We start from the raw sequence: 65,983 nt of genomic DNA on the forward strand, positions 1-65,983 counted from the left end.
CTCTTGCAATAACCAGCTCTACTAGGTGTTCCTTTTCCCTGGGGCTTTTCCATTTCACCTCTGTAGCCCTTCTCCCAGTAAGGCTGCTTCCTTGTTTTAGAGGAAGGTACTGCCATTGGGAGGTGGGGACATCAGACCTCAGCAGCAAAGAACACTTATGAAGTACCAGGAGTGGGGCAGGAGGCAAGCTGGGCAGGACATGGCCTACTTCCATAGGCTTCTCTTTTTTCAGGTGTGATGTAAGTCTGGGCGTGCATCCCCCAGGTGCACACTCTTACTAATTGTGGGAGGACCTGGCACTACCAGGTGGGGAAAGTCACAAGTTTGTGTCTTTCTACCTCTCAGCTATTGACTGAATGGCTCCTCTCGGTTTGCCCGGAAGTACTTCCTGCCTCTGCTGCGGGGCATGGAAGAAGTGGAGCCTGACTTGAGTGAGCTCATCTCCGAGATCTAAGGCCCACCAGTCTGGGGGCTGCTTTCTACGCAGGCAGATGGAATTGTTTTCCCATAACACCTACATTGTAATGTGGTTGCTGCTGAAGGACACAGCAGCAGCGGGCCCTGCAGGACCCGTGGGGTGATGCTACTTCTGTGTGCATCTCCAAGGCACTGACATCTGACGTGAGAAGAGACGAGGCGTGTGAGATGAGACTTGGTGTGAGAGATGTAGGGTCACTGGAGACCCTCCTGGCTCAGAAGGAAAAGACTGAGTTGGACTGAACCCTTCCTCTGTTCCCTGCACGTTTCTGACATAGCCCTCAACTGGTCACAGAGGGAGTCCCCAGGGCTTGGCGAGGCACAGTCCCTTGGGACAGAGGCTACAGGTTTGTAGCTTTTTTCCCCCCGTCTCCCATCCCCACCTGTACTTCAGAACATGGCACCCTGCCCAACCAGCCAAGTGTTAAGTGACGTGCTTATCCTTGAGAGCAGCTCCGGGTGTCTTTTTAAAATGTAGAGAAGCCAAGTAAGGTAACAGTTTAAGGAAAGAAATATATAGAATCCCAGAAAAGCGGTTTACCCGGAGATCTTTTTTCTCCCCTTTTTTTGTTTTGTTTTTATTCAGTGACACAATTTTTTAGTTTTATTTCCTGATAGCAAAAGAGAAAAAAAAACACCCAGCCCTCAAAAAGGCCAAGGCCCCCGTCCCCCCTGTTGTCGGTGAATTTGTTTGTCTTTCTGATAGGTTGAAAATTGTGTAATAAACTTGATGACGCTGTCAATCTTTTATACTGCATTGTATTTTTTTTCCTTTTGTAACAAAATATTTTTAAATAATAAATGGGGTGTGAGCTGTTTTATGGATTCTGCATTGAATAGATTTGTTGAGGTGTCTGGGACGTGGGCTTGGGCTGATGGAGGCTGTGCGGACAGTAGTGCAGCCTGAGTTCTCAACAGGATCGCACGCTGGCCACGTGGGTGCCTGTGCTGCCTCTAGGAAACCACTGGTGCACCTTTGAAGGTGCCTCATGAAGTTTCACTTATTGCCTCCTCCACCTAAATGGCCTGGTTAAAGAATTCCAAGTCCAAGATATATTCTCAGAATAAATGTCCTACTTTGGGTACCACCTAGTTCCAATATCATCAATCTCAGGAAGAGACGCGACCCCTGGGTGGAGTTAGAAGATGACTGTTAGTGCCTCCTTGCACCAACTTGAACCATGGACAAGCAAGAGGTACACGTGAACAGGCTTCATAAACTGAACTGCTATGTAAACACGAGGAAGATCAGCAAGCCGAGCTAAAAGTGTGTTCTGGGTCGTGGGACTCCAGAAAGTTGGCTTTTCTCAAATATTGTTACATGATCAAAAAAATCTGGAGAGTAGATAATGTATCTTGAGTTTTGTAAAGGCAAGATCAGTGTAGAAGCAAGTAAGCTGTAGTAAGAAGGACGTCTATGATGATGTGAAGCTTGAAGAAACTAGTTGGAGTACCTCTGACCTTCAATCAGGGTTTTCAAGTGGAGCTCCATGGTCACTTGAATCTTGTCTGCTTGCCAGCTGTGTGCTGTGCTGCATCCCTCTAGAGTGTCGCAATCTTTAGATCCCAATGGTTTTCTGTAACTAATGTATGAGGACTGCTGGTTCAGAGACGTGAATAGACTCTTCAGTGTGTATTCACGTCTCTGAACCAGCAGTCCTCATACACCTGCACTGGGCCACTGTCTGGCTCCTGTTAAATGGGTTCTTAAGCACAGCCCGGGGACAAGCCAGTGGGCTAATCTCTACCTTCTCTTGCGTTGGATGAAATTGTAGGCACAGGTGCCATAAGGAAAAGTCTACAACCCCAAAATAGAAAATAGTATTTATTATAAAATAATGTTCATTTCATGATGAAAGTAGAAAAATAACACTATGATCTACAAAAAAGTTCTGGAGCTCAGTCTCTGAGGAATGGATGAGCGGTTTTTGCATCATTCTGGGAACTCACTGTCCTGGGGCTGTGCTCATGAGACAGGTGTGGCGCAGCACGCACAGGGGCATGTGGCGCAGGTCCTGCTGGGAGCCCAAGGAGCCCGCGTGGTCCACACAAGATGCTCTGGCCATGATGATCAAAGAGGAGAACTGCAGGTCGGCAGGGAATTGGTTCTGAGAAGGCCAGGATGGCCGCTCCACCCCCCATACTGGGGCACAGAAGAGTCTCTTTGGGTGATGGTCCTGGTTTAGAAGATGATGCCCAGTGGCCTTAAGCTGATTTGTGGCCCAAATGTCTGTGCTGCGAAAAAGCAGCAACCTTCCCTGGGACAGCATGACCCACCATTTCTCACTGGTGTGGCAAAGTACCAGAAGTACACATGGTCTCAGCCCAGGAGGGCTGTAGGCTCAAGTTTTTGTACTTCAGATCCTGTCCATGCTGATGGCAGAAAAAAAGAAACAAAATGTTAAAAGACCAATGAACAGGAACAACTGGTCTGAACTGTTCCATATTCTAAGTCTCTTGGTCCCAAAGAACAAGGAAAGCATCTTCCCAAATTGGTGACTGTGTACCCTAAATGGGAAAGGCAGGCCCATATACACCCCTCCCCCCCGAAAGACCTCTAGACCCCTCAGGCTTCAAATGAATCCCTCCCCGGGATGGGATGGGACCCCAACCCTCAGGTGCTGGAAGATGGTCCCTCAGCAGTAGTACCTGGAGAAAGCAGTCAGGGTGAGCACCTCAAGCAGCAGCTCTGAGGCACAGAAGAAGAGCAAGATGCCATTCATGATGGCTTCCAGGCGGAGCACGTAGGTCTGCAGTAGCAGGTAATAGGAGGCCATCATGGCAGATGGGAAGGTCAAGGCCACGCTAATACCAAGTGGCATCTTTCGTTGGCAGAGGTTTCCTTTTGTACCTGTCAGACACAGCCCATGGAGTCACCTCCAAGTCACCTCCCTGGCCTCAGAGGAGGTGGGTGGGTGGGAAGTGATGGGACTAGCAAGGCAGAGATCTTCATTTAATCCAACACTGATAGATGTTTAGGTTGTTATTAATGTTTAATGCTACAAAACATCTTTACCTATCTGTGGAAGGGCTTTTTTTTTCCCAACAAAGTGTTAGAAGTGAAATTGTTCCCTAATAAAAATTTGATTAAGAATTTTTGGGGCCTCACTGGTGGCGCAAGGGTTGAAGTCTCAGCACTGTCAAGCTATTGCCATCCACTGTGGCCTGAATTCGACCCTAGGTCAGGGAATTGACCCACATGGCACAGCAGACCTCTCCTGTCTCTCCCGCTGCTCCCCACTCTGTCACCCCCCCACCTCTGGCATACACCCCAGTTCTTGTCTGCATAAATAAAAATAAATCTTTTTAAAAATCACTTTAAAACTAAAAAAAAAAATAGGAATTTTACATAGTAAAACTATTACCAAAATTTTATATAGTAAAATACTACCAAAAAGGTTATCCAAATTTATGTTCCCAAAAAAGTGTGGGACTCTATATAGAGAGGCCTTCCTCACACCCTCTGTAGTACTGGCCATTGGAAATCTTTTTAATCTAATTTTTTTATTTTCTTTTTATTAGTGAGTTGAGGCATTTTGACATATTTGTTGGTTTTCTGTGTTTACTCCTATGTAAACTACTAGTGTCTCTTACCAATTTTTAAATGAGGTTGTCTTTTCCTTAGTGATTTATGTGAGCCTTTATTCTTTGTTCCATGTGTGTTCCAAGTATTTCTCAGTTTGTGTTCTCAGTTTTCAGAGATGAGATATTCTAATTAATAAGGAATTTGTTTTATGTATCTGGGAATATAAAATTTATCCTTTTGCAGAGAAGTGGAAGTGACCTTAATGCTGACCTATACAGGCACCTGCTGCCCTGGACATGAAGCTACAACTGATCTATTTTCCTAAGTGAACCAGAAAGGAACTAGCCATCATAGCAATTAGGCAACTAGGAAGGCATTACCCATTATCTCGTGCTACGGCCCATCTCTAAGCCCTTCAGAGCAGCAGACAGGTAAATTGGCCCAAAATTTGAACCAGCTTGAACCTTCACAGAGGAAGCAATGGGATATACCAGAAACCTCACAGAGGGAGCAACAGGGTATACCACAGATCCTATCTCTTACTGTGAGCCTGGGTTATGAACTTGCTTTTGTTAATCTAGTTACGGATACCAGATAGCCTTGTAAGGAATGGAAATAGTCTCTGAACACTCACCAAAAAACAGTCGAATTACTTCAATTCCAAGATAAAGGAGAAGCATCACCACATCCAATACTAGATTTGCTGTTGGATATGGGAGCAGCAGACCTGCCGAAGCAAAAGCCAGAGTTTGCGACAATATATAACAGCACCCACAAGAACTCCCACACGTTTGGGAATAAAGAGGACACAAGTCTTCTCAGCTTTCCCTGAGCTCATCGATCAATGTGCACAGGACCTGTTAACCCCTGCGGGGTGTGTCAACTCAGGGTGACCATCTGCCAGAGGCGGCTCATTATTAGACAGTTTACTCCTAATTCCAAGAGTGGGGGGATGTTCCTCTCCCAAATGATCAGCTGTACTTGGGTACACTGGCTGCTTGTTGATCTCTCACTCTCAAGAAAGCCACTAAAGGGCCTCCCCGGTGGCGCAGCAGGTTGAGCACAGCGCTGTGAAGCTGTCCACAGCCTCTGCAGTGCAGGTTCGATTCGCGGCCGGCCAGGGAGAAACCCGCATGGTGCAGCAGACCTCTCCTGTCTCGCAGGCTGCTCCCCTCAGCAGTGTATTTCGTCAGTCTGCCTGTTCTGTTCCCTACTCGGTCTCTGGTGAATCCTCTCACCCTCCCACGCCTTTGGGCTGTACCCCAGCTATTGCATAAACAAAAAATAAATCTTTAAAAGAAAAAAAAAGCCACTAGAGAAGAGACTTCCACCTTACAGTGAAGTGGAGCTGGGGGGAGGTGAGGGGAGTCAGAAAACAGTGAAAAATGAGGCGGCTCTCGGAAGGTGCTGGCTCTTCTAGAAGTGGGGAAGAGATGCCGGGCAAGGGCGGTCAATCCAGGCCTTACCTTTATACAGAAAGATGAAGAGTTCCAGCAGGAAGTAGGTGGCATAATACCACCCGTTCAGAAAGAACAGGATTTCCAGGGGCGTGGAGGACAACCGCTCACCTGCAAGGATGAGCAGAGAAGAGGGATGGGCGGGAGGGCGGCTCGGTCTGTTCTGAGTGGGTCTGTGTCTAACTTGGGGAAAACAAGAGGTCGCCGCCAGTGGGATGGACCACTTGGGGCACTTCCGATTCCTGATAACGAGGGGTGTGCGCGTGCCATCTGGGTGTGGAGGGGCTTCTTTCGGTCCCCTCTTTCCGCGGAATCACCGTCAAATTCGACTCTTGGCTTCGGGGTGAAAGGCCCCTCTGAGAGCCCGTCACTATTTGGGAAGGGAAACTGGGGTGCAGGAACCATGTTCGAGTTTATACAGCAAATTCCTATCTCAGCCGGCCTAGAATTTGGGGGTGTTTGAGACCCGCAACTTAAGACCTTCCGGCACTCGGGGTGGGTGGGGCAGAGAAGTCCCCCTTGGACAAGAAAGGAGCGATGCCCCCCAACATCCGAGAGTGGAGGGTTTAGGGCAGACTCTGAAGAGAAGTGGGGGGGTCGACGGGGTGGGCGACTGAAGGGATCGGGGCCAGGGACTCACACACCTCGGAAATCTCACCTCGCGACGCCATCTTCAGTCCCCATGGAAACTGCGTACGCGGCTACAGCCGCTCCCGGAGCAGCGAGGCGCTGCCGGAAGCGGGGGACAGAGCGGCCCCGGCCGCTGGCCCCTCTGCTCCCTCGCGGACTCTGTGGTTCCTCGGAGGCCGCGCGGGCGCCGGCTGCGTGCGGTGTGCGCATGCGCGCGGAGGAGCGCGGGCCCCCAAAGGGCTGTAGACCCGGGGTTGAGCGCGCAGAGCCTTGGGGTGAAAAGGCCACGGAGCCGAGGGCCTCAGGTTCGGGACAGAGACAGCTCTCGGGCTTCCCTCCCCCAGATTACAGCGTGTTGGCAGAGTTGCCAGCTGTGGCCGGGTGACCCTGGCCTAGTCGCCTGATTCTCTACCCCACAGCCGCCCGAGGGGAGGACGTGCGCGGGGGGGGGGGGGTCGGGGGGGGGCGCTGCACGCGCGGGGCGCGGGGGGCCGGCGGGCTGCTCCCGGGCGGCCTCCGCACGGGGGGTGGGTTGCCAGGCTGGGCCTGGGCCGGAGGCCCCTGTCGAGCAGCACGAGCAGAGGAAGCGTGATCGCCGCTGCCCCATAACGTGCGGCGGGATTGGGGAGGCCGAGTGTAGGGTCAGGAGCCGACACAGGGCAGGTTTTCTAGGATCCAGCAGACTGGGTAAAGGAGGATCAGAGTCCTTAGTGGCTTTTTGCAGGTCTTTTTATTGGGATTTACCTGGTACACAGCAGGTAAGGGTGCTGGGGGGCCGGGAGGCTGGCAGTCCGCCCAGCCCCCAGCCAGTCTTCACTTTATCTGGGCTCTCCGGCCTTCTCTCGGCTTCTGCTTCTCTCGGCGTTGGCTGCTGCTGCTGCTGACGTCCCCGTGAGGCCGCCCTTAAAAGCACAGTCTTAGCCCAGGTGAATCCCAACTACCTATGCCCACACCCTACTCCAGGTGCCCGCCATCAGGCATGCATTCAGGACCGCAGGGTTCCGTCATCTATCCTGATGGTGGGAGGGCAGAAAAGCCTGACATTTTCTTTACCCTACACCAGAGCCCGGTGGGAATTGAGAGAAGTCGGGCGGACTGGGGTTGAAAGCCTCATTGCTATTTGGAGCAATTGTTGCCTGCAGGAATGGAAAGAAAAAGGCTCCTGGGTGGATTCGGGCCAGGAAACAGGCACACCCAAGCCAGGTAATTTGAGTTGAGACTATCCTTTAAGGACAGTGCTGTACTCCTAACCCGTGGGGTGGAGGTGGGGCGGTGAGTGTACTTCTAGACGCAAAGGGGAGGGACAGAAGCAGTTTCCTGAAATTAGAGAAGGCGATGTGTATGGAGAAATCTTTCTACAGGGAGCTGTGACTCTGAGAAGCCGCGGTTAAATATCCGACCTCATTTTCTCTTCTCCACTCCCCGGATCTCTGTTTGTGCCTCCCACTGGCAGATGCAATGGGAGGGCTCCCTGAGCATCAAGGTCAGACAAACATGGCAGAGAGCAAGGCGGGAGGGGTGCAACGGGATCTGGATCCAGCACACCCACCTCCGCAGCCTGCTGGATAAGAGGAATTAGGCAAGTTCCTGCCCCAGGCCTCAGATGTCCTTCTCCAAAAGCAAAGGGGACCAGCTATTTGCTTTGGTAAATAAATTATGCAGAGAACAAGGCCATACGCACCAATTTATATATTTTATACTGCTACTTTCATGTCATAATGGCTAAATTGAGACCCATAGAGACCCTGTAACCCTCAGACTCTGTGGTTTGTGCTGCATACCAGCTTTCCTTCTGGGAGTCTGGAACTTTGGTCATGCTAATCTATGTGCATAGGTTGCCTGTGTGGCCAGCCCCCACTAAAAACCTTGACCTCTGAATCTCTAAGAAGCTTCCCTAGTAGACAACATCTCACACATTCTAGTTTAAAGTGAAAACTTAGACCATTGGTCTAAGAAAACTTCAACCACTCCTAATATAAGCTATAGGCATTTTAGTATGTTGTATTTTTATTGTAATTCAGTTCTAAGTAATTTCTAATTTCCTTGTGATTTCCTTTTTTATCCAGGGATTATTTACAAGTATCTTATTTAATATCTAAGTATTGAGTGCTTTTCTGATGTGACAGTGATTGTACAGTACCCCTCGGCTTCAGTATCTGATTCCCCATAATGGGCGATTTCTCCAGCGCCATTTTAAGCGTTGTCAGTAGAGGGCGCTGGAGGAACATCGTAGGAGGAACCGGGGCTTCATGTTCCATTGTGCTGTTGTGGTTTTTCATACCTTTGTTGCAAAGTGTTCCTACTTCAAAATTTTAGGCCCTCTGTGTTCTCTTTACTCCAGCAGTTCTCTAGAGCTTTTTAAAAAAGGCGATTTTTTTTTTTTAAGATTTACTTATTTATATAAGAACTGGGGTACCGGCCAGATGCGCGGGAGGGTGAGAGGATTCACCAGAGACAGAGTGGGGAACAGAACAGGCAGACTGACAAAATACACTGCTGAGGGGAGCAGCGGGAGAGACAGGAGAGGTCTGCTGTGCCATGTGGGTTTCTCCCTAGCCAGGGATTGAACTCATGCTGCAGTGGCTGTGGATTGCTTTATAGTGCGGTGCTTAAACCCTTACGTCACCAGGGAGGCCCTCTTTTCCCAGAACTTTATTGTAAAACAGGGATCAGCATGCTATGACCTGGTGGCAAATGTACCCTCTTTTTGTATAGTCCCCAAGCTAAGAATGGAGGGTCTGGTGGCCTAGGAGTAAGTCTCAGCACTATCACCTCTACAGCCTGAGTTCCATCCCTGGCCAGGGAGCTGACCCACATGGCGCAGCAGACCTCTCCTGCCTCGCCTGCGACTCCCCTCAGCAGTGTTTTTCAGTACATCAGCCTGTTCTGTTCCCCACTCTGTCTCTGGTGAATCCTCTCACCCCCCGCACCTCTGGTCTACACCTCAGTTCTTTTATGCAAAATAAATACATGTTAGTGGTTTAAAAAAAAAGAAAGCTAAGAATAGATTTATATTTTTAGGTGATTAGAAAAAACAGTGTGACATGAAAATTATGACATTCAAATTGCAGTGTCTTTAAATAGTTTTATAGAACACAATTGTGTTCATCCTTTTAGGTGTCTCTGTGGCTGTTTTCATGCTACAATGTCAGAATGAGTAGTTGCAAAAGGCAAGATGGCTCTCAAAATCTGTAATATTTAGTTTGGACTTTCACAGAAAAGCTTGCCAACCCTTGTTTCTTAGTGCTACGGTGGTGTGGTCAACGGACTGGACTGCATAACTGCCCTCCTGGCTATGCCTCCTGCGAGGACACTAGTGCTTTCCCGGGCTCAGTCCTATGACTGGTTTTGACCAATGGGAATCAGAAGGACACAGGCCGAGGCTGGTGCAGGACTTCACAGTGGGGTTTCTTCTCCTGCTCCTTTATCTTCAGCGGACCCAGGCTAGTCGGCTGGAAGGTGTGTCACAGAACCAGAGCTGAGCAGCCCACTCCTTCCAGCTGAAGCCATCTAAGTTAGCCAAGAGCCAAGGAGCCCACGATCATCTCAGCTGCCTGGCCAGCCCAGAGCTGACCACGACACACAGGCAAGTCCAGCTGAAATCACCAGAACCCAATTCTTATTAGCTGAACCCCAAGACTCAAGAGCCATGTAACTGTTAATTGCTGCATGCCACTGACCTTTGTGGCTTGGCATATAACATGCCCATAGAAAACCGGTACTATGGGCACGTGAGTTAAAAAGTTTTTGACAGGGCCTCCCCTGGTGGCACAGCGGTTGAGTGCTGGGCTGCGAAGCTGCCCGCAGCCTCTGCAGCGCCGGTTCGATCCCCAGCCACCAGAGAGGGTCCCACATGGCGCGACAGACTAAAGAAATCTTAAAAAAAAAAAAAAAAAGTTTTTGACAGAAAAGGCTAAGAAACACTTTTACTCCTCAGGGGGGAATTTAGGCCTCTGGAGCCTCCCCTGGTGGCGCAGCGGTTGAGCGCTGGGCTGCAAGGCTGCCTGCAGCCTCTGCAGCACTGGTTCATTCCCCGGCCGGCGAGGGTCCCACCAAAAAAAAAAAAAAAAATTTATGCCTCTGATAGGGAGAAGTCTGAATGAGTAGGCACAGAAGTCTGGAATTTCAGGGGTGGGGTTAGGGCGTTAGATTGCATCTTAAATTTCTGCAAAAATATCTTGTGCTCATAATAGGGTTTGGTAAATATCTGTATCTGCTCTGTGGCTCAGTCTGCCCGCCAGGGTCACGTGGACGCTAGGACTTCTAGTGCCTCTTAACTATGAAGAGATTTAAAGAGAGACTCCACCATTCATGGGGAAAAAATTCAATTTATTTCCTATTTATAAAATGTAAAAACAGGGCCTTGGGTATAAAATATAAAGGTCTAAGGGATGGACAGTCAGGGGCGCAGAACTACCCCTCTGCGTCCTTTAGTCATGAGTGTGTGGTGCAAGGAAAGCAGGTGCTGGGAGCTGCTCCAGTGCCAGGTTAAGCAAAAGCTTCCCAACGACGCAGCCACAAACCTGAGGCAGAGGGGTGGAGCGCAGGGGAGGACAGGAGACACCTGAGGTAGGTGGCCGGAGGAATGACATACTGGAGGCTTGATCAGGGAACACTTAAATTTGCAAGAGGGAGGATCTTCCTTCTTGACATTTGAACACAACTGGCCGGAGCCTGTCCTAGGAAGTCCAGCTGCTTCTTGGTGCACAGACCCAAACACGCCTCTGCAGAGCGGCAAACGTGGCTCCTGTCAGGAAGGCAGGCGTCCATCAGGGCGACGAGGTCACCGTCGGACTTGCATGAACTCCTTGCGCAGCCATAGAGAGTCCTGGTAGAAGCGAGGATCGCCCAGCCGCACAGCTGTCCGCTTGTAGAAGTAGCAGTACAGCACTGCCGCTGAGGGCAAGAAGCAGGAAGAACCTCAGCAGTGCACCCGTGAGTTCCTTCCAGAGTAAGAACAGAGCCTAAGGAGGCTGGGGGACCCCGTTTCACAATTTCCCAGTGACTCCCAGTAAACCAGAGGGCAGCAATGGCTCCTGTGCTTGGTGATGGGCTGGGAGGCCAGGGTCAAGGCCATCACTGCCATAGCCAGAGGAGGGGCCCAGGTGAGGCCTGAGGTTGCGCGGGCTCTTACCTAGTCTCTGGAATACAAACAGTGTTTGAAGTCCATCTGTCCAGACAAAGCGGTTGGAGTTTTTCCAGCGCAAGTTCTGAAGAGACATGAACAGACAGGGACAAATCAACGGCCAGATGAGACCACACCATCTCCACCTGCCTAACGGCAGAGATGCCACCTGGATTAAAATCATGCTAATCTCACCCTCCTTTCTCCAAGGAGTGTTTCTCCAAGGAGCCTCACGCTCCCCTCCCCCTCCTACTTGTTTTTTGGTAGCAAAAGGAATCATCTTAAAACCCCGAGGGAGATAATGAGAATAAAGCTATTTATTCCCTTTCATTCCAGAGCCTTTGCCAAAGAGACATGATACATGTTATCTCAGGAGTTCAGTGTGGTCACTGCCTGGCTCAGCTGTCAGAAGAAGGCCTGGTGGACGCAGGGCTTTGTCAGATCAGTGGCTTTACAGCACACAGCTTGGACCTACTTCAGCTGCAGGAAGCAAGGCAGAGACAGCCCTCTTCTAGAAGCACCTAGAGCTTTTGGCACTGCCCTGGCTCCTTTCCTGTGAGCCCCATGCCTCCCCATGGGCTCACAAGGGCAACCTGGGGTAAGAGTCAGTCTGAGGAGGTGGCTTTAGGAAATAAGTGGCTAGGGAACCTGGGGTTTTACTGTGTGCCATCAAAATGGGTACGTGAGAAACACAGGAGATACCCAGAAATGGGAGAATTTGTGAAGCAGAAGAAATCTGAAACCAGGTCCCTGGATCGGCTCCAAGAGCTACATAGGAACCAGACAGAGGCACCATGGAGCTTGGTTCTTGAGTGTGGGCGGTGGGGACGCACACGAGGGACGAGGCACTGAAGGGCCAGCAGCACTCTCGCGTGGCTATGTCCCCTGGGATAGTAACGCCTAAGAATAGCCTTGTCCACACCCATCTGCCCAAACAGCTAGTGATGAAACGGGTTCACCTTCCTGTTTTAGCCCTGCTAGGACTGGCAGGGGCAAAGGCAAACTGAATGTTTCAGACGTGTCCTTGAACTTCGACTCTCGGGGAGGCTGTTCTTCAGCACATAAGGCTGGGCAAGGTGTCTCATGCAACGCTCATGTGCTCGCCCCAGGCCGGGTCACAACCGTGTTATCCGCTTTCTAGCAAGGATTCTGGTTGATGTGAGAGAATGGCGCTGGGTGCAGAGAAAAGCTACTCCTAGCTCTTCAATGATTCTGGAATTCAGAGTTCCACACTTACCATGACCCAGACATGAAGGGAGATGCTGAGGGCGAAATACACAGCTGTCAGGATGATGGTCCCCTTGAATTTATGGAATAAGAGGTTGACCAAGCCAGCCTGGAAGACGAAGGTGTTGAAGAACATGAGGAAAATGATGATGATGTTGAAGAGGATTGCAATGTCCTGGATGCTGCAGACACACAAGACAAAACACCGCCACATGGAAGTCTGTGTGAGGACCCAAGATCTGGGCCTAGGTATTAGGGAACCATGAGGTGTTCTTGCCTGCAACATAGTCCCCTAAGCCCCCTACAGTGTAGCAAGCATAGGCTTTGCCCCCAAATGACATGAAACTAAAACTACCCACTGGTCCCACCAGTTAAATTGCAGCCCACAGACAAGGCTTCCTGTTGTGACACTCGAAGCTCAACAAACCTACCAGGCACTTGGGAAGCTAGTTTCCTCCCTATGTCACATAACCTGGTCCTACCAGACATTCCCTCAGGCAGGACGTTCACCCAGCAGTGCGCCCTTCTGACCTATGTATGGCAGAACCCTTGGTACATTCAATTCTCCAATGACCCCTCTCCAGAAAGACCTTCTGTGAACAGCATAACCTAAGGTAGTCAGCCCCTTCCCCCAGCTACTTTGTATCCATGATGTTTATTACTATTTTACATTGTTTTCTTTCTCTCCACTAGAATGGAAATCCCATGAGAGCAGATCTTGTCAGGTTGACCACCGAGGCTAGACCAGCAGGCAGGTCAGTGAATGAAGCGTGAGGGTGTCCAAGAGCGTGCTTTTCCGTTTAGAACTTGCTTCATAGAGTCTATAAACCACTGCGGAGAATAAATGCCAACAGCTTCCATCCTATGGGAGTCACACATATTATTAGCATGACTATTCTTTAAAGCTGCTGTTTTAGAATTCTCTTTTATAGCCACCTTAAGACAGTATTTCTATGTGAACTGCTCCCCGTATCCCAAACCATTATTAGAAGTACGTAAAAACAGGACTTGTCGGGCCTCCCTAGTGGCCTAGGGATTAAGTCTCAGCGCTATCACCTCCTTGGCCTGACTCTGATCCCTGGCCAGGGAGCTACCACATGGTGCAGCAGACCGCTCCTCTCTCACCCACCACTCCCTTCAGCAATGTATTTCAGTACATCCACCAGTTTTGCTCTCCACTCTGTCTCTAGTGCATCCTCTCACTCCCTGCACCTCTGGCCTACACCCCAGTTCTTCTACGCAAAATAAATAAATAAAACAGGACCCGCAACACATCAGTGTACCATAGATTATTCAATGTGGATCTTTATGCTCCCTGATATTTCTCCATTAGTAACTTTAAAGTTGCTTAATCACAAATGTCAGGGCCTTCAAGTTGCTTGGGCTCAGCTACACAGCTCCCCCTTCGCCCCCCATCCCGGACTCACATGAAGAGCACCAGCTGGATGACAGGGGCCATGCGGAGTAGCTCTGAGAAGGAATTGACAAAGAGGTCGTAGGACAGCAGCAGGAACTGCAGGGAGAGCACCAGGCTGTAGTTACTGGTCTGGAGCATCTTCCTTCTGTCCTCCTGGGCCTCCAGGGGCACATTCCACAGTTCCCCAGAAAACAGCTCCCAGCTCTCTCCCTAGCACCGAGAGAGAGGCATCGGGTTCCTCAGAATCAGAGTTTTTTCGTTCAATTGCTCTAAGACAAGGGCCTGTTGAGGCAAAAAAAAAAAAAAAAAAAAAAAGAGTGGGGTTAGATATTCATTAATACAATAAATATTAACCAAAGACCTACGTAGTCAGCACCATTCAAGAACCAGCATTTAAAACCGGTTTCTGGAAGCCAAGAAGGTGACGCCAGGACAGCCAACACTGGGTCTTGGCATACATTTGTCAACAAAATCAACAGAGAAAGTCTATCAGCCACTCCTAGAGACAGTCAACCAACAACCTTTCTCCATGCCTGGGACCTTCTAAACACAGAGCTCTTTCTAATCACTGGAACCCACAGGAATCGAGGGGTACTACACAGAGTGACTGTCTAATCACTCACTACTATAATAACTGCTGCAGCAAATCTTTATATACTACAACATGCCAGGAACTGTTAAAAGCATTAACTCTTTAAATCTCACAATAACCCCTTGAGATAGAAAATACACTATTACTCGCCCCACTTTAGCGATGGGGCAGTTGAGGTCCAGGGAGGTCAAATAATTTGTCCAAGGTAACACAGCTCATATGTGGCAGAGCTGGGATTCAGATCCAGGGTGTCTGTGATCTTAACTCCGGCTCGAAATTGCTTCTTACACAACTGACAGGCTGATGTGTAAGGAGGTGGGGGAATGTTGACACAGGAGTGGGAAGTGCTGTAGGCATAAAAAGCTGAGAGGCACAGGCTGTCCTGCAAAACCGCAAGGTTGTAGTAGTGACATAATCACACCAGGTAAAGGCAGCTGGGCCTTTATTTTCTTGTATTCCAAGATCCAGAGGTTGCTTTGGGGGTGTCTTGCGGCCCTACAGCGGGATGGAATCTATACACAAATTTCAAAATATTTTGAAATTTAAAGTGAGATTAAATGAACATCTGGGAGATGATTTGCACTTTTCAGTCTCTTTTCATGTGATCTCACTTAATCCTGCAGCCAGATGAGAAGCAGCTGTTACTACGCGTCCACTCCCCGTTGCACACAGAGGCCCAGCGAGGCGAACGAGGACCCTCGTCGGGCTCCCCGGGACGTGTGCACGCGCGGACCCTGAGCCCCGTCTCCCCACCCATCAAGCGACAAGACAGTCACCCCTGCGGCGCCAGCACGTGAACGCGGCAACCTTTAATCCCCGCAACTGCAGTGCAGGGGTGCAGGGGTGCAGGGGGCAACGACTTAGGCCCGTCCTGAGTTCGAGCCCTTCCTGCGGGGTGCAGCGGCGCAGAGCGGGGACACGCGTCGGGGTGGGACCCCAAAGCCCTGCTCCGCCCCCCCGGCCTCCGCTCGGGTCCCGGCCGCGGGCGTCCGCCAGGGGAGGGAACGGCCCCCGCTCGGCGCCCGCGCCCCGCGCTCCCTCTGTCCCCGGCGCGCGGGCCCTCAGCCGCCCAGGCCGCTGGAAAACGGCGCCGCCTCGGCAAACAGCCCAAACCAAACACAGTCCCAGCAAGAACCGCGCCCGCGGGCCACTCCGCCCGCGCCTCCCGCTCTCACCTCAGGCCCCGACGGCGGTTGTCATGGGGACGCCGGCCCGGTTTCCGGAAGTCGGCGTGAAGCTCCGGAAGCAGATGGCGGCGCGCGCCCCCCGCTGGCCGCGGCCGCGTCCCCGCTCCCGGCCGGCCCGGACGCCATTTTGGGCGCCCGTTCCCGGGGCCTGCCCCTCGGCTGGCTCCCCCGGCGTGGTGCGCACGGTGCGCCCCGTCGCGCCGGCCTAATTATTCCCGTTCTCACGGGACAGCGGGTGAGGGGCAGGGCCGACCCGTGAGGGCGCGCCAGGCCCCTGCGCTCCCCGCCTTGGGCCCGGAACGCCCGCGGAGCAACGGGGCCGGGAGCCTCGGCGCGGGCGGCGCGGGCGGCGCGGGCCTCCATTTCCCAGAGGGCCGAGCGCGCGGCCGGGGGTCGGCGGCCTGCAGGAGGCGAGGCGGCCCCGCCCCGCCCAGGCGCCGCGGACTCCACCTCCCGGGAGCTCCGGAGCGGCGGCGCGGGCGCCGGGTGGCCAGGAGTCGCGGGGACCCCGGCCCCGCTGCGTCCCACTGCGGCTCGGGGGGTGAGAAAGAGCCCGCGCTGGGCGGACAGGGCCCGGGGCCGAGTGCTGGCTCCGCTCTACCTCGCTTCGCCCTGTCGCGACCCCTCGCTCGGCCTCAGTTTACTCTTGCGGGACCCAGCGCCGCCTCCAGGCCCGTCCTTCCGCGGGGCTGGGCGCGAGGCTCCACGGCTGTGCCGTCCTCTCGCCGCCGCAGGCGCAGCTCCCCTCCCGCGCCTCAGGCTTTCCCCAGGGCCCGGTCCCCGGCTTCTGTAGTCGCTCTGGCGCGGGCCCTTGTGGCCCCCACACCTCCTGCCTGGGATTTTGGGCCCCGTCCCGAGTTTCGGCTTAGCAGAAGCGACCCTGGGAAGCGCGAGGCCTTGAGCTGAGGGGGCATGAACCTGGGTTCCCCACCCGCGCTGTCATCTCGGCCAAGTCACTTTCCTTCTTTGAGCTTTTGGGGTTTGGGTCTGTAAGATAAGGGTTAGAACGTGAACCCTGAGGCTGGTTCTCAGGATTCCTAAAGCCCCCTCATTCATCGGGGAAGGGGGAGCAAATAGGTGTTCCTCCACCTGTTTGTCCTTTTCTAAATTGTAAAAGTAACATTGTAAGATTTTGTAGGGGAGCTTTTTCTGAGACGACGGTGAATGGGAAATACCCACTTCCTACCCCACGGCCTGATCTGCCTAGGATGGAGGGGTGTATTAGACTCCTTAGATCAGCGCCCCCAACGGATGAGCCACAGGCCAAATCTGGCCTCCCTGAATGGTTTTGACAGCCTTAAATGATTCAAACAAACAAACGAGAAGGATATTTTGTGACACGTGAAATGATGTGAAACTGAAATTTCAATGTCTATAAATAAAGTTTTTTAGGAACACAACCGTGCTCGCTTGTGAAGGTATTGTCTGTGACCGCACTGGTGCCACATCCGCAGACCTGACGACAGTGGTGACAGAGGCTGCAAAGCCTGAAGTATTTACTATTCTGGCCCTTTACAGAAGACTCTAATGACTTGACTTAGGAAAGGGCAGAATAGGAGACAAAGCTGGTGAGCGCACGCACCTTGAGAGCATAGCAAAATCCACTCAGAATAAATGAGAGGCTCTTCCGCATTTGGATTGCGAGTCACACTGCATTCTTCCCTGGGCTCTGCTTTCGCTCTATCCTGGGCAGAGGAGGGCTCATCTGGGTGCTGTGTGACATTCCAACCTGTCAGAAAACAAAAGTTCTGAAAGTAGATATCCAATGGCTGGAGCTGAGGCAACACTATGGGGTGGGGGGTGGTGACTGAACAACTGATGAACTGAAATTTCCCCTGCCCTTTCAGGAACCGAGGGGACAGCTCAGGCTCTGAGTTCCCTGATTCACACATGGAGCTTCTAGGAAGCTGGTGGCATGATTTCTCTGTCCAGCCTCATGGAATCTTGTTTTTTTCCCCAGTTTTCAGCACTTCCTTTCTCAGCGATCACTGCCAATTTGGATCCCCTTGTGGAGAGCTCAGCATCTGCTTCTGGTTAGGTGCCCACAGGGCATGGAATCAGGGCCACTGAGAGGCATGGGCTGGGGTGGAGGGAAGGCACTAACTTTGTGTGTTTATTAGCAGTTAGGATGAAAGGCTACAAAAAGTCTAACACTTTACTCTCATGTCCTTCCGTATACTTTCTCATCTGACCTTCTAATAACCTGTGGTCAGGGAGAAGTTGCCAAACAGACCAGGAAGCTCCCCCACTTCCCGGTCCTAAAGCTTAAGGGCTTATTCTTTCCTCTTCTGTAAATAGGGGATGATAACTTGATAACGTCTCCCAGGCTGGTGGTTTTTTTCCTCCCAGGATTGTTGAGAGGAGTACGTCTCCCAGGCTGGTGGTTTTTTTCCTCCCAGGATTGTTGAGAGGAGTACACCGTATCAGGTGTGTAAGGTTCTAGAGTGGTGAGTGCTCCTGGCTGCCTTGCAGTAAATTGTATTCTAATTGCCAGGCTTTTCTTTCAGAGCAGAAGACTTGAGACCCCCACATGTTAAGTGATTGCTCCAGGTACCTTAGTTTGTGGGAATCGGAGCCCAGCCCAGCCCTCTAGCAGCCTGCCACGAGATCTAAAGGTGAGGACTCAAATGTTTTATCTTCTTGGGAGTTGTTGGCTCTTTTAGAGGCCTCCGCTCCTGTTAGCTGCTTCACATTGAGGGATCCTGACAGCAGGAAGACACAGGGGCACCTTCTTGCTGTGAGCCCATGGAACAGGGCACTGATTGCCTTTTCATCTGGGCACACGCTGCCTACCCATTAGCTGAAAACCGGGGCAGTCCTGTGGCTTTATGCACTTGCTTGCCACCCCTCTCACCCATTTGCCCTGCCTGAAATCAGAGTTGGTTTCTGCGTTGATCAGGTGCATTTTGGCAGTCTCAAAACAAACTCTTGCTTTCTAGACCATGAGTTCTTGCTTCCTCTTTTCTCCACTGGACTTTCCCCAGAGGAAGAGAAAGCAGAAGTCTCAGATCTGGGGACAACTGGCAGCGCTTGCATAATGCAAGGTGTGGGGTGGCAGCCTGGTCTTAGTTCCCAGCGGGACGATCAGCCCCACAGAATTCCCCATCTCTCTAGAAGCAGGAGCCCAGAGATGCCCTCTTGGCTGCCCTTGGGCTTGTGATTGCCTCTTTTTGTTAGAACTGAACATCTGGGCCTAGATTTTGCTTCCATCCCTTTTTGAGGGGGAAGAGGAAGATGGAGGTGATTTTTTACCTTCTGGTCCTATGAAGGGAGACTAATCCCAGGGCCGTACTCCCTGGGTCTTGGCATCAGGTAGGGGAGGCTCCTCTCTGGCCCTCCCACAGCTTGAGCTGCCTGCAGTGTGAGCTCCAGGTGCTGGGCGGGGCCTCAGCCACAGCCCATAACCAGAGATCAGGATCCCCCAGCCCCTGGGGCCTCTTGGGGTGGTGGCCCAGGCTGTGGCAGGGGAACTGAAGCAAAAGGCATCGATTCCTCTCAGGGCCAAGAGCAAGGTCAGTACTACCTTCTTTAGCTGGTGTACAGGGTGTGCCACGCCAACAGGCACACGTGACTTTTTCTTCTAGGAGCGCTTGATCAGAATGGCAGCGGGATGGTTTTACCTGTCCTGCCTGGCACTGGGGTCTCTGGGCTCCCTGTGCATCCTCTTCACCGCCTATTGGATGCGATACTGGCGCGGTGGCTTTGCCTGGGATGGCACCGTGTTCATGTTCAACTGGCACCCGGTGCTCATGGTTGCTGGCATGGTGGTGCTGTATGGAGCTGGTGAGTACCGAGTCGGCGTGGCAGATGTGCTGTGGCCCAGGCCTGCACGCGGCAGCGCTCTCCCTCTCCAGCACTGTCACTATTGGGTCTCAAGCCATGGGAGCTGGGGTGGGGGAGGGTCTGTGTCTGGGCCCAGGTAACATTTGGAGAAAGTAGTGAGTGTGGGGGCATCTAAGAAGGGCAGCTTCATGAATACTCTAGGGTCGGGGCCTGCAAAATTTTCCTGTCGATGTCCAGATAGTAATAAGTATTTTAGGCCTTACCAACCCTGTGATCTGTATGTGCTGTTGTGTTGTGAGAGTGGCCGTAGGCTGCACATAAACACGTGTAGCTGTGCCAGTAAAACGAATGAGCGGGCTGGACTTGGCCCCTGACCCCAGGGGGCAGGAGATTCAAGCCTCCGGAGCATAGTCAGGCCCTCAAATGGGGGACCTGCTTACACTTCTCAGCCCCATTTCACCCCAGAGCTGGCCTCGGCCCGGCCGAGCGGGCTTGGTCTTCCCCGGTTGTAAAATGGGAGGGGCAATGGCGTTGCTAGTGCAGCTCGCCCTGTGTGTTTGGAGCAGTCAGTCATTCCTTTTCGTTCTTACGAGCAGCTTACGAGCAGCTGGTGCCGTGGGCTCTGTTGTTATCCCCGTTTTACTGATGAGGAAACAGGTTTAGAAGGAAGATGCCTGTAGCTAAGAGGCAGAGGTAGGATTTGGACCTAGATTGTCTAACCTCAAAGCCTGTGTTTTTAGCCACCTGAGTTGTGAGAATTCACTTAGTTAGAATAATGACCGTGACGTCAGTCTTTAGTCTGCAAAGCTGCGCACCAGTCATCTCTCTTATTCCTTTATTACTGTAACAGCTGCCCAAAAGCTGCCCCTCCCTTTTTATCACTAGCCCTCTCTCCCCACTCGGTGTGGCCAACTGATATCCTGGAAACTGTGGGGGATAGAAGATACTGAGGACTTGACGCCAGTGCCAGCTCGTCCTCCCCTCACCGGGGGGCTGTGGGGCGGTGCAGCAGGGTTCCCTGGGTGTGGGTGAGCGTGAGGGGAGGAGACCAAGCCGGGCTGCTGTCTCCCTGCAGCCTCACTGGTGTATCGCCTGCCACAGTCGTGGCTGGGGCCCAAGCTGCCCTGGAAACTCCTCCACGCGGCCCTGCACCTGGCGGCCTTCACCCTGACTGTGCTGGGGCTGTTCGCCGTCTTTCAGTTTCACCAGCATGGAAACATCGCCAACCTCTACTCTCTGCACAGCTGGCTGGGCATCACCACTGTCTTCCTCTTTGCCTGCCAGGTGGGTCTCTGTCCTCCTGCGGGTCCCCTGCTGGGAGGCTTACTCGGGCTCTGGGCTTCACTCGCATCAGCGCCAAACCTTCCCTCAGCTCAGCTCCTAAGACCAGCCTGGCAGGGCATGTCCCCTCACACCTGCTGCTTTTAGGGCTGAGGAGGCCAGTGTTCCCACGCACCCCATCACACAAACCATTCCCACCTCTCCGTGAGCCAGATGCCACTTGAGCTTGGTGTCCCTAATCTGATGTCACCTCTGTACCAGTGGCATGCGGGTGAGGCTGGCTGGAAGGAAGCAGAGGCATCCAGGGGGCTGGGTGTACGGGAGAGTAGGCTTGCACCTCAGCCCTTCAAGAGATGGGCCTGTTGGTGAGAGGCACAGGGTGAGCACGGGGGTGTGGGCATGGTGGGGGCAGTGCCTGGGGGCAGCTTCACCGGCAGGGTGAGCTGAGCCACCACACACAGCACCCAGACTCTCCTTCTGTGTCCACAGTGGCTCCTTGGCTTTGCCATCTTCCTGCTGCCCTGGGCGTCCACATGGCTGCGCAGCATCCTGAAACCCATCCACGTATTCTTTGGAGTGTCTATCCTCTCCCTGGCCGTTGCTTCCGTCATTTCCGGCATTAATGAGAAGCTTTTCTTCAGCTTGTGAGTGGGACGGAGCCCCCAGTTCTTCAGGTGGAGGAGAGGGTCTTCAAAAGCTGCACCCTGGCAGCTTTTGACCCCAGGCCCCAGCTAAGGGCAGGGGGACTTGGGAGGCGGGCTCGTTTCTGCTGCGGGAGGTGGTGGCATTGGTCTGTCTGTAGGTCGAGGTTGGGAAACTGCTCAGCAGATAGTCACCCGGCAGCAGTTGATTTAGCACTCGGGAGTGGGGAAGCCGCCCCAGCGCCTTAGGTGCAGCCCCTGACGGCCCTACGGCCCAGATGCTCGCCAGTCAGAGCCCCAGTCTCCTGCCCAGCCCTGCTGCCGATGCTGTTTCCAGGCAGTGTGGGTGTCGTGATTCGACTGTGCCATTTCCTAATCCTGTAACCCCGGCCAAGTTCACTTCCCCTCTGAGCGCCACTGTCCGCCTAGGTAAAAAGCATCCTGCAGGTATTTGTGGCGGCAGGACTCAGGAGTACGTTAACTTCAGTCACAAATGGTCCTGGGAAGGCTTCTCCCCCTGTCTGGGTGGCATCGTGTCTCCCTCTGAGCAGGTGGGAAAGTCTCTCAAGGGCCCATCTTGTTTTGTCACCTTCAGGAAAAATGCCACCCAGCCGTACTCCAGCCTGCCCAGCGAGGCTGTCTTCGCCAACAGCACCGGGATGCTGGTGGTGATCTTTGGGCTGCTGGTGCTTTATATCCTCCTGGCTTCGTCTTGGAAGCGCCCGGAGCCTGGGGTCCTGACTGACAGACAGGTAGGGCTCCTAGCTCCTGGGGGAGGGCAGGTGTAGAGAAGCATCTGGAGAAGGCCTGGCCTGGAAGACCAATCCAGAAGCTTGCTGGGAAGCCCGACTGCCTGAGGTGGAGTGAGGTCGGCTGTGGCGCTGGGCTCACGCCAGCACAGCAGCCATCGAGGCCCATGCTGTGCTCGGGCTCAGCATTGAGCAAGTCTTGCCTGTTCTTGGCCACTCAGACACCTGAGGCAGGTGGTGAGATGGTATATGTATCAGGCTGAGGGACCTTGGGGCTCCCCTCAACGATGTGGTGGCTTCAGTGGGGACCACCCTGCAGGTCAGGTCGGGGTCTGCCTAAACATTTCAGGCCCGGTGTGGCTTCTGTTGGTCTGGGAACATTAACCCCTGTGCTCCTACCTGTCTTTCCAGCCCCTGCTGCATGACGGAGAGTGAAGCAGGAAAGGACTCCAGGAGCAGCTGGACCCCCCTCAGAAGCTCTTCTCTACCTGGGGCTCCCATCAAGTTGTGGGTCTAGACTCAAACCTCTCCTTGCCTCCTCCTTGTTGCGCCCGCTCTCCCTCCCAGCTCGCTGCCTACCTGCCCTTCACTGTAGCTTTGGCTTCTGCACCCCTTCTTCCTGGCGTCAGCCTCTCCCATCCTCCATTTACACAAGGACCTCTTTGTCCTGGCTGCTCATGCCGTTCCTGTGTCTGTCTGAAGCAACCGAGCTGACTCCCCCTAAGACCACTGGGGATGTGGTTGAGAGTCCGGTGAGCCGGGACGCAGTTGGAGTTGTGTGAGCAGCCAGGGAGGTAGCGTGCAGGTATGGCCTCCTGCCCCATACCCCACAGGAGCGGCCTCATCTGCTAGCCCCCTGCAGCCTGGCCTGAGGCTGAGTGGGAGGGGCACAGCATGGAATGAGGCAGGTGGGGGCGGCAGAGCTGCCATGCCGGGGAGAGGCTGCGGAGCGGCTGTTCTGCTCACGTCACTGCATCCTGTTTGCGTGTGCTGTGACCATGTGGCTCTGCCTCTTTTAGCTGCTCCGACAGCTGGGGCCTGGATCCTGGCCTTTCCCAGTGATGTACATGTCTGTCCCCCTCAGGCAGCCCTGCGACCCTGGGAACCTGCTGTCCCAAGCTCTGGCTACCCGGCCTCAGCTGTCCCCATGGGCTGAACAGCAGGGCGGCCATGCACACCTTGACCTCTGAGGCAGATGCGGGCCTTCCTGCCTGCCCTGGGCAGTGTCCACCTTGCCATCCTGGCAGGGTCTCTCTAGCTCAGTTGGTGTGTTTTTTCCAGCAGAGCCCAAGCAGCCACCACCCTCCAGAGGTGTTCCCTGCTGGGTATCTCAGTGCCTCACCTGCCCACTCCCTGCTTGGCCCAACCCAGTCTACAGCGGCCCAGTGGCTCTTCTCCCACAGAGGGCAGGCAGGTGGGAGTCTTGCTTCCCTCCCAGGGGTGGGCGCTGGGCTTCCCCAACCTCTCCGCACGTGCCTGTAGGTCCAGGCCCCACACGGCTATGCTCACAAGAGCCTGTGCCACCAGCCCGGGGTCTGGAGTCTGGGTCCCGACCCTGAGGCTGATGTCCAGCCCAAGCCCACATGGCCAGCTGTTGGTAGGAGGACTCTGCTGGAAGCTTCAATTGGGTGAAGGGTGCTGAGCCATCGGGATGCCTGGCAGGCACCTTGGTCACATGACATGTGACCACCATGTGGACAGGCATTTCACTTGCTTACGAAGCTTGATTTTCATTAAACATGTTTTAAGAATCAAAGCCTTTTCTGCTAAACAACAGTGTGGCTCACTGAGTTTTGGGGCAATTTGTACAATCTTGGATGTTCTAACCCTGCCCCCCCAAACCACAGGCCCCACAGAGCCCCAATGACCTCATGGACTTGTGACTTGGGTGACCCGTGCTGAGTGCTGTCCTTGACAGGGAATGGCTTTTGAGCATTGGGTTATCTTATGAGGAAGGAAATGCTTCCCAGTTGGTAATTCAGAAAACAAGACACATAAAGGGTGAGTGAGGTGCCTGTGGTCACCCAACCAGGAAATGGCCAAGTTGGCTCCACAGGGCGGTGTCTAGCGCCAGCTCCCTTCCCTGCTGGCACCTGTGCCTGCGGCTAGAGACCAAGGTGTGGCTGGTGGGCAGGGAGAGATGCCCAGGGCTTGAAGGGAGGCTGTAGGAGTCTGGGCAGTGAGGTGGGGCCCCCTTCCTGGGATGACCAGCTGTAGCTGCCCCCTGGTGGAGGTGACTGTGGGGCGCTGCAGACGCTAGTGATGACAGCACTCCCCATGAGCACGCTGGCTATGCCTTTGATTCACTGGGATCCTCTCCCACATCCCCACAAGATGGTGCCACTCTGAGTTTATAGATTCCAAGAGGCTAAACCATAGGCCTGAGTCTCTGTAGCTGGATCTGAGGCAGAACCAGGTGAAAGTTGTGTCTGTGTGAGTCCCCATCAGGGCCTTGAGTCACGGCCCTAAGCTGATGAGTCACTGCCCTAAGCTGACTAGCACCAGCCCCTCGCTGCCTCGTCTCTGCACGCACCGGACTTGCAGATAGACAGTGCCATGGGTAAGGATACGAAAAGACCTGGGGGCTGGCTGGGGTACAGTTTCTGGCCTATCACTGAGCCTGAGAACATAGCTGTTTCTTTCCGGCATCTTGTCTGCTTCTGCTGAGAGGAGCGCACCTATCTGTGTGTATTGGAAGGAGGCTGGGAGTAGGTGGGTGCGGGGTCCCTGTGGAGCCAGCCCAGCTGCACGGACCCTGCCTTTGGGTCTCTGGTGGTAGGAGATGGGTAGGACCATTGCAGCTGGGAGCTGAGGTCTCTGTCCCCAGGTGGCAGTGGGTCCACTGTTCATGCTTAGAAAAGGTTGCAGAGGACACGCATCTCCGTTGCTTTGATTTATTAGCTTGCTTTTCCACACTGGCTCGGGTGCAGGTGCCGAAGGCCTATCACAGAAAATCTTAAATCCAAACAAGCACTGCCAGTTAAAGGCTGTGCTGCCACCCAGGGAAAATGCCTAATCACTGAAGCCCAGAGCTAGTTAGGGACCAAGCAGGGTGACCCTGGGACTCCACCCTCCGTGAAAAGGAACAGGGCCATGCTTAAGAGGCGCCTGGCCCTGTCAGGACCTGAGAGTAGCTCGGGAGATTTCCTGCTGAACTCAGAGGACCAGCCCTGGGCACGAGCGCCAGGGAAGGGGACAGCGGGGAGGCAGGAGGTGACAATGGCTGCCTCTGCACAGCAGCGAGAAAGGCACTGAGGCTGGAGGCGTTCACACACCCTGGCTCTGCAGGGCCTCCAGGATGGCGCGGAGAATGGCTGCGGCTGCCACGGCCCCTGGGTCTGGTTGATCCAGCCTCGCGGAGCTGATGTAACTGGCTCTTCCGGCTCCAGCTTCCATGTTCTTGGTGGCCTCGGCAGCAGCTTCTGCACTCTGAGGAGGTAGGGGTGTGGGAGAAGGCTCTAGCACATGCCCCCACACATGCTCCCTGCCTTGGAGCCCTGAGCCTGGGGTCCCAGTTCTGCCAGCACCCTGTGTACCGCCGCCAGGGCAAGAGGCCACTGCTGTGTCCCGCACACGTGACACCTTTCAGCTCACCACAGCCCTGAGACGGGTACTTGGCTCCATTTTCAGGGGAGGAAACAGGCACAGTTGGGAGGTTAACCTGCTCGGGGTACGGAGAGGGGAGTCCCCGGGTGATGGGGGGCTGGGCTCACTCGCTCACCTTGACCGCTTTGGTCAGGGTGTGGAACAGATCAGCTCCTGGACTCTTCCAGGCTTGGAGTTCCTGTCCTGCAGCCCACAGAGAATCCAGCTGGACAAGGGGAGGGGGGTACTGAGTACAGGCCTTGCCAGTAGGGCGTGGCCTACAGGCTTCTACACTCAGGGACCCTGCCAGGGAAGGGTGGGCCCATACATACCATCGTCCTGTCCCCTGGGGCAGCCTTTCCATACCTGGCAGGGAAAGCAGAAATGAGGTTCACTAAAGGGGACCCCACCCACCCCTGGTCTAGGGCACGGGGCTCTGGCTCACTTCTGCAAGGCGACCAAGCCGGCGTCCATGGCAGCAGACCAGGCTGAGAGATCAGTCTTGGCTTTGAGGGGCTGGGCTGCTGCTGTCAGGAACAGGCCATAGAGCTGGGGAGGACCAGAGTGCTGAGCATGCAGGCTGCCCCAGGCCTCAGCCCCGCGGGGATCCCGCCAGGTCAGCCCTCCACCTCCCTGGGGGCTGCCGGCACTCACTGCCCCAGATGAACCCCCCATCCTCTCCAGTAGCAGGACGGACAGCTTGGAGAGTAGCTGGGCAGGACTGGTAGGGAGTGGACCTGCCTTCAGCCACCCCTGGATCGCTGCGGGCAGAGAGAGACAGTGAGGGACTCAGAGACCCTCCCTCCCACCTGCTTGGACCCCAACCAAGTTCCCAGCCTCGCTGCCGGGAGCAGTACAGGTGCTGGAAGAGGCTGAGGGGTTCCCGAGTCACCCCCTTTCTCACCCAGCGTGCAGTCTGGAGCGACATGGCACCCCTGGCTGACAGGGACCTCAGAGGACAACGATCAGGTGAGGTCGCCTGATACTCTGGTCACATTTTACTTTTCTTTTCCCTTTGTACTGCTGTCTTCTGTGTTTTACTGATTCTTCCTGTTTATTGTCTGTCTCCCCACCAGAACATAAGCCCTGAGGGCAGGGATATTTGCCAACTTTGCTCACTATTGTATCCACAGAGTTGAGAGCAGTGCCTGGCTCTGGGAGGCAGGAAATAAAATGTTTTTGACTAGATGGGGCTGGCTGGTTGAGAGCTTTCTGTTGCTCTAGGTCAGCTGAGAAAAATCAGGACCCTAAAATGAATTTCCCTGGAATCTACAGGCACTGATCACTGCAAAGCCTTGTGTTTATTCTGAAATGACAACCATCCTGCATTTGCAGAGTTAGAAGAGCCTTTTCCTTATGAAAACAGGCAGAAGGGGTGCCAGGCTTTGTGAAGGCCCTTGCTTGGCAGAATAAAAGCTGCCCACCCCGCGTCAGCACCCTGAATGGCCTGGAAATTGCTTTGCTTTGTGAATGCCCAAATCTCAGAACTGATGTGCTACACACACCCTCCCGGGAGCCCCAAAGGGCCCTCCACCAACCTCTGGCAGCACGGCTGTGGGTGGTGCCACAGTCCCCATCACCTGCAGCGCGGTCCAGGGCATTGAGCTGCTCCTCCAGGCCCAGGAGGGTGGTGCACACCCGCTCCAGCACGGGCACCACGTGCTCTGAGGCTGAGCCTGGGGGATACAGTGGGGAAGAGGCCTCCCAGTCCCTTCTCATGACACTTGACCCGTATGGGAGGTGTAGGTGGCAGGGTCCCTGAAGACCCCACAACCCCCCCCCCACACACACACCTTTCAGGGCTCAGGCCAAAGCCAGGGCCATCCTCCCCAGGAACTGGGCTAGTACCTCCTGTGGCAGTGGAGTCAGGGGCCTCCTGGGGCTCGGTTGGGGCTGGCCGGCTCCGCTGCCGCCTGGTCACAGAGACCTTGGCCACTTTAGGCCAGGCCACAGCATTGGTTTTAGCATCTGGACACACAGATGATCCTCTCAGACATGGGTGGACTGGCCAGGGATCAGCGGGGGCCAGACTCCCCCACCTGGTGGCCCAGCTACCTCCACCTCAACACGCGAGCGCCTACTATGGACAAGGCAAGCAGGGAGGGACCTACCATCCCCTCCTCCACAGCCCGTGAGAGCTGGAGAGGCCGGAGGATCCAGCGAGGGCCTGACTGTCATAGTCCACTCTTGGGGTCTCTCCCAGTCCCCAGCTCCTACCTGCCACAAGGAACCCCAGGTTGGCCGACTCCAGGCCTCACCTAACAGTTTCAGGAGGGGCTCATCCACCAGCAGAAGGGTGAGAGAAATGCCAGGCATCTCCAGGGCTGACATGAAGGTGCCCACCAGGGCACGGGCAATCTTCACCCTGCGGCCCTCTGCAATCCAGAGCATGGCTGCCATGAGCTAGGGCACTTGCCCCCAGAGAGCAAAAATCAGGGAAAAATGGGGATTGTGGAAGTTGGGGCCCTGAGATTGGTAAGGAGATGCCCGTTTCCTCTGGGCATCACTTTAAGATGCCACAAATGCCCATGTTCCCTTCTACAGGGTCAGAGGAGCAAGCCTGGGCCCCATTTATTGTGTTCTTGCAGCCGCCAGGCACTGTGCTTGGCATCGGGCATGTGTTAACCTCGTGAATCCTCACAGTGCCCCTCCCAGGCAGGCACTGCTGTTTTTGCCCACTCTTTACAGACAAGGAAAGGGAAGCTCAGGGCACGCAGCAGTCAGGTGGCAGTGACGGTATAACCCAGTAGCCTGGACTCGGGCACGAGACTTGTCCTCCGTTCCTGTTCTCATGTCTGGCCTCAAGGGATTGGGCGGAAGGTGCTTGGGGGCTGGGGCTCACCCAGGATGCGGATGGCAGCGTCGGCGATGATGCCCAGTTCCAGGTATGACAGGCCACCCAGGTTGTTGACTACCAGCACCACAGAGGATCCTGTGGGCAGACACGACACCCAGGTGAGGTGTCTGGGCTGGGGGCAGGCGGAGGGCAGCGGTGGCAGGGCGGGGAGACGGACGGGTGAGAGCCCCTTACCGGACTGCACAGGCACACGGGACACGTTGGAGGGGCTGGTCATGTGGTCCAGCATGAGCGTCACAATCTCGTCAGCTGTGGCCATCTGTTGGAGAAGGGCTGGGTCTCAGCTGCATCTGGGGCCACTGCCTCAGAGTGGCCTGGGCCCAGGAGTCCACCTACCTTAATCCGGCGCACACCAGCTTCCCCATGGATGCCTGTGGATAGAAGCAGTCCTGCTGACGGGCTCGGGACCCGGGGATCCGCTCATGGTGCTTTTACCAAGGATGTGCTGATGCCTGGGAGGAAGCTAGGTGTGGACTTGAGGCGTGGGGCAGGAAGGGGTGGAATGATGGAAAACGCAGTCTTTGCTCTCCGGAACCTTACAACTTGGAGGTGGAGAGAACCAGGGACCTTACTTCATTTTTAACTAGCTCCACAGCACTGACTGGCGGCAGTCACAGCAAGGCCTGTGGCTTGCGCCCGCCACTGTGGAAGCAGCGGGGAGGAAGAGGGAAAGCTTTGTGCTGGTGGCCTGTTGGCAGGACCCAGGAATGGTGTGAGCAAAGGCAAGGGGGTGCGCAGGGCACTCGCTGTGGATGTGGAGCAGGTCGAAATCAGGCAGGTTGGGCGAGACGGACCTTGGGACTTAAAAACACTAGGGCCGCTTAGCAACAGCTCCAGGTGAGCACAGGGCACCAGGAAGGGGCTCCCAGGGCAAAGAGGTGGGCCAAGCCCAGGCAGGAGATGTGACCGGCACAGCTTACCCAGGCCCAGCTCCACTTCATCGGCAGAGAGCTCGAAGGTGGGTTTGGAACCAGGGACACTGCAGGAGGACAAGCTCACTCCCAGGGTGCCTGTGAGAACAGGGTAGGAAGGGGTGACCCCTCTGCTCTTGCATCGGGCTGGGCAGCAGCAATGCCTCAGACGCCCCACCCACAGCTGCTGCTTCGAGAAAGGCTACCAGACCCTTCATCTCAGAATGAAAGGGAACCCAGCTCTGGGGACCCACGGCTACCAGTGCCCAGCCCAGGGAGATGGGGCCGCACTCACCCATGTTCTTGGCGACTGCGCTCACCCGCTCCGTGATCTCCTGCAGCCCCACACCTGCCTCAGCCAGGGCACCAGCCACCTGCACCCACACAGACAGGAGCCCCCAGGAGGGCAAGAGTCACTTCTGGCCATAGAAGACAAGCTGGGCTCGGTTTCCAGTTGGGCAGGGGAATCTCAGTGCTGCCATATCATCATACTTAGGGCAGAAGAGCGTCTCCCCACATTCACAATGCACCTGCCAGGAAGCTTCAAGAATCCCAGTCTCTAAATCAGAGTCACATGTGTAGTGGATGCTCAATAAATATAAACAAAAAACAAAGCCAGCCTTTTAAGTCAGAAGTGACTTTTCAAATGGAGAAGTGGGCTCAGAAAGGGGTGGTGACTTGTCTGATGTCACACAGCACATGGCACACAGCTCGTGGCCAGTTTCCTGACTCCTAGTCTCGAGTTCTTTCTCCATGGCATATACACTGTGGCTCACTCCACCTACCCACTTTTTGCCAAGCATTTGGTGTGGGCTGAGGAGACAGGAAGGTGACTAAGCCACAGAAGCCATTTTGAGGAACCTCTCAAGTCTGGAGAGGGTTTGGGGAAGCAGCACACAGGCTGGACATTTCATGCAGGGTGTAAGTTCAATGTCAGAATTCACAATAGGATGTTATGGGTGCGTGGAGAAGGGGCGCCCTGCCAGCTGAGGGGAGGAGGAAGGAACCCTCTCTGATGGGGGTGCCACAGAGGTCGGCCACCGCTGGGCAAGGAAGGATTTTTAAGGCCTCAGCAAAGCCACAGATGTGGTGTTAGTGGGCACAAGAGGAGAGTAGGGATGAGAGGGATGAACCCGCAATGCTGGGAAGGAGGGACCAGACGGAGAAGTCTGGGTCAACTCCAGAAACCCCAGCAGACACAGCGTGAACAACCTGGCCAGACACATATTTTAAAGGCACATCTCACACACAACACACATACACACATGCACACACACGCAGCCCTGGGGTAGCATGGGAAAGAGACCGGGGTGGCAGTTAGGCAGGGCACAGGGAGGGGAGCCCATTGAGGGGCACTGCAGCCACCTGGCACAGCAGAGGAAGCCGGGTCAAGGCTGGGCCAGGAGGCCGTATCTTGGAGGCAAGGGTAAGGGGTTGGAAGGATCTGGAGAGTGTCTGCATTCTGGGCTTAGGCAGTGGGGAGGATGGGCCTTCCTGGATCAGGGATCCCTGGGGAAGGGGGTCTTTTCAGGTTAGGGCGGCTGGGAAGGCCCAGGTGCCAGGTGCTGTCTGGAGAGAGAAGTCTGGCAGGGCCTGGCCGGCAGTGCCCGGGAGAGAACCTCACCTTGTGGATGAGGACCGTGCCGCAGAGCCCCCGCCTGCCCGCCTTCTTTAGGACGGTGAAGGCGCTGTCGTCCCCAATGACCACCATCTCCACAGGGATGCCCTCAGCCCGGGCCTGCTCCAGGGCCATGCCAAAGTTGAGGCGATCCCCGGTGTAGTTTTTCACGATGAGGAGGGTCCCCGCTGCAGAAGCAGCCAGCAGGGTCCCATCAGGGCTGCCCCTGCCACCCCCAGGCCTGCCCTCCCTGCAGCCACCTCTCTTGCAGGCCACGCTTACCTGTGCCTGCCTGGGCCACGGCCCTGATGGCAGCCAGGATGCTGCCCACTGCTGGGGAGGTGAACACAGCTCCTGCGATGACCCCTGTCAGCATCCCCTTCCCTATGAAACCTGGAGATAGGCGGGACGGGGAGAAGGCTGGGTGGGCACTCTGGGCGCTTCCCAGGCTCTGGGCCTCATGAATGTGGTGTGCCCTCCCATGCACCTGGCGCCAGAGGGCACCTGGGTCGCTCTCCGCAGATCTTCACCCAGGAGTAGCCTCCTTGGAGAGGCCTTCCCGGAGATCCCAGCAGGAGCAGCCACCCGCCCCAACCTGTGACTTGCTGTCCCCTCTCTCTTCACTAACTCACTTAGAACACTCTGGAATGATTTCTCATGTGTTTACCGGATACTGTCTCCTGAAGGAGAACGGACGCCCCATGGGGGCTGCTCTTTGTCTGTCTGGCTCACTGTGGGGTCCTTAGTGCCCAAAACAGGCCAGGCACACAGTGGGTGCTCACTGGCATCTGCTGTGAGGATGGGTGGCTTTGCAAAGGGAGAGGGTGGGGTACAAAGGGCAGAAGCCTGTGCTCTGTACCCCTGCGGCTTTCAGGGATGCTCCCCTGCCAGGCGCTGAGCAGGAAACAAGCCAGAACTGTCCACGGTGTATGTGAAAATACAGGTGGGGACTGAGAAGAGCAATGGGCTATAGGCTGGAAGAGTCAAGCTCCCGTCTCAGAGAGGGGATGAGGTCAGCTGGGCATTCATGAACTCACCAGCTCTCAGAGGTCATTTGGTCCAACATCGAGCTTTCATAAGATGGAGAGTCTGAGGCTCAGGGGGAGGCCATGACTGGCCACAGGTACCTGACTCCAGGCTGTGCCTTGCACCTCTACCAGCACAGCTACCATCTCTCAGACCCCTGCCCATTCTGCCCAACAGCTTCCCTGCCCCCCACTCCTGGTAGCCCGGGTTCTCACCAGCGTGGGCGGGCTCGTGGCCGGAGCCCCCTCCCGACAGCAGTGCCACCTGGCCCCGGAGGCTGTCCAGGTCAGAGCGAAGGGCCACGCGGTGGCCCTGCAGGAGCTGCAGGTTGGGGTTGCAGGCCACCAGGCCAGCAAGGGCATCATCTGCACAGCCTGCTACCGAGTTCACCAGCTTCTTGGAGGTCTGCGGAAGAGGAACAGGGAGGAAGTTCCAGGTATGGTTGTCCGAGCCAAGATCCTCTGTCCTCCCCCCCCCCCCAGGAACTCCAGGGACAGAGTCTTTCCTCAGGGGGGTGTTTCTGTGAATTCTTGATTTGTGACAAATTTATGGATTCTTTGGGGCCGTGGCTTAAATTTATCCTGAAAAATGACTTTAATACAAAGAAAATGCCAGAACTGGTGTCCTGAGTAGAAAAGCATTTACTAAAGTTGGAATCTGACAACCTTCTCCTTTCCAAAGGAGCACCGGCCGAGGCTCCTGTGCAAGGGAAGGGGCAGGACAGACCCACACTGTGGCAGCTCCTGCCTCCATGGTTGGCAATGCCACTGTTGCCACCATTGCTCGCCAGTAATTGGATGAAATAAAGAGTGGTTGTACTGTGGATGCTCACAAATAGAGTACGTAAGACCCTCTTCCCCCGTGCGCTGGACTGGACAGTCAATGACGGGTAAGATCGGGGGCAGACTAAAGAAGGCACTGGCCAGCCTCATGTCTGTGACTCCTGACGACCTAAGACAGGCGCAGTCCCCGACGGGCTTCATCATGATAAACTTTGGCGTTCAGATCAAACAAGGCCTACAAGCCTATAAGCCCAATCTAGACAATAAGCCTGCAGTAAAAAACCCCTTCTTTGCTTGAAAACAAGGCTGCTAAGAGCGTTGCCTACAAACAAGCCTGATGGAATTACCTACAAAGCAGTTTAACCATTAACCAGTTAATCATTGTTTCTGAATAAGTAGTAACTTAGCAACTTGTCCATAATTAATTTTCTTACCTGACTTTTTCTATATATGTAAAAATCCGTTTCAGGAAATGTAACCACATATGCCTAGCAACTTGTAAACTATTAGCTAGAAAATTGTATTCTATGCCTAGGTAACAAGAAACATTGTTATGCTGGGAAAATAGATTTTGTGTGACCTAATGCCTTTTGAAAATGTATAAATATGCGTAATGATTTGAGCAAATTACACTCAGATTTTCACTCTCCCTTGAGTGTGTCTGTGTGTCATTCTTTCTTGTCCCCCGCCCTAATTCCTTCGACCACCTTTTGCTCGTTCTCACTCAACCCTGAGATTGTCTCGATCTCCCGCCGCCGCTGAGCTGGTTTGCGGCACTACACCATGGGCCTTGGCTGCAGGGCAGCCCCCACTGCAGTGGCTTCTCGGTGTCCCAGGCAGGACGAGGCTCTGCGTGTGCAGAGCTGATGGAACACTGTGTTGCCCCCATGGAGGTGCAGAGGCAGTTCCTACACGCCGCGGGAGTGCTAGCCCGAAGAATGAACGCATGCCGCAGCAGCACAGAGGGGCACTCGGCCTGCTTAGCAAACCCTGGCAATCTCTGCAAAGGGTAAGTAGGTGTTAGGTTGGCAAAAGGGCATGAGGGGCAACAGGGAATGCAAGGGGAAGATACTCCAGGCAGAGGGAGCGTGTCAGCCCAGGTCTGGAGGGGAGAAAGTCTGGTGACCAGGCCGGAAGCAAGTTAGAAGGACCTGAGCAGCTAGTGACCCGCAGGGAGAGGTGGGCAGCATCTCACAAGCTCAGGGAGGGACCTGGCCATGGGGAGTGTAGGGTGGGAGGGTCCTGGGCAGACAGGCTGGTCCAGCGGGGCTGACATGGGGTGCGGGCAGCAGTGAGCAGCATTGGGGCTGAGCGGTTAGGGCTTGGGACCTGAAGTCCTGGGCACTTGGGCTCAAATCCCACTTCCACCTCTCCTCGGCTGTGAGGACTGAGGCAGTTACCTCAGTGTTGAGCTTTAGTCTTCCTCTGCAAAATGGGGAGGGATTTAATAACCAGAATACATGTCTTCTGTATAGCAAACATCGAAAAAAGGGAGCTGGTCCCTTTTTTTAAACAGGTTCTGGGGCCTCCTTGGTGGTGCAAGGGGTTAAGCACTACACTGAAGCAATCCGCAGCCTCTGCAGCACAAGTTTGATCCCTGGCCAGCCAGAGAGAAACCCACATGGTGCAGCAGACCTCTCCTGACTTACCCGCTGCTCCCCTCAGCAGTGTGTTTCAGTCAGTCTGCCTGTTCTGCTCCCCACTTTGTCTCTGGTGAACCCTCTCACCCCCCACATCTCTCACCTATATCTCAGCTCTTGTATGCATAAATAAATCTTTGGAATAAAATGAAATAAAAAAAATAAACAGGTTCTGAAAAGCCAGAGCAGACTGAGCAGGTGCAGCTGGGACCCTTCAGGTCCCCAAGACCACGAGACCAGACTGGTCCAATAGGGACGCTGAGGGCCGGGCTCCCAGCGCCACCTGGTGGCCCACAGCTGAGCCTGTCCTGGCAGAGCTGCTCTGCCCAATGTCCTCATGTACCTGCCAGCACCAGGCTCCCCTGTGCAAAAATGGACCTTTCCTGGGTCTGGCTGGGGCCAGGGCCAAGCCACCTGCTTTGGGGCAAGAAAAGCAGCCCAGGCCAGTAGGGAGTGAGCAGAAAAAGACTGGCTCCATTGCCCAGCAGTGACTGAGAGCTGGGCTGGGCCAGAGTGCTGCTGAGCACATTTCATTTAATGTTCCCACAGCCCCATGGAGGAGCGTTAGCCAGTGAGGAAACTCACGATTACAATGCCCAAGATCCCACAGCCAGCAGGCCTGTGGTTCCAAAGCTGCTTCCATCTGACTCTGGAAGAACATGGGCTTATGGCTTGTGTGTGAAGCTGTGAGTTAGTTTTCAATCCCAAGCCCATCCTCCTGGGCCACCACCCTCCAAGAGTGTGCCCCCTCACCGTCACTGATAGTCTGTCCTGCCTGGGGCTTGCAACCATTTCCAAACTACAGTCATGGGGGCGGGGGGTTTAGGGCCCAGGGCTAGCCTTAGTTCCCAGAAGCATGAGGGGATGGAAGGAAAGGAAGTTGGCTACGTGCTGTGTGAGGCCCCTAGGACTTTAGTCTGACCCACCCCTCCCTGCCACTTGGAGGCAGGGCTTAATCTACCCCATTTTGCAGAAGAGGAAAAAGAGGCTCAGAGAAGTCAAGTCTCTGTAAAAGATCACTCACTGGGGAGTGGCAGGCTGAAAGCTGAACCCATGTCTGTCCAAGGCCTGCTTCAGTTCAGATCAGTTCTACAGAGGGTCTGAGGCAGTGTCCAAGTACACTGGGACCTCCCATAGTGTAGATCCCACTCTGGTGCCAGCGCACATGCACCCCAGGAACATGTGCCTCAGAAACAGGCACCAGGCCCTTCTTCATAGCTCATAGTAGGTTGCTGTTCATACTCTCACTTAAATCCCAGACCCCAGGTACATGGGCCCTGGAGCAACTCAAGATATAGTGCCAGGCCTGGCTGGGCCCAGCTGGGAAGTAGAGTGAAGTAGGGATCAGGTCCTAAGAGGAGAATGACCTCTTTTAACCTCTCTGAACCTCAGGAGGCAGCAGCATCTCTGTAAGGGTCTCCAGGTACCCAGGGCTGTCTCATCCCCACCCCCCCTCCAGCCCCCCCACTATCCTTCCCTTGCCCTGGCTCTGGTGGGACTCACCATGGTGAGGCGGCTCTGAAGCAAGTTTTCACTTCCTCACACTGAGCTGCCGGAGGACGGGCAATCCTACGTGTGCTGCCTGGGTCTGGCACAGTGGAGGTGGCTGCTGCACCTGCAGGAGTGGGTGTCAGTGAGAGCTACTGCAGGCACTGGAGGCTGACTGGCAGTCACGCTTCCAGGACCCGAGTCATTAGGGAGCTGTCCTAGACTTTGATCCAAGTCCAAACTCTAATACGTGGTCTGGGATAGAGAAGAGCGTGGGACTGACAAGGTTCATGCTACATTTGGCTGCCAGAAGCCAGATCGATCATGAGGGGCACATGCTGCCTTTATGCCAGGAGCAGTGCCCACTTCATCACCAAAGAGCAGACAGAGTTATTGACATACTAACTCCATCTCTCCCACAAGTATTGCATGAACTGATGTTTAAAAGATCATCACACCCTTGCTCTCGTTGGCATTGGCACCACCCCTGGAGAGAGGCGGCTGAGTCTGTGATCCCAGTTACTCCCAGGAAGCCAACTCAGAGCTCCAGCGCCATGTGTGAGATCCTGATAGTAAGAGGCAGGACTGAAACCTACGCCTGGTCTTTTCCCACAAAGCCTGTGTTCTTTCTACTGAAAATTCAGTGCCTCCAAAGTCAGGCAGGCCCCAGGGTGGGAAATCATGTGTATGTCACAACCATGTTCTAGCTCTCCTAACTCAGCCTGGGTTAGAGGGCTCGGGTCCTCCTGGCCCTTGTGCTGTCTTCTGTGTGTCTGCAACGGAAAACCCAAGGCCGGGCTCTGCACCAGCTCTGACTTCCTGGAGGTGGGGTCTCAGGGAAACCAATCCTCGCCCCCCAGCCTCAGCGACCTCACCCTCAAAACCCTGGAGAGGGGGTGACAGGGGGTGGTGGTGGTGATGGAGTGTGCGTTCCAAGCCACGTGGTTCTGGCCCCTTCCTTGGGGATCGTGTGTGACTAGGTGGCTGGAAGTTGCAGAAACTGGGTGTCCCCTGGCTCGTTCAGATTCCCAGGGGCGACTCTGATTCCGTGCTTGAGGTCAGCCTCCGCACCACGGGGCGTGCACAGCGCCCCCCAGACTCGGCAGTCTGAAGATGAAAGAGGTTGCAAGAGAGGGTGTTCCCTTCCCCCCAACCCGGTGAGGCGGAGGATCAATTATTTTAGGGTCCAAGTGTGGGCACAGGCTGGGCTGGGGGAGCAGGGCGGGCGCCGGGGTCCCCCCTTCGGTCCGGGGGCGCACAGCGCACCCCCCTCCCCTAGCCAGGCCTCTGCAGTCCTCCCGCTCCCCGAGAGGGAAGGCCCCGAGGGCGCTCGGAGCGGTGGGCGGGAGAGGGACTGGGGGCGGCGTGGCACCCCCCGACCCGCTCACGCCCGCACCCACCACCTGCTCGTCCGCCGCCGCTCCGCAGGGCCCCGCGCCAGAGCGCCCGCATCCGGGTCCTCCGAACCCGGGCGGTTGGAGGCGGGGCTGGGCGGCAGGGGGCGGGGCCTCCCCTGGTTGGCGGCCTCCGGCGCCGTGAGTCCTCCAAGAGGCCAGGTGAGGCCGTCCCGTGATGCCCCGCGCCGCGGCCGCTCTGGCCTGCAACGTGTCTGTGGGGCGGAGGCCGGGGCCGCGGAGTTGGCTGCGCGCGGGCGGGGGCCGCCTGTCTCTTCGCTCGCGTCCGTCTCGCTATCGTTGCTCTCGCGTCGCGACGGGACACCCCGGGCCTCGACATGTCGTACAACTACGTGGTAACGGCGCAGAAGCCCACCGCCGTGAACGGCTGCGTGACCGGTGAGGCCGCGGGGCCGGGGACCCCGGCGGGGGGCGCTGGAGGGAAGCGCGGCCTAGGGAGGCCGCGGCCCGGGGCGGCCGGGCGGGACCGGGCCGGGCGCCGGGAGACCCCGGCGGCCGCGGGAGCGCGCCCGGCCCACGGCTTCCAGGAAGCCGCCTCGACGCGCGCCTTTCGGGGAGTCAGAGCTGCGCTTGAGGGTCCCCGTTCGCCCGAGGAGGTCACTGGGCCTCGCGGGCCGGGCCGGGTGTGGGCCGGGAGGGGGAGCGGCTCGTGTGGTGTGCGCGGGCCTCTGCGTGCTGATCCCTGAGATCGGGGCAGGGGCGGGGGCGAGGGCGACTTTGGGGTGAGGGTTTTCGTGTGGAAGAGCCTGGGGGGGCTCAGGAGGTGCACGGAGGTGAGGCTTGTCAAGGAGAGGCGTCCTCTTTGCAGGCGACTCTTTGCAGGGGCCCTGCTTTGGAAGAGGGTGTGGGGGGCTCGGCCCGGGGCCGGGTTTCCCTGTTGACCCTGTGCTGGGATCGTTAAGGACACGGATGGCCAGAACCCGGGGATCATCACTGGCCGCCCCACTCTTAGCAGCGTGTAACGATTTCAAGTTTGTTTGTTTACTGAAGCCAGAGCATGATCCCATAGCAAAACTCTGGCGTGGAGAGATGAGGTGGTGGAAGTGGACCTGGGTTTTTTGGGAGACACTGTGGGAGGGAAGTTGCTGGGAGCTGTGGACCGAGCAGTATTTTCATACAAAACTCTTGAGGATTTTCTTCATTTGGCCTGGGCTGTTGGGTAAAGATTTTATCAGAATTGAGATGGGAATTGATTGGCGACGAACGCTTTCTCCGGCATCCTGAAATTAAATGGTCAGGGAAAACAAACTTGAGGGCACAGAACCGTTTGAAAGGTTTTCACAGTCATTGTCGGTTGACTGCCATGTTGCTTTTGCTCCAGTCCAGTTTTTTGTTAATTTGACTAGGGAAGTATCTTTCTTGAATGTATGAGGTGAGACTCCTTGAGGTGCTGCATTTGGTAGGGAGGGAGTGAATTGAGGGAATGTGGGAGGGTGTGGGGTAGAATTACGTGAAGTAAATGAGAATTTTGGGGTTGTTTAGGTAGAAGTGATGGGATTATTTCAATACTGCCCTGGCTTCAAGAATTAGTGGCTGTTTTTTCAGGACACTTTACTTCAGCTGAAGACTTGAACCTGTTGATTGCCAAAAACACAAGGTTAGAGATCTATGTGGTCACCGCTGAGGGGCTTCGACCTGTCAAAGAGGTGGGCATGTATGGGAAGATTGCTGTCATGGAGCTTTTTAGACCCAAGGTAAGTGCTCTGGGTTAGGCCAGGCAATGGAGGGAGAACTGGTGGCTGTAGATGATTTAATGGCATTGCTTGGGATGGATAAAACAAGGCTTTGGAGAGATGCTCTTCTCTTTTTTAAATGGGCGGATACCATTTTATATTCTTGAATACACATCCTAGAAGGAAGGAAAGTATATCTAGTTGATTTCTTTAAAAGGGGAGATCAAAGGAGCTTGAAATGTGTGTTGTTACAGTGAATCAGAGTCAGATTCTATAGAGGGCAATTCTGCCTTCATTCCTCATTCAGGTTTCTCCACCTGTAAAATGGGAATAATTATATCCAATCCCCAGGATTATTGTGAAGATTAAATGTTTTAATAGCACAGGACTTAGCACATAAGAAACATTCTTTAGCATGTTAGCAATAATCAGCTTATTGTAATTCAGATGTTTTCATCCAGATATCCCTCACATTACTTCATTGTATGTTAACTAGATCTGACAAGAAGGCAGTGTGTTCTAGGTTTTAATTATAACCCTCAAAGCAAAATACTCACTTTGGGGGGTGGGCAGTTTGTGATAAGTTAGACTTTGTTAGATCCATTTTAGCTTCCTTTATTACTCAACTTTTTTTTGTTTTCTTTGAGTATTTGAGGGTTAGAGGAGGTATCACATTCATCTTTCAGAATTTGAAAGGAATGCTCCAGATTAGCTTGAGATGGAAACAGATGAAGATACTATATGTAGAACAAGGATGGAAAATTCTTGAAAGTGAAGACTGGCTGTTTATGTGCTTTAGTTCTGGCCTTGCACACATACCCTTAGGGCAATGGGTACCTATTGTATCTTACTCACTTTGGTATTTTTCCTCAAGGAGAAAAGAAAGTTCTTAAAGAACTTTGCATACTTAAAAAAGAATACCTGAAGGCTGGACAGGTATACCTGTTTTTAAAAAGGACCTCTTTTGATAGCACAATGTTGGTTTCCAGGGGGAGAGCAAGGACCTCCTGTTTATCCTGACAGCGAAATACAATGCCTGCATCCTGGAGTACAAGCAGAGTGGCGAGAGCATTGACATTATAACGCGGGCCCATGGCAATGTCCAGGTGAGGTGGCTGCTCCAGGCTGGTGAGAGTTTTCCAGGTGGGGCTGTCATGATTTGATGAGAAATTTGAAGTGCTGGTTGGCTGTGGATGATGAGAGAAACAGGCAAAAATGCTCAGGAGAAATCTTTTATGAAGAAACTTTTGTAGTTTACTCTGAGTCCCGGGGACAGGATAACAATTCATTGAGATTCACTGTTTTGCAAAGAGGCATGCACTGATGTTTGAGCTCCCTGGTAGGTGAAGTAGATGCCATTGGTTTTACTACCCCTCCTAAAATCATGCTGGGAAAAGTGCTGTCTAGTATCCTCCGTCACTCTGGGTGTTGAGATTCTTCCCTAACCCCAGTTTCACTTCTCAGGACCGCATTGGCCGCCCCTCAGAGACTGGCATTATTGGCATTATTGACCCTGAGTGCCGGATGATTGGCCTGCGACTCTATGATGGCCTTTTCAAGGTTATTCCACTGGACCGAGATAACAAAGAGCTCAAGGCCTTTAACATTCGCCTGGAGGAGCTGCATGTCATCGACGTCAAGTTCTTATATGGTTGCCAAGCACCCACCATCTGCTTTGTCTACCAGGTACTGGAGCACGCGGGGGAGAGGGAAGCTGTGTGGTTTGGCGCGTTGGGAGTTGATTTTTGCTAGTGGAGTGTCTGGCTTTGGTAGTATGGTATTTTCCCTGAGATGTTTTGAATGGTATAATTAACGTGGGTCAGATTTGCCTGTGTCTTGCGCATGGGGCTACTTAACAGTATAGCCAAGAAGCTTGCTGGGGCTTTGTGGCAGGTTATAATCTTGAGATTACTTTCTGGTTCTGGACCATAGAGATTTTATAAGGTGACCCAGTTCTACTTTGAATGTCTTACTGGCATGCTAAAGGATTATTAAAATTTAGCTGTAGAGAAATGGTCTGGAAATTGCTTTTACAAGCCAAGAGAAGTGTCTTAGTGAGGCCTTACTTTGTGTCTTCTAAGAAGGGGTTGCATTTTGTCCAGCACTCACGTTCTGGTGACTTGCTGGCTCCTGACTTCTATTTTAGTCTGTGCCTAAAACTTCAGCAGAGCTGATCCTGGGCAGCTGTTCTCCGGGCCATTTCTGTAAGGGGGGGGGGCAGGGTGGCAGATCATCAGACTAACATGTCTCTATCTTGGTAAAATCTCAGCCTTTTAACAAAGGGCAGTACAGCATGAGGTCATTTCATTGGTGTGTGGTTGAATAAATGGCGGAAGGAAACAGCAGTGTGTGGATGTGTAAACACTTGGATAACTTTGTTGAGTTTTGGAAATAGAGGTATATTTTTGTTTACTTCTTAGTGTTACTCTAAGTTGCTATAATTCTGAGCTGGTTGGAATAAAGTTCAATTGGATAAAATTGAAACCGGTACAGGAGATTTTGTCAGATCTTGTGTATAGTGCATTGACTGGTATAGCCGAAATAAAAAACTTAGAAATTCTCTCCCTTCTTCAGATTTGTAAATACCGGGTTACTAAAACATTGGTGTCGATTGTTCAAGGCTGAATGTTCTGTTACCAGCCCGGGCTGCCAGCCGTGAAGGATATTCATTTCACCACATATATCCCAGAGGCCCAAATCCAAACCCCACCTTGAACTTTTCATGAAATTAAGTCTTACTCCTAACCATTGATGGAAAAATCTTACCAACTGAAAATGAGTTGTACCACAAATTTGTACTACAGATTCACTGGATGAATATTTAGGTACCTGTGGTGTGAAAGGTAGCCACACTAAGTGCATCAGGAGCTATCACAGTGAAAGTGATGCTGTCCCTGCCCTGAATCCCACAGTTGAATTCCTTCCATAACTTTCAGACTCTGGTCTGACCTTTGCTGAGGCCATGCTCTGCTGGCTAGATGCAGCCCTCTCCTCATCGTGCTCTCGTAGGCTCTCAGAGGCCACTTGGCAGCCCCAGGACTGAGTCATGATTCAGAAAAAGGAGGGGATGACTGTGTTGACAATGGCAGGACGAGGCCTTGCTGACTGCAGAAGACCGATACGGTCTGTTCTTCCTGTCCCATCAGTATACTTTTAAGAATTGTGTCGAGCAGGTTTTTATAATCTCTTGGATAAATTTAGTGTCTTGATAGGTTTTTTACTTTTTAGCTATTTTGTAAGTTCCTTGAGACCAAGGATTATGGAATGTGTGTGTGTGTGGAATATGTACTGTATTGTATATATTTACATACACATAAATGTTTTTTAAAAGTCATTAGTGTCGTGTAACAGGCTCATTTTTCTAATTCTTAAACCTTTTTGGTTGAATTGCTACAAACAGTGGGCCTTGGGGTAGCAGTGGCTTAACCAGACAGTCACAGGCTAGGCTGATGATGGAAAAGCGTGGAAGGCTGACCCGTCAGGATCGTCAGATGTGAGGTGGTGCTGGGTCTGGACCTCTCGCCTGCTCAAGCTTCACTCTTCCAAGGAGCTAACCATCCCACCTCTCCCTATGCAGGACCCACAGGGACGGCATGTCAAAACCTACGAGGTGTCTCTCCGAGAGAAGGAGTTCAATAAGGGCCCTTGGAAGCAGGAAAATGTAGAAGCTGAAGCTTCCATGGTGATAGCAGGTTGGTTGGGGAGTTTAGGAAATTTGCATGTGCACCTCCCCTCCACCTTGATCCTTCCTTGCTCTCTGACCTTTCAGCTCAGTGCTCAAGTGTTTGTACACCTCTGTGCGCTCTTCTGCTTTCTCGAAATGTACTTTTCGTTGCTTTTCCTGTTACTGTATCTGCGATTATCTGTTTCTACTCCTCCCAGAGCAGTTTTCCTTTATTTGTGGTAGAGGAGTTAACTATAGAAGGCTGAGACTGATTTGCAGAGTGGTGCACAGAAGTTAATCTCATTATTTTATTGTTTGGCTTAACATTTAAAAACTTAAAATTCAAAGGGACCAGTAGAGCTTATCTCATCTGACTCCTTTATTTTATAGATGAGGAAGCGGGCCGAGGAGCTTGCCCAGGTCTGTGCCTAATTGATAAAGCTGGGCTGGAATGCAGGCCTCTCTGTTCCTTCTCCTTTACTCTGCCCCCTTCACTGTGTTCCTCACTTAGTAGAGAAATTTTAATACTTTTTTTTTTTTAAACCTGAAAGATTTAATTTTTTTTTTTTTTTAAGTTAAACATTTATTTATTTATTTATACAAGCACTGGGTACAGTCAGAAGCGCGGGAGGGTGAGAGAATTCACCAGAGCCAGAGCGGGGAACAGAACAGGCAGACTGACGAAATACACCGCTGAGGGGAGCAGTGGGTGCAGCAGGAGAGGTCTGCGCGCCATGTGGGACCCTCTCCGGCGGCCGGGGATCGAACCGGCGCTGCAGAGGCTGCGGGCAGCTTCGCAGCCCAGCACTCAACTGCTGCGCCACCAGGGGAGGCCTGTAATACTTTTTTTTTTTTTTTTAACTTCTTTTTTTTTTTAATAGAGGCATGTTTTATTTATTTGTTTGTTTGTTTTTTTGTTTATACATGCACTGGGTACAGTCAGAAGCGTGGGAGGGTGAGAGAATTCAGCAGAGCCAGAGCGGGGAGCAGAGCAGGCAGAAGGACCAAAGCACACTGTTGAAGGGAGCAGCGGGCGGCAGGAGAGGTCCGCGCGCCATGTGGGACCCTCCTCCGGTGGCCGGGGGAGCAGCCGGGGATCGAACCGGCACCGCAGAGGCCGCGGGCAGCTTTGCAACCCAGCGCTCAACCGCTGCGCCACCGGGGAGGCCCTAATACTTTTTTTTTAAAGATGTATTTATTTGTGCATACAAGAGTTGGAGTGTAGGTCAGAGGTGCCGGGGGGGTTGGGTTTGTGTGTGAAAGAGTCACCAGAGACAGAGTGGGGAGCAGAACAGGTGAATTGACTGAAATACACTGCTGAGGGGAGCAGCGGGTGAGACAAGAGAGGTCTGCTGCGCCATCTGGGTAGCTCCCTATCTGGGGATTGAACACGTGCTACAATGGCTGTGGATAGCTTCATAGTGCTGAGCCTTAACCTCTTGTGCCACCAGGGAGGCCTGAAATTTTAAAACTCTTAAGTGTAAATTGACTCTTCTAAATGATGTCGGTGATAATGGGGGAATTTAAGAAACAAGGGAGAAAAGTAAGTTTTTTGTTAGAACGGATCCGGCGTTTAGGAGAAATGGGAAGCGTGCTTGTGGAGGAACACGGAAGACTGTGGCCCTCCAAGCTCAGAAGGGACAGAGCGTGGCAGCTCAGCTCTCCCAGGATTACGTAATGGCCAGCCGGAACATTTTCAGGGCTGGACTCTCGTGTCCTGGACTTTGGTATCTTTTTAAAAATAATGACTGTCTTAAAGTGAGCCTCAAAGATGCCTGGACCCAATGACCCTGGCCCCGGGGTTCAGCAGGGCCAAAGTGTTGAGCACCCTAATGCTGTGCTTTCTCTTCCAGTCCCAGAGCCCTTTGGGGGCGCCATCATCATTGGGCAGGAGTCAATCACCTATCACAATGGCGACAAATACCTGGCGATTGCCCCGCCTATCATCAAGGTGAGCAGCTTTCTTTTCCTTTTTAATTCCTCCTGCCGTTTTCCCTTGTTCCCCTCTTGTTCCCCATTCATCAACCGTCACACTGTGCACTGTATGTATGTAAGATACGGGGTTCATCGCTGGGATACAAGGAGAGATTGGCCTGATCTAGCTCACAGAGAGCTTGCTTGCTGAGAGAAATAACCAAATCCATCCATCGGGGTGACTTATAAGAAGACAAAAATTTTGCAATCATGTAACAGTGACAAGTTCTATAGATTTTTTTAAAATACTCTTAAAATTTCAAGTCATAAATATCAAACCTGAACATTTAACTGTTATTTTCTATTTGAAGACAAAATCTGCAATAGCATTCATGGTCCACAACTGCTTTCTAGTGTATATATTTTTATTTTTTAGTAGAACGACATAAATAAACTTTTAAGGTATTTTGAACTCCTCTGAGAATTGTCTTCAAGGTAAAGAGCTTCCTGTTTTCAATCTCACGTGCAGTGTTAGCTGAGCGGACACCTGGCTTGTGAAATGGCTGGGTTTACAGGGGAGGGTTTGCTGTCTGTTTGCGAAGGCTGCTTACTCTCAGTGACTGTGTCCTCCCCAGCAAAGCACAATTGTGTGTCACAATCGAGTGGACCCCAACGGTTCCCGCTATCTGCTGGGGGACATGGAGGGACGGCTCTTCATGCTGCTCTTGGAGAAGGAGGAGCAGATGGACGGCAGCGTCACCCTCAAGGACCTCCGCGTGGAACTCCTCGGAGAGGTGGGCCTGTCCCTCTCTGCTGCCTTCTGGGACCTGGGCGTCCTGCTGGGCAAGCTGGGTGTTGAGTGCGATCAGTGCTGGAGAATCTCAGGCAGCCGGGCACTCCCTCAGGCCTAAAAGAAAGAGGATGCTGCCTAATGTTAAAGATTCCTCTGATGCTGCTATCCATTCCAGGAGGAGTCTCCCCAAAAGGTTTAAGGACCATGCAGTGTATCTTAAAGGTTTTTATTTATTTTGAGTAGACTGGCACTGTTGGGATTTAAGTTATCACTTAGAGCAGACACTTGCAAGATAAATGCTGGATTTTTCTTATTGTGGGGATGTCACTGATGAGAGTCCCAACATTTCAGAGGTTTAGAAACTTTTTGTTTAGTGTGACCTGGGGTTTAGAACACAGAATTGTTTCTGGAATCCAAGTTGCAGGTGTGATTTTTTTTTTTTTTAGCACATGTCTGAGAGGTGGGTGGGTCAGTGTCAATCCCAAGTGGAGTTCATTCTGATTTCTTTCATGCCATTGACTTTATTCTAGACCTCGATTGCTGAATGCTTGACGTATCTTGATAATGGTGTTGTGTTTGTCGGGTCTCGCCTTGGTGACTCCCAGCTAGTGAAGGTGAGGAAACATTGTCTTTTTTCTGGTTTCTTTTTCACTCTCTCCACTGCTTCATCAAGTTGCTCCTGTGTTTGACACCTCCCAGAATTCCTTCAGGGCCTTTATATCCCTCCCTGCTGTCCAGCTTTCTACTTGGCTGGTTTAACATTTTACCCCAGCTAGCTCTTTGTCCTAAAGTTTCGTTAATGTGCAGGCAAGAACAAGGTGCTGTGGGTACGGTGATGAGCTAGACCCAGTTCCTACCTTCCGATATAGGTCATAGGCTAATGTCTTGGGTCCCCTCCAGAACACAAGGGATTTTGGACCTCCTCTGCCGAACAATGCAGACAGATATTTTATATTAATTTTCAAACTGCTTCTCCGAAATTTCTGGATGGTTAGTGGGTCACCTGTTGGACAACCTTATTCCTTAGTCAGCAGTCCCCTTCTAGAAGCATTCTACACTTGTGCACAGTGTAGCACAAGATTTCTAGTAGGATTGAGAGTTTCTTTTGGATGATGACTGTCTCTGAGGGCGGGTCATGGGGAGCAGTCCAAGAATAACCTCCTTCTTTCTTCTTAGCTCAATGTTGACAGCAATGAACAAGGCTCCTATGTAGTGGCCATGGAAACCTTTACCAACTTAGGACCTATTGTGGACATGTGTGTGGTGGACCTGGAGAGGCAGGGGCAGGGACAGGTAAGAGGATTGGCCTGGTAGTTGGTATGCCCGCTCAGAACTGTGTCCTCCTGAGGTTGCTTATCTAGAATGTGGAATGCACACTGAAGATCACTTGAGAGTCTTGCTAACTAACCCCATTGATGCAGGGATAACTACCATTTTTTGGGTGTCTGTCTTTGTTTGTCAGACACTTTATATGTTATCCATAGTCACATGAGCACTTCTTTACACAGAAGTGAGGAAACTTAGGACTGGGAACAATTGTCCAAGGTCATATAACTAATAAATGGCAGGTATGTCTGACTCTAGATCTATGCCTTTGGTATAAACTTGGGTTCCTAGGATGGAAGCAGACTCGTTAGGAATAATGGTAGGAACTTTTTGCTTCATGGGCTAGGATGACCTCTGTGATTGGTAAATTTGCATCCTCAAACCTAGCGCCACGGTAAGGGTCCTTGGGCTCAGGTATAGTTTGTTTCCCTCCTGGGCATCAGTGTGATGACTCCAGTCTCTGGAGGAGGTTATTTAGAAGCCTTTTCTCTACTTGCAGCTGGTCACTTGCTCTGGGGCTTTCAAGGAAGGTTCCTTGCGGATCATCCGGAATGGAATTGGAATCCACGAGCATGCCAGCATTGACCTACCAGGCATCAAAGGTAGCCTTTTGGTGGGCATAGGATGCAGATCTTATTTGAGTGACCTTGGTTTTGTCCTTGTTAAAGGTGAAGGCACTTGGGTAGGAGCTAGAGGAAAGTAGATCAAATGAAGTCATAATGAATGACCAAAGTAAATTGAAAAAAGAAAATATTATTGACCAAATTAAGTGACAGAGCGGAACAGGGGAGGAAAAGATTACAAGTTAAATTTAATGTTTTTACAAGGGAACTGGTAAAGAGGGGGCTGGGACTATCATATAAAGATGTAAGTATAAAGGTAACTTCTAGGACAAAAATGCAAATTTTCCTAAATTCCGGGAGAATATAATAATAATCAAATATCAAAGAAAGACTACGTAGTGAAACACTTTTACATCACATAGACAGTAAATGTAGCCTGAGATAGCCTAACAGAACTGGTATCAAAAGTTTGTGTATCTATTTGATATATCAGGTGTTTGATATTGGTAAGTGTAAATGGACTGCCTCTCAGCTATTAGAGCATGCTAGTAAGCCTTCCTAATGAAAGTGTGGTATTGGGTCATGAAGAGACATTCCCATGGGCAGACTAAAAAGTCCAGAAACAGTTACATGTAGAAATTTAGGAACAGGAGCTCACTACAGTGAGTTAACGATGATTTTTTTTTTTGGAAGATTTATTGATTCATTTTTGCATAGAACAACTGGGGTGTAGCTCAGAGGGTGGGGGGGTTGTGTGTGAGAGAATTCGTCAGAGACAGTGGGGGAGCAGAACAGACGGATCTACTGAAATACACTGCTGAGGAGAGCAGCAGGTGAGACAGGAGAGGCCTGCTGTGCCACACATGGGTCAGCTCCCTGACCAGAGAACGAACTTAGGCTATAGGGATGACAACGCTGAGACTTAACCCCTAGCCATCAGGGAGGTGCTAAGAGTGATTCTTTTTAACAGTGTTGAATAACTGGTGGTCAATTGAGACAAGACAAGTTTGGATTCAAATGGTACATTGTATTCCTTGCTATAATCTAAATAGATACAAACACTGAAAGAAAACATTGGCGGATTCCTTTATAATTTTGGAATGGGAAAATCTTTTAGATAACAACTCACTAGAAATCTAAATAAAAGATTGGAAAATTCAACAATGTAAAAATAAAATACATCTACATAGCAAAAACAACACTGTACGTTAGAAACAGCAAACTGGATAAAAACATTCATAGTTCATCTTATAGCCAAAGACCTAATCACCCCAATTTATGAAAAGGTTTCTAGAAAGATAACCAATGCCCTGTTCCCAAATTGGCAAAAACTATGAGTAGGTAGGTAGTAGACCTCACTTATAGGAGGAATACAAATCCAAACTAAAGAGTGATACCATCCTTTGGCAGATGACCAAAGTCCAAAAGTTTGACAACATGTTATGCTGGTGAGACTGAGGAAGTAAGCCTGCTGCTGAGCAGCATCTAGCCAAACTGCTGCCTTTACAGGTTTATCCAGCAGTCTCAGTTCTCGGCCACTCTCCAACAGGTGTTCATATGTAGAAACATATGTGATATGTGTTTAAAGTGATGTCAAATATAGGATTATTTGTGGTAGCATTGTATGTTATAGCAAAATACTAATACAGGGTCCGCTGGTGGGGATGTGTCTTTATTAATAAAAAGGTACAGGCACACAAATACTTTGTAGGTATTGAAAACAACGAACTGTTCAGATAAGGACTTCGGCATAGATTTTTTTGAAAAAACAAGGTGCAGAATAGTGTCTGATGGGTCATTTCATTTTGATTTTGCTTGTGATATAATGCTAACCCAATTTTCGCAAGTTAAAAAATAACTAGAATACAAAATTAAAAAAAATAAGAACTTACTAGTTAATTACTTTGGGGGACAGGTTGGAGAGAGAGAGGGCTATGGGAATGAGACTTGGGTATGTTTGCAAAGTAAATTTTGACTTGAGTCCTGTAAATGTATTGCCCATCTGAAATCAAACAGAAAACTTTAAAATATCAGCCTCCAAACAGTTTTAAAATGCTCTGACTTCTTCAGAGTCTTAAAGCCCGGAAGGAACAGGTACACAGAGCTGAGGGCTGACTGTGCTGTGCGTGCATTTGAGTCGTGGTTCTTGTTTCAGGCCTGTGGCCACTGCGGTCTGACCCTAGCCGGGAGACTGACGACACCTTGGTGCTTTCTTTTGTGGGCCAGACAAGGTAAGATAAGTCTGGTGGCGACTCCCAAGTGCTCGTGTGAAGATTGAAGGTGGGGCACCTGGCCCAGCTGACTCCGGCCTTCCCTCCTGCTAGAGTCCTCATGTTAAACGGAGAGGAGGTGGAAGAAACCGAGCTGATGGGTTTCGTGGATGACCAGCAGACCTTCTTCTGTGGTAACGTGGCTCATCAGCAGCTCATCCAGGTAATCGCTGTGCAAGGGACAGGCCCCATTTACTTGAATTTGACTAGGGCAGCACAGAGCACCTCCAGATTTTAAAGCAGTATTTATGACTTAAAAGTAATGAAGAAATTGCAGAAAAAAATTAAAGTTACCTGAAAATCCAGCACTCAGAAGAGAAAAACTCGTATTACCTTTGGAGTGTTCTGTTTAGCTTTATTTTTCCTTGTCATACGTGTTTATATTTATGCACATTTCTTTTATAGACTGGAGTCATAAGTAAATGTATGTACGGTATGGTGGTACTGCTTTAGCACTAATTATGTCCTGTCTTGTGAGATAATTTCCCCCCCAGTATGATAGTAGTACCCAACTTATTTGTAAAATTTTGGGCAATACTGAAAAACTCAAAGAAAAATAGTCACAGTGTTACTAGTGCCCATTCATGACTCTTGTCAGTGCTTTATTATTATTTTTGCTGTTGTTACAACGAAAGGGCTTATTCCATTCTGATACTTATTTTAAAACTCTCTCTGGTATATGGGTGTCAGATAGCCATTTGGCACTTGTTAGCTATGAATTTCTGAGCTCCCTCCTACCCCGGCAGTCTTTTAAGATCTAAATGACCCCGTTGCTCTTTGGTTTTCTGAAAACCCTCCTTACTTGGGAGCTGTTCCCCAGTCTGGCCAGAGTCAATGTTTGCCAGAGGCGGAGGTGGCACCCGAGCGCGCAAAGATTAATGAGCCATCTCCACCTTTTTATGTTCTTGGTCTGCCCTCTCGCCAGTGGGCCGCAGTGGGTCAGGTACACACCAGAGGGAAGGTCCTGCTAATCTGTGGACTGGTGTGGGCCATGCCCAGGCCCTGATGCAGGCTCTGTCAGTGTCCTTCAACTAGTGGCCTTCGCTGGGCACCGGCCTGTGCCTCTCTTCTACAGGGCTCTCCTTCTTACATATAGACTCAGTTTTGGTGGTAAGAGGACTCAATACATAATGGTGTCATCAGCCTGCTTTTTGTTTTATTTCAGTGATGAAATCAATTTCTGAAACATTGAATGTAATTTTAAAACCCGTTCCTAAAAATTTGAAAATTTTAATTCTTTTATTCACGGTAAAGAACTTTGGTATTTTAGAGACCTGATTTTTTTAGACTGAGAAAAGCTGTTGGACTAGTAGCCAGTTGGTCTTACTTCAGTGCAAGCTTTTCATAGGATACAGTTTGTGTTACCCAGTCCCTAATCAGAATGAAATAAGCCTCCTCTCTGCCTGTCTGTAGTTATGTAAGCTGTTACCTGCTTTATTTATTTTTTGAAAGATTTACTTATATTTATTTATGCATACAAGAACTGGGGTGCAGGCCAGAGGTGCGGGGGGTGAGAGGATTCGCCAGAGACAGAGTTGGGAGCAGAATAGGCAGATCTACTGAAATACACTGCTGAGGGGAGTAGCAGGCGAGCCAGGAGAGGTCTGCCGCGCCATGTGGTAGCTCCCTGGCCAGGGATTGAACTTGTGCCGCAGTGGCTGTCGATAGCTTCATAGTGCTGAGACTTAACCCCTTGTACCACCAGGGAGGCCCAGCTTTTAGCTGCTTTAAGTCATTCTTCAGGGTGTCATCTAAAGTGACGTCTTTCATAATTAAATCATTGTAGGATTTTTGGAAAAAAATACATCTGGCAAAAGAAGGCTTACATAGCTGCCCCTGTCAGGGCAGTGTTCACCTTCCCACTTGTGTGTAGGTCTCTGCAGGTGCTTAGAGACTTTGCTCTTCTTTCTCTAGATCACTTCAGCATCTGTCAGGTTGGTCTCTCAAGAACCCAAAGCTCTTGTCAGTGAGTGGAAGGAGCCTCAGGGCAAGAACATCAGTGTGGCTTCCTGCAACAGCAGCCAGGTGGTAGTGGCCGTGGGAAGGGCTCTTTACTACCTGCAGATCCATCCTCAGGAACTCCGGCAGATCAGGTGTGTATTTATCTGTTTCTTATTTCTCTCGCCTGTTCTTTGGGACTTCTTTGATCCTTGGATCTCTCCCTTTGCCATATTCTGCTTTGTTTAGCCACATAGAGATGGAACATGAAGTGGCCTGCTTGGACATTACCCCGCTAGGAGATAGCAATGGACTATCCCCTCTTTGTGCCATTGGCCTCTGGACAGACATCTCAGCCCGTATTTTGAAGCTGCCCTCCTTTGAACTTCTGCACAAAGAAATGCTGGGTGGAGGTAGGTATCTTAAGAACCTGGGTTTGGATCAGAGTCAGAATGTGGGACAAGAACTTATGGTACACTTTTCCCACAGAAATCATTCCCCGCTCCATCCTGATGACCACCTTTGAGAGTAGCCACTACCTCCTTTGTGCCTTGGGAGATGGGGCACTTTTCTACTTCGGACTCAACATTGAGACAGGTGAGAACAACACTTAGAGTGAGAGGCTCTCTGACAAGTACGGAGTATTCGAGCTGCAGAGTTCTGAGCCTCAGGGTGCTGCTTTTGAGCTTTCACAACCCAGCTGTTTGTCCTGTTTACTTTCCTTCCTTCTTTCTCCTGATGCTGTTCTCCCTGTAGGCCTGTTGAGCGACCGTAAGAAGGTGACTCTGGGCACCCAGCCCACGGTGTTGCGGACTTTCCGTTCTCTTTCTACCACCAACGTCTTTGCTTGCTCTGACCGCCCCACTGTCATCTACAGCAGCAACCACAAATTGGTCTTCTCCAATGTCAACCTCAAGGAAGTGAACTACATGTGTCCCCTCAATTCAGATGGCTATCCCGACAGGTGAGCCTCTGTCTGTCTTCAGCAGGAGCTATTGGTTGAGAGCATCATGGTGGTTTCCTCACACTCCGCCTTTTCCCAGTGTCACCCAGTAAATAATGGAAAAGGGAGGTGTAGAGCAGAGTTCCTCAAACCTGGCTTCCCATTAGAGCATTCTTTCCATTGGACGTATATGAAAAAGTCTTTTTTTTTTCCCCCCAAGATTTATTTATTTATTTATTTATTTATTTATACAAGCACTGGGTACAGTCAGAAGCGCGAGAGGGTGAGAGAATTCACCAGAGCCAGAGCGGGGAGCAGAACAGACAGACTGACGAAATACACTGCTGAGGGGAGCAGCGGGCGGCAGGAGAGATCTGAGCGCCATGTGGGACCCTCCCCCAATGGCCAGGGATCGAACCGTCGCTGCAGAGGCTGTGGGCAGCTTCACAATCCAGCGCTCAACTGCTGCACCACTGGAGAGGCCCTGAAAAAGGTTTTTTGACTCCTCAGATGGTGCTTCAGTAGATAAGAAGCTGTATTTTCAGAAAACCTCTTAGGTGATTCAAAGGGTTAGTCACATGGCAGAACCCCAGATTCAGAGATCATTCTGTAATCTCCTAGATCAAGGAGTGCTCAAAGGGTGGGCCCCCCAGCAGCAACCATAATACTATCTGGGGACACATCAGGAATGTAAATTCCCAGACCCCACTGGAGCCACTGAATGAGAAACTCAGGTGGGCCTGACTGTCTGTTTCAGAAAGCCCTCCAGCTTTTCTGGTGTGGGCCAGAGTTAAGAGAATCACTGTTCTAGATGCTAATCCACATAAGCATCAAGTAGAAAGCTATTAAAAATCTCAGTCTAGGCCTCCCAGACCAGTTAAATAAGAAAATCTCAGAGGTGAGACCAGAATGTTTTGTCTCCAAGGTGGCTTTTGGCATGGTGTCAAAGTTGAGAATCCTTGCACAGGAGTAAGCAAGGGTCATTCTCCCTTGAATGGAATTGCTTCATAGAGTCCTTTCCTTCCTTGGGTCTATTCTAAATACAGACCTTTCTTTCCAGCCTGGCCCTGGCAAACAACAGCACCCTCACCATTGGCACCATCGACGAGATCCAGAAGCTGCATATTCGCACAGTTCCCCTCTATGAGTCTCCCAGGTGAGGGCAGAGGTGCTGCTCCAGGGGGTGGTGTAGCGTGCTCCGGACCTGTCCTGAGGCACTTTTGTTCTGCACTCCTTCTGCAGAAAGATCTGCTATCAGGAAGTGTCCCAGTGCTTTGGGGTCCTTTCCAGCCGTATTGAAGTCCAGGACACAAGCGGGGGCACGACTGCCTTGCGGCCCAGTGCCAGCACGCAGGTGAGGGCGTTGGACAACAAAGATGGTGGGAGAGCAGGGCTGCAGACTCCTGTGGAGGGTCTGGTAGTAAATATTTGCAGGCCATCATACCCCAGCCGAACTGCTTGCTTCCCACTACAAAACCGTCCTAGACAATGGGTGGACCTAGCTGGGTGCCAATAAAACTTCATGAAAGAAAGGCAGCGAGCAGAAATCGGCCTCCTTGTTAGCAGCTTGAGAATTTAGGGTCAGTGTGGCCAGTGAGTGATTGTGCTCCTGGGTGGCCTGTAGGATGGATGCTTCCTTGCCTCATCATAGGATGGATACTTTGTGTCTGTAGGGTGTGTGTGACAGGGGACAGGGCAGCAGACTAGGTAAGAGCATGGGATTTGGGGTCTGATGACTGACTTTGAGGGTGATTGCCAGTGGTGTGACTTGGGCAGGTCTACAGTTTTCTCATCAGCAAAATGAGACACAAAGGGACAATCTGGAGCACACATGATCGCAGCGCTGAGCCGACTGCTCAGCCTTTGATTTCATGTTTTTTCTGCTTCTCCTGCTCGCAGACATCTGTGACGGGACTTTTCCCCTTAATCCCGAGTAGCAGTCTTTACAGTCTTTACCTTATTTTTTTTTTTTTAAAGATTTATTTATTTATTTCATACAAGAACTGGGGTTCAGGCCAGATGTGCGGGAGGGTGAGAGGATCCACCAGAGACAGAGCAGGGAACAGAACAGGCAGACTGACGAAATACACTGCTGAGAGGAGCATAAGGCGTGACAGGAAAGGTCTGCAGCACCATGTGGGACCCTCACCGGCCGGCCGGGATCCAGCCAGCGCTGCAGAGGCTGCTGAGAGCTTCACAGCGTGGTATTCAACCGCCTGCGCCACCAGGGGAAGCCCTCTTTACCTTTTTTTATTTAAAATGCTCTCCTCTTCTCATTGGGAGAGCTGGTGTCCATCCCTGTATTAGTTGCCTGAGTCCCTTGTTAGCTTTGCTTGGTTGACTTGCCATGAATGATCTTTAATGACCCTTAGGTTCCTAGGTGTTTCAGGCCACTGTGTTCGTTGCATAGGAACTGGAAACTTTACTCTCCCTCCCTGTGTCCTTTTTGGATGCCTCTGTTCTTCATGCTCCACTTGAGCTGCCCACCTTCACAGTGCTCCTTGTTCCTCGACCCCGTGATCCCCTCACACCGACTTCCCAGGGCCTGTTCTGCTTTTGGGAGGGATGACACTTGTTCCCTATCCTTAGGCCCTGTCCAGCAGCGTCAGCTCCAGCAAGCTGTTCTCCAGCAGCACAGCCCCTCACGAGACCTCCTTCGGAGAAGAGGTGGAGGTGCACAACCTCCTCATCATCGACCAGCACACCTTTGAAGGTACATACTTGTGCACTGTCGTTTCTGCTGGCGTCCTCCCCAGATGAGGCTGATCTGAGCTCTGGTAGATTCCAGTGTTTGGAAGAGAGTGTGGCAGAGACTGGGAGAAGTGAAAGGAGTGCCCCCCCCCCCCCGGGTTGGCCGTAGGAGGCCCCACTGGGGCCTCCTCTGTTGGCACAGGCTGCTGAGGGACTCAGAGAGACAGGAGCAGCGGGCGACTCATGCCTGGTCACTACTGGACTTGGCCTTCCAGAGGGACAGGATAACTTGTACCTGGGGTTATCAGCCAGTCATCTGTCTACTACTTCCTTCTAGTGCTTCATGCTCACCAGTTTCTGCAGAACGAGTATGCCCTCAGCCTGGTCTCCTGCAAATTGGGCAAAGACCCCAACACGTACTTCATCGTGGGCACAGCCATGGTGTATCCTGAAGAGGCGGAACCCAAGCAGGGCCGCATTGTGGTCTTTCAGTATTCAGACGGTGAGTGGGCACAGCCTTCAGTGTTTGTGAGAGATCTGAAATTCTGGGAAGGCGAGCCAACTCTGTCTGCTTCCGTAGCCTGCCTTCAGCAGAGTTAATAGCCGTGACACAAGACGCTCTGTTCTTCCTTTCAAGCTGCTGACGTCTGGGTGGCTTCAGAGTGGGCGAGCGGAGGCACAAGTGGAATCTAGTTTGTGTTTTTTCCTTTTTTACTCTTTGAGAGGAAGAAGGGAGATGTGAATGAGGCGTCAGAGAGTCAAGTGACCAAAACGTTTGGGGTCCTTGCTCTGTTTTCCACTTGGTTGCTCAGCCACGCAGGGACTTTTCTAATTTTAGCAGTTTGTGTTCATTGCTAAGTCTTTCCTCATCTCCCTACCCAAGATGGTCAAGATGGTCCTAAGACTAGCCGTCAGCCCAGAAATCTGTCATCAGGTAGCCCGGATGGAATTTGATTTCCATCTTGAGAGGGAGATCTGGAGTTTCAGGATGGAGGCAGATCTCAGACACCATCAGGAATCACCACAGGTCACCTTGGGGTTCCTGCTTCCACTGATCATGTTTCCTACTTCTAGTTGAGTGGTTTGGGGGGCAGGACGGAAAGCCAGAGGGGAAATCAGGATTCTTTTGATAAGTTAAAGCGTGAGCTCATTGGTGAGACTCAAGAGTACCTTTTTCCTCTTTCCCAGGAAAACTACAGACCGTGGCTGAAAAGGAAGTGAAAGGGGCCGTGTACTCGATGGTGGAGTTTAACGGGAAGCTCTTAGCCAGCATCAACAGCACGGTGAGCCCACGCCTGGTCTTAGTCCTTAGGTCACACCCTGTGGTCTCACAGAGCTCGTCTCCTTGTTTCGTGGCAGGGGGTGTGTCAGATTGTAAGGGTAACAGTATGGTGGGTGTGGAGCTGGGAATCTGGCAGCAAGGTAGGACCAGGCAGCATGAACCCCCCATGAGTCTCAGATCTAAAGTGCTGGGGTGTTGAAGAAGGGGGAAGAACTCTAACCTCAACACTCAGTGTCGTGGCGCGAGAATATTTCATCTGCTCGGGGCAGCATGAGCCAAACCATGCTGTCCTGAGTGTGTCGCCAAAACACTCGTCCTCTGAAATAGACACCTCTCTACCATGACCCTACCTCCTCCCTTGCAAAGAATTTTTAAAATCAGTCCAACGGTCAGATAAACTTGGGAAAGGGTGGGTCCTGGATTCCTTCCTGGAGTGAGTAGCTCAGTGCACCGTGGCCTGTTAAAGGTGCCAAGAAGACCTAGAGTGAAGAAGTATCATGCAGGTATTTTAGATTGAAGGTTTCTAGTTACTCATTCATTGTTCCTTTAAAAATTGAACACTCAGTGTGTGCCAGGTGCTGTTTTGGTAGTTGGGACTTAGCAGTAGATCAAAGAACCCTAAGGTACTAGGGCAGCAGTTACTGAGTGCTGGATGAGTCACCCGAGGTCCCCTGTCTGCTGAGAGAGGGTGGAGACGAGGTCTGAAGGCTGAACCCTGGAGGCCTCCAAGCATTGAAAAGCTCACACCTAAGGAAGATCCAGCCAAAAGAGAATGACGGACTAATGAAGTAGGAGGGGGGGAACCAAGAGACAGGCGTGCTCTGGAAGCCATGGCAAGGAGGTATTTCGAGCAAGAGGGAGTTGATAAGCTACAAATGCCGCCAGTCAGTAGGATTAACAATCGACTATTGGCTTTGGCAACATGGAAGTCGCTGTGACTTTGACCAGAGCTCTTTTGGGTGTGTTCTGGGCATGGAACCTTCACTAGAATGGGTTCAGCAGGGCCGAGGGGGATAGAACTGCTTGTCTTGAAACCCTTTTGAGGAGTTTGCAGTAGAGAAGATGAAGGGAGACTGACTGCAGCAGGGCAATGTTGGGGCAAGAGAGGTTAATTTTTCAAGCTAGGAGACATTGCTGCATGTTTCTGTGCTGACACAAGTGGGGCCATTGCCAGAGCCATTCTTTTGGATAGGCCAGAGAGAGCATGAAGCTGGCCGCAGATGGTGGAAGCTTGTGGAAATCTCTAGGTTGTACTCCTCTTCCGGGAGGAAGTTAAGAGGAAGGATTGGAGTAGGAGACTTTAGGCGGTCAAGGAAAGGGGAAAAGGTGTGAATGGTTTTAGGACCCGAAGTTGCGGACTGAAAAAAATGCACAAATACTGAGACACCTAAGAACCCGCTTCAGGGGGGTTTAAGTTTAAAATGACACCAGTCATTCTGCTCTGCACAACTGTAGTTGAAAATCAGGCTTTTGCCAAAATTGGGCTTTGCAGGGAAAGTTTAATCAAGACGGGGAGTGGAGGGGAATAGGTGAGGAAGTTGAGAGTCTGTAAGAGAAGGATCTTGATGATGGACTCAGGCATCTGGGAAAAGAAAAATCCGAGGATGTGGTTCTGGAGTTACGTTTCAAGTGACATAGGTGAGTGGGGAGGAGGGGGCTCGTAAAAGGTAAGAGCTTCGGGTGTGGAACGATCATCTTTAGGAATGTGTAAGTCACTGAGAATTACGGGACTAATGTGGAGAGAGAAGACTGGTGATGTCTGCTGTCTGCCGGGGGACAGCGGGAGTGGTCTGGCGTGTGGACTGGGAGGGGGCTGCAGCAGAGAAGTCTGAGGGGCTGGCAAAGAGGAGCACGGAGGACTGTCCTTCCTCTACTCCCAGTGGCACGAGGGATGGTGGGAGAGAACACGGGCAACTGAGAGAACCCCAGGCTCCTTGTGAATAGACCTGGCCAGAGAAGGGAAGAGAATAGAAGGGACTGGCCAGAGAAGAGGTCGCCTGTGATAGGGACTGTTAAGAGGGTACAGTGAACAGGAGGGTGTCTGGGGGCTCAGATTAGGAGATTGTCTAGTGTGCAGCCGGCAGGCAGAAATATGTGAACCGGCTAAATACTGGACAACTTTCTAGTAGCCTTGTGAATAAAAAAGGAAGTAGGTAAAATCAATTCCTTTTTTTTTTAAAGACTTATTTATGCATACAAGAACTGGGGTACAGGTCAGAGGTTTGGGGGGGTGAGAGGATCCACCAGAGACAGACAGTGGGGAGCAGAACAGGCAGACTGACTGAAATACACTGCTGAGGGGAGCAGCGGGGAGACAGGAGAGGTCTGCTGCACCATGTGGGTAGCTCCCTGCCCGTCTGGGGATCGAACTCATGCTGTAGAGGCTGCGGACAGCTTCATAGATTGCATCTTAACCCCTTGCACCACCAGGGAGGCCCTAAAATCAGTTTCAATAACGTATTTTGTTAACCCAAAACATCTACAATTTGCAATATATAATATAAAAACTTTTTAATTTTCTCATTAAGACTGCAAAACCACGTCACAGCCGTATTTTGTAACCATGTATGGCCAGTGGCAGCCATAATGGACAATGGAGGTCTCGACCTTGTTGGATTGTGGTGGAGTTTTGGGTCTGTGCTGGTGTCTGACCTTGGTCTTGACTATCTCCACGGCAGACAGGGAGGCTGCGAGTGTGTGGAGGGAAGCGTGGGTGTGCTGCCAGGAGCATGTTGGGTGCTCAGCCCCTTCTTCACTGTTGGACATGTGGAGGCCCAGAGAGGTTTGGCTTACGTAGAGATGGGGTGTTCTGGCATCCGCAGCCTTGCCAGCGGAGGTGTGGCAGCCCTTGAATTCCTGTGGGTGCTCTTGGTGCCCACACCTGTGGGACTCTGGTCTTTATACACGTCTCGAGGAGTCATGGCTTCTTGTGGTCTTTCCGGGGGTGTCTGTGTATGTAAGAGGCTGTGAAAGCACCCCATCAAAGCATTTCACATTCCACGTTGCACTTGGGTGAGTGTTGCTGCCGATGAGGACCAAGGAGCGGGGAAGAGTCATCTCCAGAGGACTCAGGCCCCTCGGGTTGAGAGAAAGCCCCGCCCCCCCGCAGGTGCGGCTGTACGAGTGGACGACGGAGAAGGAGCTCCGCACGGAGTGCAACCACTACAACAACATCATGGCGCTCTACCTGAAGACTAAGGGCGACTTCATCCTGGTGGGGGACCTGATGCGCTCGGTGCTGCTGCTCGCCTACAAGCCCATGGAGGGGAACTTCGAAGAGGTAGCGGTGGCGGGGCCCCTGCCAGCGTCTCTCTGGGGTGAGGGCTCATCAGGCCCAGTGGGGCAGCATGTTTTCTCTGACGCATACATTTTGTATTGATATGTCTTTGAGAGGCCCCCCACTCCTCCCAGGTTGAACTCTGAGTAGGCTCCACGTGGGCTGCACTGGCGAGTGACCACAGTGGCCAGTTCAGCATGGGGCCATGTCTTCTGCAGGGCAGGCTCCTGGCTTCTGGCTAAAAAGACCAGTGCTGGAACTGGCTTCTGTGCAAACTGCCGATTGCATTTCCTTGTCTATTTTAAGATTGCTCGAGACTTTAACCCCAACTGGATGAGTGCTGTGGAAATCCTGGATGATGACAATTTCCTGGGGGCCGAGAATGCGTTTAACTTGTTTGTGTGTCAGAAGGATAGGTGAGTGCCCGCTGCTGAGTGTGGGCCCCGGGTCTGTGGTGGAGGATCTTGGGTCCCCCCAGCTCAGGGGTCCTGTCCTCTTCCCAGAGGTAAAGTTTTTTTCATGAGAGAGTCACGGGCCATGGAGTCAGCCTCTCCCACTCTACTGTCGGGACCCCGTAGGGCCAGGAAGTTCGGGTGGTGAGTTTCCCACTCTGCCTTTCAGCGCTGCCACCACTGATGAGGAGCGGCAACACCTCCAGGAGGTCGGTCTCTTCCACCTGGGCGAGTTCGTGAATGTCTTTTGCCACGGCTCCCTGGTGATGCAGAACCTGGGCGAGACGTCCACCCCCACACAGGGCTCCGTGCTCTTTGGCACAGTCAATGGCATGATTGGTACGGTTTGCCCGAGGGACGCTCTCCCGACAGGCCTACTTCCTGAGATCACCGCTCTGAGGGCGGGGCAGAGTGCTCAGCCACTGCCTGGGGTTCACTGGCTGGGGCTGCCTGGGTCGGGGGGCGTGTGCGTGGGGGGGGGCTCCTGGGCTGTCTGCAGCTCGCTGCTCCCTTTGCTTCTTCAGGGCTGGTGACCTCGCTGTCAGAGAGCTGGTACAACCTCCTGTTGGACATGCAGAATCGGCTCAATAAAGTCATCAAAAGTGTGGGCAAGATCGAGCACTCCTTATATCCTTCCCAGAGGTGCCCTCTTGCAGGGAAGCATGTCCTGGCTTAGAGAACCACACTACCTACACTGCTCCTGGAAACTGCTGTTCATTTTGGAAGTGTCCTGACTCGATTCTTGTTGGAAGCAGGTTTTTTTCTTTCGGGAGTTTTCAATCACAATAGAATAGTATAACCAAGCCCCTGTGCTGTCATCTAGCCCCGACGGGCTCAGCGTGGACGCAGCATATGTGCTTCTGAGATGGGCTCGCCCTGGTCTTCTTGGGGCTGCCTGCCTGCCTGCCGGTAAGTTCGGGTCACAACATAGCAGCGTCTCTTCAGAGATTCCACTGGGGGCAGCGGTGCCCAGGGATCCGCGCCAGAGAGGCTGGCCGGAGGACAGTGAAGAAGCCAGAACTAGCCGCCCACGGATCTGCCTGGAAGCCAAGAAGCCTAGAAGCCAAGCACTGCTGGGATTTGTTATTTTCTGGGAGTCTGCAGGCCCCTCGCATGCAGGAGGGTGGAGGGGCTCCTGCTGTGAGCCTGACAAGACCCCACTCTGGCCAGGGAGTGGTCGGGCTGGCCTTTTGCTCACTGGCTGGACATTTGGCCCGCCTCTTGTCCCAGCTGGCCTGCTCGTTCCTCTTTGAGGAGCCAGGCTGGACTTAGAAGGGGGTTCTTGGCAGGTGTGCACATATCTGACTCAAGGGCACTCGTGGAGGACAACCCTGCCCCTCCAGGCTCCACACTAACCAAGCGTGGTCTGTATTTTTCAAACCTCATTTTTGAGATCATCCTAATGGAGACTCATGGGGTTAGGTAATGAGTCTTTAAGTTCCGAAACTGTCTAGAAAGAAATGTGATTTTCAGTGGAAAAATAGTTTCTTATTCTCACCCTGGTGATTGCTTTAGATTGTGATCTTGTGCCGAGGTGGGGAGGCTGAGAGTATGTCCGGGTACCTGCACATTCCTTAACTCACCCGTCCACCTGGAGGTCCTTTCATACTGAGCGAAAGACAGAACCGGCCACCGGCTTCATCGATGGAGACTTGATTGAGAGTTTCCTGGACATCAGCAGGCCCAAGATGCAGGAGGTCGTGGCCAACCTACAGGTGAGCTGTGCGCTGCTCAGCCCCGGCCACATGCACCAGGCCGGTGCTCCGGCCCTCAGGTCCCACTCGCCAGCAGCCCTTTTAGGTGTTCACCTCCCTGTGCAAGATGTGGCCGAGGCTCGTCGGTGCCCCCAGGTGCCATAGAGCCTACTTAGCTGTGCGTGCCGGGCTGCTGGGCTGGGGCGGTGCAGGCCGCTAGAAACAGTGTGGCGTTGCTGGCAGACCCACGCGGGAAGCAGAGTTGGGATCCTGCGGGAAGAGAAATGTCCACAGTGCTGGGGTCTGGGCATTGCTCACTAGATGGGGCTGGGTCCTCTGGGGACAGCCTGGAAGAGTGAGGCGCGTGTGCAGGCATCGAGGGGCTGCGATCCAACTCTGCCTTCAGTAGACCTTGCTGACCTGAACCCGAGGAGAGGTGTGGGTTTCTGATGGGCCCAGGTCCTTCCCCGACGTGGGGGCATCTCCCCAGCAAGGGAGAGCGAGCGCCTGGCCCTCACGGCCCTCCCCTTTGCGCCCTGCAGTATGACGACGGCAGCGGGATGAAGCGCGAGGCCACTGCCGACGACCTGATCAAGGTTGTGGAGGAGCTCACTCGGATCCACTAGCCGAGGCGGGGAGCCCCCGCCCAGCCCCCGCGGAGGCTCTGCCCTCCCGCCCTCCTCCCTCCCCACTCGTCGTCTCGGCCTCGGGAACCTTTCCCTGAGCTGGAAGCCACAGGCCACCTGTGTGGAATGGGGATTTCTTAGAACTATAGCCAGTTCACTGGAGACCTGGGAATGGGCTGAAGGTGACATATTGTCTCCCTGGATTTTTACCAGTCTCATGATTCCAGCCATCGCCTTGGACCACCACGCCTGATTGGTGTTGCCGGGTGTCCTCCTTCCAGGGAGGGATTTTGCAGCTCTTTGGCTGAAAGGAAGCGCTCTGTGTATGTGTGTGTGTGTGTGTGTGCGCACGCGTGTGCGCGCGTGTGTGTGTGTCTCACACTTAATGCATTGTCTTCTTTTTATTTAGGTTGGGGGTGTGGGGAGGTGGTGTGGGTAGGGGACGCAGGGTGGGAGGGTCCTTGTCTTTGAAGTGAGAGCTTCCTTTTGCCTTCTTCTATTGCCTCTGAGAGCTTTGGGTCCGGGCCGGACCACCAGGCCGTGGGCTTGCCTGCATTTAAAACCTGGAGATGGTGGACGCGCCCCAGCCTTTTTGTCTCTGGGGAACTGTCTTCAGAGGGAAGGAGGGAGGGGGATGTGAATTGGTTGTTAGTTTCTGAGTTTTACCAAATAAAGTAGAACCTAAGAAGAAAGATCCATTTGTTTCTGCTCTTCTTCCCGCCTCCCAGCTCGCCCACATCCCCGGTCATCTCCCTGCAGCCTGTTTCCCTCCCTGGTAGCAGCTGATGAGCTCACTGGTCCTTGCTGCCAGACAGCGGCCCCTCTCTTTCCCCAAGTGACCACTTCTGGGGCATCCCAAGGAGGATGGGGGTCAGGTTTTTGAAATTTTGAAACCAAAGAGGTCTTGGATGCCCTGGGCTCCAGTCCCTACCTATTCCCAGTTGCGTCTCTGTTGGTGACCCGTGGGGCTGGGGTTGCTCCAACTCCCTTTCCTGACGTCGTTTTATGGCCTCCCGTCAGCCACCATGGCAAGTGGCTCCTGCTCCTTCCTGCTGCTTGTTGCCACGTGCCCTTTAGATTCTGACTTTATGTCCCCTGGTTGAATCAAGTAAACCTTTGGCTTAAAAATATAGAAGTTAGGGATGTTTGGGGTACACTCTGTCCAGGGAACAAGCTTGTCTTCTCTGAGCTCGGTGGGTCAGCATCTGGCCCACATGGCCACCAGTGCCCCAGTGGACAGGAAGCCTGCTCTGTCCCCACAAGGGAGTGGCGTTGATCCTGGGCTTATTGGCAGACTCCTTTAAGGCCAGCCTTCGATACAGTGTCAGCAAAACTGCGGTTTCAAGTTCAAACCATGGTTTTGAGAGATTCTAGCTTAAGAGGAACGGGCAAAGCGACATCGCTGCCTTGGGGTCTTCTGGAGTGAGCGTCCTTCCTTGGAGACATTTCTGGTGCTTCATTGCTGTTCTGCCCTTATTCTCCTGGGAGCTTTGATTTTATTTTTTGGGCAGTGGTTGAGGTGGATAAGGATCTTCAGCAAAAAAGTCAGCATCTCTCAAAGCCACAGTTTGAACTTGAAACTCAACACTGATTTGAGGCCTTCCAGTCATGACTGGAATGGAAAAGGCCCACCCCCAGGCCGGAGACCAGCTTTAATGAGGCAGGCAAGTGACAGACTCCAGGCTTGATGGTTTAAACAATTTAATCTTAGATGGGAGGACTGACTAGAAGGTGCCAAGTTCAGAAAGAACATGGAGGGATTATTATTTGGGGGTTTGCAGTGGTCTGACCCGCAGGCACAGACCTGCTATGTGGAGTGAATGTTATCACAGCCATTTCAGTCTTGACTTTGGAAGCTGTGGGCCCTTCCAGATTTTAGTTTCCTGCAGTCTAAGAATCTTCCCTCAGAATTGAATTACAGCGATCCTTTGGACACTGACCTGCTGCCACACTCCCACATCCCCCTGCCTGGAAACCACTGGTTACCTCTCTGGGGTGAAAGGTCCCTTTGGCGCTTGGGGCCGCCAGCTGGAACGGCTGCTCTCCTCACAGGCGCTGATGAGCCAGCCACGCTCCAGGCCTCTGTTCGAAGGGACCTTTGGGAGAGTAACAGAAACACTGACTCATCATATGACCGTTCGGAAGGTCACAAGCCAGAGGCTGCCTGTCCGCAGCCAACAACAACTTGGATCCTCCGCCCTTGGTGGAGGGTCTCTTGTTGCTGAGAAGCCACAAGCCACAGGCGTGGAGTGGAAAGTCATCGCGCTGTCACGAAGGGATCCGCCCAGGGTAGTCCTTGAAGACGAGCAATAGTAAGTTAGAGACTCTCAGTCCCAGTTTTGAGAAGCCTCAGGTTGAAACAAACCCAAAGACCAGAGAGCATGGGAAAACCAAACCACAGCAAACTTGCTAGCAGGAGCAAGGTAGGGACAGTGAGATAAAAGAAATGGGCGATGAGAGTAATGCCAGGGGCTGTTCAAAAATTTTTTTCTTTTCATATTCAGCCACAGACACATCCTGAGCTGAGCACAGATAAGCATTTTTTTTTTTTAATATTTATGCATACAAGAACTGGGGTACAGGCCAGAGGTGTGGGGGGTGAGAGGATTCACCAGAGACAGAGTGGGGAACAGAACAGGCAGATGGACTGAAGTACACTGCCAAGGGGAGCAGCGGGCGATCCAGGAGAGGTCTGCCGCACCATGTGGGTTGCTCCCTGGCCGGGGATCGAACTTGTGCTGCAGTGGCTGCGGATTGCTTCATAGATTGCGTCTTAACCCCTTGCGCTACTAGGGAGGCCCCAGATAAGCATTTTCTTTAAGAGGAGTTGTGTCCCTATCCCAGGGGCTCGCTGCCATTCTGCCTGGTGATGTGGAGGGAGGGGCCGCAGAAAGCAGTCAGACTCTAAGGAAGCGCCAAGTTGACTGGAGTGGGAGGAGACGCACGCGCTACCACGGCATGTAAAGGGAAACCTGCCCTGTGTAAATGTTGAGAGTTTGTGGGCCTGGAGGAAGGAGCTCCTGCCAGACAGGGAGCTGTCTAGGGGGTCTAGGTAGGAATGACAAGGGCAAGGGACCTGTGGATTTTTGCGGGCTCACCTCTGGGTGAATTTTAGGTTTGTCCCTATTTTTTTTTTAAAGATTTATTTATGCATACAAGAACTGGGGTACAGGTCAGAGGTGTGGGGGGTGAGAGGATTCACCTGAGACAGAGTGGGGAGCAGAACAGGTGGATCTGCTGAAATCCACTGCTGAGGGGAGCAGCGGGCGAGCGAGACAGGAGAGGTCTGCTGCTCCATATGGGTAGCTTCCTGGCCGGTCCAAGAGCAAACTCCTGCTGCAGAGGCTGCAGGTAGCTTCACGGTGCTGTGGTTAACCCACAGTGTTGTGCTTAACCCACAGTGTTGTGCCATCAGGGAGGCCCTGTCCCTATTCTTGACTAGCTCGGCCTGATTTCTGATTTT

General features: G+C 52.5%; 5 protein-coding genes across 7 annotated transcripts; 2 read left to right on the forward strand and 3 right to left on the reverse strand.

Moving 5' to 3' along the window:
• Positions 1-3,113: 3,113 nt before the first annotated feature.
• TMEM216 (transmembrane protein 216) lies at positions 3,114-8,282 on the reverse strand (the record flags this gene model as incomplete). The annotated part of the gene is made up of 5 exons (XM_084254225.1): positions 3,114-3,328; positions 4,638-4,730; positions 5,470-5,571; positions 6,119-6,161; positions 8,226-8,282. The coding sequence occupies 5 exons, from the start codon at positions 8,280-8,282 to the stop codon at positions 3,114-3,116; spliced, it is 510 nt and encodes a 169-aa protein (XP_084110351.1).
• Positions 8,283-10,873: 2,591 nt separating this feature from the next.
• TMEM138 (transmembrane protein 138) lies at positions 10,874-14,461 on the reverse strand (the record flags this gene model as incomplete). The annotated part of the gene is made up of 4 exons (XM_084237533.1): positions 13,870-14,461; positions 12,453-12,624; positions 11,225-11,300; positions 10,874-10,986 (listed from the first exon to the last, which is right to left on the reverse strand). Exons 1-4 carry the CDS (start codon positions 13,995-13,997, stop codon positions 10,874-10,876), a joined length of 489 nt encoding a protein of 162 aa, XP_084093659.1. The 5' UTR covers positions 13,998-14,461.
• Positions 14,462-19,207: 4,746 nt separating this feature from the next.
• Positions 19,208-23,787, forward strand: CYB561A3 (cytochrome b561 family member A3; the record flags this gene model as incomplete). 2 transcript variants are annotated; one of them, XM_084240820.1, is made up of 5 exons in its annotated part: positions 19,208-19,421; positions 20,497-20,705; positions 21,192-21,346; positions 21,939-22,095; positions 23,112-23,787. In XM_084240820.1, the coding sequence occupies exons 1-5, from the start codon at positions 19,238-19,240 to the stop codon at positions 23,280-23,282; spliced, it is 876 nt and encodes a 291-aa protein (XP_084096946.1). In that variant the 5' UTR covers positions 19,208-19,237. The 2 variants fall into 2 exon arrangements, with proteins under 2 accessions (XP_084096946.1, XP_084096947.1); XM_084240821.1 differs by lacking the exon at positions 23,112-23,787 and adding an exon at positions 22,504-22,527.
• A 1,572-nt stretch (positions 23,788-25,359) lies between these two features.
• TKFC (triokinase and FMN cyclase) lies at positions 25,360-32,488 on the reverse strand (the record flags this gene model as incomplete). Its single annotated transcript, XM_084240813.1, has 16 exons — positions 32,305-32,488; positions 31,346-31,456; positions 31,070-31,251; positions 29,741-29,819; positions 29,455-29,544; positions 28,871-28,905; positions 28,709-28,793; positions 28,520-28,609; positions 27,936-28,052; positions 27,526-27,645; positions 27,216-27,353; positions 26,332-26,438; positions 26,123-26,226; positions 26,010-26,043; positions 25,814-25,903; positions 25,360-25,521 (listed from the first exon to the last, which is right to left on the reverse strand). The coding sequence occupies exons 2-16, from the start codon at positions 31,437-31,439 to the stop codon at positions 25,360-25,362; spliced, it is 1,527 nt and encodes a 508-aa protein (XP_084096939.1). The 5' UTR covers positions 31,440-31,456; positions 32,305-32,488.
• Positions 32,489-37,731: 5,243 nt separating this feature from the next.
• Positions 37,732-62,520, forward strand: DDB1 (damage specific DNA binding protein 1; the record flags this gene model as incomplete). Of its 2 annotated transcripts, none has more annotated exons than XM_084228846.1 (27): positions 37,732-37,792; positions 38,960-39,108; positions 40,077-40,193; positions 40,552-40,803; positions 42,665-42,779; positions 44,605-44,702; positions 45,301-45,459; positions 45,989-46,072; positions 46,635-46,751; positions 47,284-47,386; positions 49,503-49,578; positions 49,672-49,780; positions 51,532-51,710; positions 51,805-51,968; positions 52,045-52,152; positions 52,312-52,519; positions 53,559-53,654; positions 53,741-53,852; positions 55,088-55,211; positions 55,527-55,691; positions 56,378-56,472; positions 59,581-59,751; positions 60,055-60,164; positions 60,370-60,539; positions 60,725-60,842; positions 61,798-61,915; positions 62,437-62,520. In XM_084228846.1, the coding sequence occupies 27 exons, from the start codon at positions 37,732-37,734 to the stop codon at positions 62,518-62,520; spliced, it is 3,462 nt and encodes a 1,153-aa protein (XP_084084972.1). The 2 variants fall into 2 exon arrangements, with proteins under 2 accessions (XP_084084972.1, XP_084084973.1); XM_084228847.1 differs by having other exon boundaries at positions 40,552-40,773.
• Between the last annotated feature and the right edge of the window lie 3,463 nt (positions 62,521-65,983).

This window comes from Talpa europaea (assembly GCF_964194135.1).
Source record: "Talpa europaea genome assembly, chromosome: 1".
In the NCBI taxonomy this organism is placed as follows: Eukaryota; Metazoa; Chordata; class Mammalia; order Eulipotyphla; family Talpidae; genus Talpa; species Talpa europaea.